The 52876-nt window shown below is 47.7% G+C and overlaps 1 protein-coding gene across 2 annotated transcripts; it reads left to right on the top strand.

Moving 5' to 3' along the window:
- Window positions 1-9119: 9119 nt before the first annotated feature.
- LOC149364871 (uncharacterized) lies at window positions 9120-48099 on the top strand. Of its 2 annotated transcripts, XM_089574817.1 has the most exons (4): window positions 9120-9365; window positions 24098-24175; window positions 47180-47298; window positions 47855-48099. In XM_089574817.1, exons 1-4 carry the CDS (start codon window positions 9246-9248, stop codon window positions 47988-47990), a joined length of 453 nt encoding a protein of 150 aa, XP_089430943.1. In that variant the 5' UTR covers window positions 9120-9245; the 3' UTR covers window positions 47991-48099. The 2 variants fall into 2 exon arrangements, with proteins under 2 accessions (XP_089430943.1, XP_089430944.1); XM_089574818.1 differs by lacking the exon at window positions 24098-24175 and having other exon boundaries at window positions 9121-9365.
- Window positions 48100-52876: the final 4777 nt, after the last annotated feature.

A 52876-nucleotide genomic window follows, 5' to 3' on the forward strand; every position in this document is an offset into this window, starting at 1 on the left:
GAATGCAATGAGGAGACCAGACAGCGGTCAGACAGAGTTATTACCGGATTTAGTTAACGCTAAGGCTACAGCGCGCACACAGGCGGCCTCTAACGAAGCAATTCTCGGTTCTTTTTGCATTGCTGGTGCCGTCTTTTCCTCACAGCCGCGTGCTCCTTCCGCTTACAACAGTCTCATCAAGTATGATCCTATTTTTATCTTATCATATCTAAGCACACCTAGCCTAAATAAAAGCGTGGACACGATAGCGACCTTTCCTTTTTGAAGTCTGTAGTGTATAGCTATGAACATAGGCACAAACAGAAAGAGAACGCCCACACATCACTGATGTTCCTGCTATTAATTATTTATTAGAAAACGAGACGCATATATAGTCGCAATAAAATCACTTTGAATGCGCGATATCTTTACGTCAATGCTAAAAAAAAATAAGGTGTATTAAAAATGTGTGTAAAGGCAAAACAACATAACTATTCGGGCGACACTTCCAGACGTGAGAATTCAGGCTCAAAAGCACTAACCTGGCTGTTTCTAGCGTATGCGGTTAACTAAGTTAGCCACCTGGCACTCCCACAACTTTCCATGGTGCTTCCACTATGTGCCTCTGTGCTCCTTCCTCTACTCGGGCGCCCCCGCCCGAGCCAACAGCGTTTCCCGGGTCAGGTCCCCAACACTGCGCCCCTGGAGCAAAATACACGCCGAGGCATGAGAGGAAGGGAAGAAGGAGAAGCAAAGAGAAAAAGCGCGCGAAAACCGGGCGACCGCCGAAAGTAAAGACGACGCATGAAAAGCGGAGTCCCTCTTTCTTTCCACGGTTGCTGGTGTGCCCACGTGCACGCACGCACGTCCCCTTCGAGGCCCGAGCGGGGCCGCTGCAGGGGTGAAACGGGGGTCGCAAACTACCTCAACTAACCAGCCCTGAATACCTAGCTCCGTCGGGGTCGGAACGGTCACGTCAGCACCCTTACCGGCACGCGCAAAGCGAGCGCGAAGAGCTCCTCGTGTGAACAGAGTGCCGCCGCGCATTTTCAGTCTGACAGCCGTAGCCCTATCAACCCATTTGAGATTCATTGACGAAGCCGAACGTAAAAGTTTAGAAACTACAGACCTTCCGTAACGATTCTTTCGGGGAAAAAAAAAAAGAGAAAGGTAATGTGTCCTTCGCACATTCAAAATTCCCTTGCGCCACGAACAAGAATTATATGTGTCCATCATCCCAGTCAGCTGGGAGTGTTCGTATGCTAGCGATGTTGCCAATTATAAAGATTCATTTCCACGTAGTGCCTTTATGCGACTTAAGTGAAATGAAAATGGCATCATAGAACATTTTTGTACTCTAATATGTCCTTTAATTATATATGAAGTGGAAAAAGATGAGAAGTATATTATGTCTTTAATGTAACAACCAGCCGAAACAAACTGATCACGAGAAAGCGCTGGAATGAGTCACTCGATATTTTTTCTTGCAATACTCGCGAAGACGTGAGGCGTTCTTGAGTAAAGGCTCAGTGAAATGCTCGGTTACTTGACTGCACTTTCAAGCGCGGGAGTAAGCTTCTTTTTCTTTTCGCTTCTGCAGTTGCTTTCTGTGAGAAACAGGGCACAAAACTTAGATAGTTGGTATACGTTAATTATGAAAAATCCAGGCGCTAACAGACAACGACACAGAGGGGACAGAATCCGTACGGGTGGCATCTTTATGTGTGCAGTCAATAGTGAAACCGCCATTCAAGATTTTTTTTTTTTTGTTCTAAAACGTCTTCGGGGTGCGCCTGAATGCCTTCAATGAGCAGCTTAACGCAGCCTTTAGGGGAGTGGTAGTTGCTTCAGCGATGACAACCTTCATATGTGTTGCGACTCTTGGGTTACTTTGCTGTTTCAACGGACAAGGCAAACTAAGCGTGCTCGAGAGGGCGGACGCATGAATTGCATTTGTTTACAGACACCCGTGGATTTGAGGTTTTCCTACTTATAACTGTCTCTGTCACGGTGACTTCTTCACAAGGAAAAATAGCAAAAGCTCTTGCAATTTTCTGCGTTCGCAGTTGCCGGAAGTGCTAGCAAACGATTATTTCTGGTTCTGTAATATGTCTTAATTCTTCCCAATTTCTTAGCCAGGCTCACTGCAACACTTATTGCCCACATGATGGCGACAAAGATAACATTTTAAAGATATAATGACCGCGCAGTTCGTATGTTTTATGTCCTAGCAGATGTCGACGTGATTTCTATTATGGCATCACGAAAACCAGCCAGGCGCTAACATGCGCATTCGTCAGTTTTTGCTCGTCTGGCGGGGAACCGGATTGCGCCGTTCATTGGCCGGATTGAAACTTTGAAAAACGCGCCCCACAGTAAAAAAGAAACACTGCCGTTCCAGTCAGTAAATAATAATAGTTACTGTTGATGCCAACTGCCAATTTTTTGATGCCAACTGCCAATTTGTGCCTATGTCTGTTGATACTGCCGTGCTAAATAGGAATCTTTCAGTCCCAAACAGCGAGCCGTTTTAATCGCGCAAATAAAAGCTGTTTGGGTAGTGTGCTGCGTTCGCTTATTTTGCCCCACATTCATTTGAAAACAGCGGCTCGTAATAAATATTTGGAAGAAAAAACTGGTAATGGCGCACGAAACAAGGACACGGAAGGCACACAAAAGACAGGACTGACGCCTGTCAGTCCTGTCTTTTGTGTGCCTTCCGTGTCCTCGTTTCTTGCGCCATCACCAGATTTTTCTTCCAACATGAACCAGCCGCCGCGGTGGCTCAGCGGTTATGGTGCTCGGCTGCTGACCCGAAAGAAGCGGGTTCGATCCCGGCCGCGGCGGCTGGAATTTCTTTGGAGGAGAAATTCTAGAGGCCCGTGTACTGTGCGATGTCAGTGCACGTTAAAGAACCCCAGGTGGTCGAAATTTCCGGAGCCCTCCACTACGGCGTCTCTCATAGCTAAAGTCGCTTTGGGACGTTAAACCCCATAAACCAAACCAAACCTTCCAACATGAACCAACTCGCCCAAACTAGAGTTTAAATATTTGAGGCCTACACACATTACAGGTCAGAAGGCTCCGTCGCCGAAGGTTACTTCACCACCTGCCTTGGACGCATTGCGTGAAAAAAAAAATGACATCAGTTTCGTTTTACGGGGTGTGTCGGAGGACGGTTATTGCGTCGCTAATTATCAAAAGATTCCTCTTTAGTCGAACACCTCTATATAGTTATGGCTAGGCAGTCACAACCTATCTGGCTAACGTTCCTATCTCTGAAAAGCACTGACGCCTGGTTGCCCGTGTAGAAGCTCTACAGGCACGTACTGTTATTATACAAAAAACTGTCCGAAGTACACACCTTTCAATTTATTGTTTGATTCTTTGCCTGCCTTTGTTGATGTGCTTGACTTTGTTCTTAATACTTTTTTCTTTGTTTCATTGGTCTTTTTTTTTGCATGGTTGCTCTTTTATAGCATGTGCTCAAAAGGACACCAGAATGGACGTCCCATTGGAGCTAACGCATCACCAGAATCTCATTTCTACGGAGACATTCTGACTCCAAACTGTCCTTTCCCCGTTGATGGGTATCGAACTTGTGCCTGCTGTTATCGCGAAATGAGTGAACCGTGCCACCATCATCGGGGCGCAAGACTTGACGAAAATTCCCCGAAGGCTGTCGTAATGTCAGAGACGTCGGTGCTGACGTCATGTTTTCATCACGGAGTCGCGTAGCCTATCTTGGCTCATTTTCGCGGTCTGCCGAACCAGCATGAAACACCGACCACTCACGCACTGCCGCTTCGCGGAACTTATTAGATTTGTGCGTCTGAGCGGGATGAGGCTCGCCGTCTGCGTGTGTGTGACGCGTGAGTGTGGCTTAACAGACTGCCAGCCTTTGTTTGGCCCGTTTCTGCTACGCCTGTCCTTTGGGGGAGCCATGTTTGAAGCACGTAAGCACCAGGCCCGTATCTAAGGGGCGGTCACTCAGAGGATCGCCGCCCCCGTACCCTCAGAGAGAAATATAAAATAAAAAATGTGGAACCCCACGTTTTTGATGAGGAAAAGTGAGTGAGTGAGTGAGTGAGTGAGTGAGTGAGTGAGTGAGTGAGTGAGTGAGTGAGTGAGTGAGTGAGTGAGTGAGTGAGTGAGTGAGTGAGTGAGTGAGTGAGTGAGTGAGTGAGTGAGTGAGTGAGTGAGTGAGTGAGTGAGTGAGTGAGTGAGTGAGTGAGTGAGTGAGTGAGTGAGTGAGTGAGTGAGTGAGTGAGTGAGTGAGTGAGTGAGTGAGTGAGTGAGTGAGTGAGTGAGTGAGTGAGTGAGTGAGTGAGTGAGTGAGTGAGTGAGTGAGTGAGTGAGTGAGTGAGTGAGTGAGTGAGTGAGTGAGTGAGTGAGTGAGTGAGTGAGTGAGTGAGTGAGTGAGTGAGTGAGTGAGTGAGTGAGTGAGTGAGTGAGTGAGTGAGTGAGTGAGTGAGTGAGTGAGTGAGTGAGTGAGTGAGTGAGTGAGTGAGTGAGTGAGTGAGTGAGTGAGTGAGTGAGTGAGTGAGTGAGTGAGTGAGTGAGTGAGTGAGTGAGTGAGTGAGTGAGTGAGTGAGTGAGTGAGTGAGTGAGTGAGTGAGTGAGTGAGTGAGTGAGTGAGTGAGTGAGTGAGTGAGTGAGTGAGTGAGTGAGTGAGTGAGTGAGTGAGTGAGTGAGTGAGTGAGTGAGTGAGTGAGTGAGTGAGTGAGTGAGTGAGTGTCGAAAAGTGCTTAATTGTACACAGCCAAGCCACTGGTTTGTCAGATACTTCCGAAATTAAGCAGAAGTAACAGGGCTGCCTTATAAGTTCATTACAGTCTCGGAAGAGGAAAGAAATGGCAAAGGGTCCTGAGTTGATTTACAAGCAGCGACCTAAAGGCGTTGTGTATGTGCAGATAGATCTTGTTTTATTTTCCAGCAAAACATAAGGCCGTTGTGCACACATCTTGGCTTTGCAAATGTGTTAGAAAGCCCTGGCAAAATGTAGACGGATGGCGGATTATGATAAAGTAGTTTTTTTTTTAATGACGTGCATTGCGTCTTTAAATTTTCTGGCTTGCTCCCACACCCCCACGAGATGCGAAAGAACGTGAGACGGGACAGATGCTGCGATATGTTGTTGGATACATCCGTCTATAGCTGTAGAGATTTGGGAAGGTGTTTGTCTGTATTAGTCTAAGTGCTACTGCATCTTCTGTGCTAAGTTTCCCATGTGGTGTTGGATAAGTCCTGCGGTTCAGCTGCTGCGCCCCGAGGCGTTCGCTACAGTTTGACGACAGAGGTACAATAATTGGAGGATCTGGTGGATAATTGGAGGATCCGTGTCAGTGTGACGCAGCCAAGGATGATCGGACCACCTGTGTCTCGGTTCGTCATGACAGCTGAAATGGCGGCCCGCGAGGTACTCTTTCACATATAGATGTCATTCGGAGTGAAGCCTAGACTGTAGGAGAGATGTGGCAGTACCTCCAAGCCCAGTTCCCGCAACATGCATATCGTGCGATGCACCGTATACGGGCGAGCACTGCCATGCAAAGACAGGACTCCCTTGGTGATGAAGACCGACCGCTTTTCCTTCAGCGCCTTTCGCACATCACTGAGGACATGACAGTAGCAGGCACGGTTGATTGTCACACCACCCGGCAGAAAATGTACCACATGAACCACGCCAGCACTGTCCCAGGAAATCGTGGCCACGATTTCATGGAACTTTCCGGGAGTTGGCGAGCTCACAGGCTTCCACTCAGGGGTGAAATGATGCATCCACGTTTCATCGCATGTGGTAATCTGATCAAGGAATGGATGACCTTCAGTGCATAGAAACGGTGTTTTAGCTCTTGGGAGATTCGGAGTCTTCTGTGTCGGTCGACCGCAAAGAGTCGCATGCCCCTGCGGTGGCTCAGTGGGTATGGCGCTCGGCTGCTGACCCGAAGTACGTGGGTTCGATCCCGGCCACGGCGGTCGAATTTCGATGGAGGCGAAATTCTAGAGGCCCGTGTACTGTGCGATGTCAGTGCACGTTAAAGAACCCCAGGTGGTCAAAATTTCCGGAGCCCTTCACTACGACGTCCATCATAGCTAGATTCGCTTTGGGACAGTAAACCCCCATAAACCAAGCTAAAAAGACAGCTGCCCTGGCAACCTGCATGCACAAACTTTCCGAAACTGAAGAAGCTCGTCAGTGACTGTATTCAAAGCTCCCAGAGTAAGATTCCTCTTTTGAGCAACTTTTCTGCTTGTTATTCCTTAGTTTTCAGTGTCCAGGCGCTCCACGCGTTCAGTTTTCTCAGAAGCAGCGGATATGGGCTCTGAGCCGCCGCACCGGAATCATCCTGTAGTGAGGTACGGCCCTCTCTAAATCGTCTGCACCAATAAAATGTATTGCTACGGCTAAGCGCATCTATCCCGTACTCATCCTGAAGTTGTTGTTAGTGGCGATTTATTAATAAAAATATAAATGGAAGGAAAAGATGCTGCTACCCGCCGCACCTGCCATCGAAACCTGAAGCACCTGCGGCGGCTTGCGGGAATAAAAGGACAGGAAGAGGGAAAGAAAGGGGAAGCGACAGTAAGAAAGGATAGGGCTAGGGTGGCGATATGCACTATGTACAAATACAGGATATGGAGCCTGAAGTGTACTGCGAATTTCAGATGATTTACGCCCTCGATCACACGAAATATCATCACAGCTGCCGCAGTCTGCACCCGCGAGTAACTTCATTACCGACTCTGATCATTGGGAGGTTCTAATGCTCGGCCCCGACCCGGGGACACAGATCAAGCTCCTCCAGCTGGCTGAATTCAGACGCTGCCGCTGCCCAAGGGATAGCGGCCGTCGTTTAAGTGGGGGTGGCTTCGAGTCGCTCCTCTGTATCCGCTGGAAATAAAGTTCCACCACCACCACCACAGCTCGCTGTTCGAAGCGACGGCTGACCATGTGGTCTACCATCTTGTTCAGCACGTGACTGAAGTTTTGCACGGACATTATACCACCATGCTGTGAGAGCAGAGACTTGTCCCACGTGTCAATGACGAACAAGAAGCGGCAGGATCTCTTTTTAACGCTGACGAGAAAAAGAAGTCTCGTGGTTTGAAGCTAACGACCCTCGTGGATTCAGATAACCCTGCTTCGATGATATCTGAGCAGTTTTCAAGATCAATGCAGCGTCAACATTTTCCCATAGAAGCGTCCTATGCACATGAGTATGGGTTCGCCTTTACATAGACCATCAACGCCCAAACCGCTCTATTTTTGGTTTTCAGGGCTCAGAGCCAAAAAAAAAAGGACAGTTAGTTTTTTGGGGCGGGTAACTTTTATTGTTGAGCCAGCCCAATCGATAATTTCTGTTTTTTTGTTTTTTCTTCGGCCGCTAAAGACAAATACTTAATTTGCCACAAATGTAATTTGCCGCCGCGGTGGCTCAGTGGTTATGGTGCTCGGCTGCTGACCCAAAAGACGCGGGTTCGATCCCGGCCGCGGCGGCTGGAATTTCTTTGGAGGAGAAATTCTAGAGGCCCGTGTACTGTGCGATGTCAGTGCACGTTAAAGAACCCCAGGTGGTCGAAATTTCCGGAGCCCTCCACTACGGCGTCTCTCATAGCCTTAGTCGCTTTGGGACGTTAAACCCCATAAACCAAACCAAACCAAACCAAATGTAATTTAACTTCTTCAAATGTCTCCATTTTTATTACTACTAGTAAAAATCTTCAGCGGGGCAAGAAGGAAACAAGAATAGGGGATGAGAGGAGATAAGCGTGGGGTGAAAAGCTGGCTGTGTCGATACGAACATGTATTTCCGCGTGTTAAGCTATTATCTCCCAGAAAAAGAACCTGCTTACTCCACGTGTAAACATTCCACGGCAAACGTTAAAATGAATGTTTAATTCATCCTGTTTTTTCTGTCAGCGTCCGTGTGAAGTTATCTGGCCATACCACCGCTCACTGCCTCTTTTCTTGTCGAAGCTATTTAGCAGGTGACACCTAAGTTTAACTTACGCTGCTTTCCGAATGCTCTTGCTCAGGCGGATGGTAGTATAGGTTAACGGAGGCAGTATAAGTTCATCGAACTTCACCCAAATGGTATGCCAGACAACTCTAGAACCTTTACTTGTACCATGAAAAATAATTGAAACGTTCAAGCATTATAAAAGAGCTTCAGATAGATTACGAGAAAAGTCAACTCGCTGAGCAAGAAATTTTCAATTTCTATGAAAATCAACATCAGAGGGGCAAGGGACGCATACGCGACTGCGTGTTATTCAGACAGAAATTTCACTCACCATTTTAAGAGTAGTCGTTGTCAGAAGGAACGTTTAGTTCCGAATTACGAATCTCAACACGATGTGTATTATCAGGGTTATGCAAGCAGAGCGTGAGGCCTCACTTCTTGTCCTCAATCCTCGCTGTATTTGAAGGAATGGTGCGGTTAATGTGCACACAGGAAAGGGGCGACAACTGTCTCACTCTCGGCTAACACCTGAACGGCTCCGTGTGAGAAAAGGTGACGGGGGGTGTTGAAGAGGGCAGAAAGAGAAAGAGTCGCCATAGTGGAGATTTCGATGTCATGCACTACCACCGCAAGGTGCACAGACGTTTTCGCGTTTCACCTCCCTCGAAATGAGGATGACTGCATAGAGAGATGCCAACATGTCAGGCGACAGCACCACGCGGATGGCGCTGTGTGCGCACCACGGCTCCCAGGCGTCCCGATAGACTACTGTACGGTGCACCCGTGTACGGTTCTTCGCATTAGGTTTAGAGGTATGTATGTTCATCCGTCCGCCGCACGGCCGAATCCGGCGCTCGTCATTGGCCGGCCCATATCGGTGTCCGAGCCACGCCATTGGCCTCAGACCCGATCAGTCCGGAAGAGACGTTTCTTGCCTAAGCAATCGGCTCCCGTGTGCAACCAATGAGGCAAGACCTGACAGCTAACGACGCGCCGAGAGCGCCCAGAGCGACGCCTCTGCCCAACCTGCCCTCACCCTCCTTCCGTCGCCCTCATTCTCAGCTTGCCTCTCGCCTGTGAGAGGGAAAGACGCGCCTCACTCTCGCTCTCTGGCGAAAAAGAAAGAGAAAAAAAGGAAAAGAAACCTAGCGCGGGACTTGTATAAGATCTCCCGCAGCCGCCGGGCTGTTCAATGCGCTCTCGTAGTCTCTCAGTGGAAGGAGCAGTCCGCGCGGGCATTCGCTCCTCTTTTGACGGCGGAGAGAGCGTGAGGCGATAGATAACGGGCGACTCCCTGCCATGTCGACGACGGCAACGCAGCACCGAGTCAGAGCCACCATGCTCGCCCTGGCGGCCCTGATTGTGCTGGTCGCAGTCAGCCCGCCGGTCGTCCGGGGAAACGTCCTCCGGTTGAGTCGGGTGAGTCCATGCAAGCCTTCTACGAGGCGCGTACGCGCCCTCTACCGCTCATCTGTCACCGCCATCCTTCACGCGGAAAACTTCTCCGCTCACGAACTACCTGACGAAGTACCTCGCGCGGCGCAGTTGCACCTGTCAACGGGCCTCCGTGGCAGTCTTGCTGCGGAGTATTTCGTAGCGATTATTTTCGTACTTTTTCTTTCGCCTCTTTGCTATTGGTCAGTGCCGCCATTTAATGCTTGCTGTAGATGCAAGTCTAGACATCACAGGAGGCAGGAAAAAATGGAAGAGAGGGATCTAAAATAATCGAGAAAGGAATGCTGAACAAACAAAACCGCAGGGTGGTGAACCAAAAACTGAACCAAGTTGATGGTTTCTTACATAGATTAGATGCGCCTGTCGCTTATTAACAGCGCCCACCTACTTTATTTTTTATGCATACGCGCGCACGCAAGAAGATGCTAACTTTAGGACGAAGCAAATATTGAGAGCTATTCAGTTCTATGCTCCCACACTGTTCTCTTTTCCTTCGATCGACGGCACGGAAACCATAGCATAACTATTATATGGTTGAAGTGACGCCCGTTGCATGCGCTGCAGTTAATATCTTCTCGCAACAGCCCATCAACTTCAGTCATCGTCAAGGCAACGAGCGGATTGCCTTGTACCACGCACTTCCCGCGCTAAACGTCACAGCACATGGGTTTCCGCTCCAGCATTTCGTCCCCCCCTCCCCCCCCCCCCCCCAACTCTCCTCCCCTGGCTGCGTCCTTAGGGCCACTTAATTCCGTTTGCGGTTAACTCAGTTGCATGCAAGGCTAACCAGCCTGCCGCTTTAAAGTCTTCTTGAGTGCTTTTTTTTATTTTTAACCCAGCAGAATTTGTGTACTAAAACGCACCAACGTTGAACGTTTCCCTTTCCTTCATTCAGCCGCCGCGGTGGCTCAGTGGTTATGGCGCTCGGCTGCTGACCCGAAAGACGCGGGTTCGATCCCGGCCGCAGCGGTCGAATTTCGATGGAGGCGAAATTCTAGGGACCAGTGTACTGTACGATGTCAGTGCACGTTAAAGAACCCCAGGTTGTAGAAATTTCCGGAGCCCTGCACTACGGCGCCCCACATAGTCTGAGTCGCTTTGGGACGTTAAACCTCCATAAACCAAAATTTCCTTTACCGTTTGGAAATAGTGAGGGGAAAGATAATGTCATTGAGCGTGCGGGGATACATTATCACAAAGCTAATAGCATTAATAGTGATTTTTGGAGGAAAGGAAATGGTGCTGCTATTGTCTCACTTATCGGTGGACCACTCAACAGCGCCGCGAGGGAAGGGACGAAGGGGGGGAGTGAAAGAGAGAAGGAGATGCCGTAGTGAAGAGCTCCGGAAATTTCGGCCACCTGGTGATCTGCAACGCGCACTGCCACGTCGCACAGCACGCGGGCACTTTTCGCGTTTCGCCTCCATCGTAAAGCGACCCACGCGGTCGGGTTCGACCTCGGGCTCTGCAGCCGAGCGACCTAACCACAGAGCCACTGCGGCAGGTGCTACCTACCCGTGAGGGAAGGAATGAAGGGAGCGAAGTTGGAAGGAGAGAGAGGGAGGCCGCAGTGGAGGGCTTTTAATTAATTTCGACCACCTGGGGTTCTTTAAAGGGAAACTGCATAGGTTTTAGAAATCAACGAGCTTAAGAGGGTCGAATGTGTGAAACCTGCAGGTAAAGCATGCGAACTCTTTTTGGGCTAGCACTTGAAATAGTGAAGTAATCGCCGATTAAAATCCGGACGCCCTTCAAGCTTCTCCGCAGCGCACAACACCAAGTGTGTGTAAGTGTGTGTGTGTGGGGGGGGGGGGTGATAACGTCATCGAAGGTGTCAGTACATTTCCAAAGCACAAAGGCCTGCTTTGAAGGAAAAAAACCAACGCCACCGAAGGCAAACCATGCCGAGAGGAGTTTGGCAGCGTCTAACGAGTCAGGGCAGAGTGTGGCTGACGACAGCGCTAATTTGAAATCATACATTTCGTGACGTCACGCTGAGTTTCTCTGCACTCCTCCCGTGCATTGAGGAGAACCGCAAAATTCAATCGTCGATTACGTCACTGTTTTAAATGCTAGTGCAAAAATACTTGGCATGTTTTACCTACAGCCTATATAGATTTAAATCCTTGAATATCGCGAAATTATGAATTTCGTCTCCGGCCGGAATCTGGCCCCACGACTTCGGGCGAAGTTGTCGTACGCTGTAAACACACAGCCTCCCTGATGGGTTTCATAAATCAAAGCTAACCAACAGCGAGGTAACCAAATGCACTTTTAGTCTGTTTTTTTACTGCTTTTTGTAGAAACGTTAACAAACAAGAAAAGAGGAAAAGCCAGCGACATTAACACTCAAGAATGCAGAATATGCGCCTTTCACTCAAGGTATTATCTGCGCGTATTTAACGACCAGCAAGCAGTGTCCGAAACGAGCGCCATGTGCGGCGTGTGTAGGCAGGAGAATGCTAATGAGTTGGTTTATCGCGGCGGGTCTCACTACGTTGTTTTTATTTTTAATTATTTTTATTTTCGGAGGATAATTCTACGCTTTCTACGGGTATTTTAGTGTATTTCATCGAAACTTCCCTTGGCTACAGAGTGATGTGGACTGGTTAGTGACATTCTCTGTCCACAGGGCTCTTAAACACGCTACACGTTTACTGGTTAGAATACGCCGCTGCTTGCGTACAAACACTGGAAAAGCGCCTGAACGGACGCACGCACTGACAAAAGGTTCAAGCAGGCAGTGAGACCATGCATCCAGATTGCATGTTCTGTTTCGCTCCAATACGTCCTTTCGCACGAGCACCGGCACCGATAGAACAGCATGCGTTTTGCGGTGTTGAACTGCTTCCCAGCAGTAATTCCTTACCCCACGCAGAAAGATTCCCCGAAGTCACGACTGGAGTAGGTTTCTGTGTCCCATCCTACTTGTCAGCCACCAAGTGCCTACGAACAGGATTCAGGCAAGAGTTTTATTATGTTTGCTTTTCAAACACTGCGCTTCGTTTGTCGCCGCCAGGGCGCGCGCTCATCATTCTTCCTCAGCGCCGAGCAAGTTGTTAGGGCCGCCGCGGTGACTCAGTCGTTATGGCGCTCGGCTTTTGACCCGAAAGGCGCAGGTTCGATCCCGGCCGCGGCGGTAGAATTTCTATGGAGGCGAAATTCTAGACGCCCATGTACTGTGCGATGTCAGTGCACGTTAATAAACCCCACGTGGTTGAAATTTCCGGAGCCCTTCACTACGGCGTCTCTCATGGCCTGAGTCGCTTCGGGACGTTAAACCCCGTAAACCAAAGTAAACCAAGCCGATGACCTAAAGACGCTACTAAATTGTTCGCGAGAATTCGCGACCACGTTCTTGGGGGTTCATTTAAAAGAGCGGCAGCACTTAGGTTGCCACTTCGTCGTGTCCTTTGTTACCGAAATATTTGACTCTCATTCGAGAGACCTACGAGAACAGTACAAAAACGCACCGAAAGGTAAATGAAGGTGGCACTCCATCATAAACCCTGCGCTCCTGTCACTACTTCGGTTATACCACTGAGGAATGCTGCTAGCCTGTTAATAGGTTTTTGTCTGCATATATCTGAGGTGTCTAGTGCTATCAAATTACGACGGCTACCACTCCCCCCCCCCCCCCCCTTTTTTTTTGTTCTTGCATCCCTAGCATTCATATAGGTCCGGATGGTGCGAGTTGTCCTTGTAACATTACATCCACCCTTCTTCCGACACTTCGCTTCGTTGATTATCTAAAACTTTTTACAAACACTTTATCCCCCTGGTTTCAGCTCCCTCTGTGCGACCTGTGAAAGTACGGGCTAATCATTGGCCCCAATCACGTCTACAAACTTGTCCACACATTTGCTTTGCGGCAAAGCAAATTGCATTTGCTTTCCGGCTTCTGTCTACACTTCTCCAACGAATGATCGACCTCCTTTAGTATAATGCTGTTGTTCTTTTAAGATAACGCTTGATAGAAAGCAAAAGTGGTTCCTCAGAGCAGTGCTACATTTGGTTAAGAAGTTCATCCTGTCACGGTCCAGAATTGCTGCGGATGTCATTGCAGACAACCTACTTGTTTTGCACACACATTTTCGTTAAGCCGTATCTAATCCACGAGATGCAGCAATTTATTCCTGGGTATGCTTACTATAGCATAGCCAGAAATAAATTATAGCATAATAGCAAGAAGCTTATTACACCCTAACGCACCAGACCTGAGAGCTAAAAAGGGGCTTACAATGGCAAGAGTGTTCTAGACAGTGTTTCTTATCTTGCTTCCTGACCAACCTATTTCCGCCCTTTATTTCACCTCCTCCAACCATCTTTCCATCACACTGACTTACAGGTTAATAAATATGCCTGACTGTCATTCAGCACGCGATCTGAATTGCACCTATTTCTTTTACAGTGCTCAGTGAAAACAAAAACTGCAGTACTTCCACACTAGGTTGCCTCTGGCAGGCAAACCATCTCAGCTTGCTTTATGTGCAAGCCATTGTTCGTGTCTGCATCCATAAATATATTCGCATTGAACCAAGCACCTTCGCTTTCCCACCATCACATAGTGCTCCTGTTACTCTCGCCTGTTGCTGTTTCAGGATACGCAGCTATAACTCGAAGCGTGTAGTTCTTGAGCCACAGTTGCCAGGAGTGTCGCGTAGCAGCCTCCCCCCACACCCTCCCCTTTATATTCAGGTATATTATAAATGAGACGCTTTGGAGTAATAAAAATGCGATAGTGGCGCATTCACCAAAAAGACGCGCGTGGTACTGTTACCAGGAATTCGGTACGGCGGTTCAAGTACGCTTTACCACCACGTGGGGCGTGACAAAAACTAGAGAGTGTATTTTTTTTTTCTACAAAAGAAATGCACGGGCGCAGCGAAGGTTCCATCTGAGAAGCGCTCTTTATTTGTGCGGTGCATCTTTAGACTACTTGGCTACGGCGCGACTCATACGTGTAAGTGGGCGCATTTGCTTTTAGCCTTGCATCATGATAGGGTAAACAGGTCAAGAAAATGTCAGTTTTGGACAGTTCTCGTCTTTGTTCCGACAAATACACCATTTAATAATGGAAATCAAAGTCCCTGTTCTGTTTCAAACCGCAAAAGAAGAAAGGCGATTTTAAATGTATATTCTGCAAAAAAACGCGTTTTTTAAATTAAAAACGGGTCCACATTTTGTCGTTTCCATAGACACCCGTTATTTAAATATTTAACTGTTTGAAACAAACGTTACGAAAGTCATTGAGACGACGCTGCTTTTGTCGTGTGCGGAAGGCCGCCTAAAATCTAAATCCTGTGGAAGAAACCCAGTCGTTAACTATACGATTAGTTACCGCAAAAAAATATGTCTTCGCCCATTCAAGAGGCATAGGCCGCAAAGCTCAGCGGCGCTAGCGAGCAGCTGTACCGAATTGAAAACGTTGCCTAAAAATTGCCTATTGTCTAGAAACGCACATATATATGATATAAACATACGAATTTAAACGCCAGTACAGGAGGTAAGGTGTGCACAGCGTCCTAGATAAGAAGTTGCATCCACGTACATAATGGTGCTGAACCAGCTCCCTCATTTAAAGGTGTTACTGGTGTCGCTTAACAAACTCTTACCATTGTTCTCGCTGGTGCTCTCCTCCAAAATATCTTTTTTTTTTTTTGGTCGCTTATACACCAAGTGATACATTCTTATGACCGTCAATAGCATCAGAAACAATACGGGTCAGTACATTCAATTCAGTTCTTTATTTACCAGAATAGTGCACGGTCTCCAGTGCTAAAAGTTTCAGCCAGCAACTTTACTTGTAGCAATGTACAAGGCAGCAGCAGACGTTTGTTGCAGAGTAGGGTGACAAGATAATTACAACACCGCGTATAAAAAAAAAAAGTACAGGAAGTAGATAGCTGCTAGAATATTTACCGCGACAATCGATAATTCTCATTTTACAAGTCTGAAAAATGTATTGCTAACTGTTCCGGCGACTTAAAGGCAACCTGTTTGACTTCTTTCAGTATTACCGGCAGAATGTGTTTTAAAGATTGCAGTTTGTACTGAGGGCGAAAATATGAGACGAACCAGTATTCGGAAATTCGAGCTAAAGAAGGAGCCCCTTGAGGCTGCGGTAACACTGTGCAACAAAAAAAAGCTAACTTTCATGCTGAGAAAAACAGAAAACATGCAACAAGCGATGTTCATAGTGATGGTCAAAGCTAATAATATTATATTCTGCAAAAAGATGCCTTGTCGAATATTTGCTATGTAGCAGAACCATTATTATATCAATATTTACTGCTGTGGTACTTGCACACGCAGTGAGTTATCTGCCCGAACCCTCATTTAATGCGACGAACCAGCTTTGAGAAAAAATAAAAATAAAACAGTGTTATCTCAAACAACGGCTCTCGGGACGCACTTTTCGTGTTGCCATCCCGGTGCTGTACGATTGCGTCTCATTGTGAACTGACAGACCAATATCAAAAATTAACGCACATAACCGAACCTTTCTAATGCCTGCGTTAAAGGGAAGCTGAAATGTTTTTGTTTTTTTAATTCGAGGTTATTCAAGAAATCGAATCTATAAAGCTTCTAGGTAAAGCATGCGAAGAATTTTTGCACTAGCGTTTAAAATGGTGGAATAATCATAGTTTAAACCGCGACGATGTTCAGGCTTCTCCTCACTGCGTTGGAGAATACGGTTAAACTCGTAGTGACGTCATTATCGCCGAAATTTCAGATGGCCGCTGCCTTCGCCTGCATGCTGCTATTTGTCATCCCACGCCGTTGAACAATGCTTCGTGAGCTTCACCTTCGATGGTATTGGTTTTCTTCCGCAAAACATTTGTTTCTTCACTGGAAACGCAACGCCGTTATACGTGACGTCATTATCGGGGCCTCTGCCCGTCGCTGTGCACTGCAGAGAAGCCTGAGCGCTTACGCCACTTTATTCGGTGATTACGCTACCATTTTAAATGGTAGTGCAAAACGATTTCGCTGGCTTTACCTGCATCTTTCACACGTTTTGCCCTTTTAAATTCATCTAATTCTAAAACCACTTCAGTTGCCATTTAATGAGTATTTTTTTTTTCTTTTAATCCTTTACGTCGCACTTATCTGCCTTTTTTATACGTTAGGTAGTACCCAATGGGAAAGGAAGGAATAAACATTTATTCCGGAAGTCTCTTACTCACAGCTCCGAGGCCATTTGCCGAGCTAGGTAATCGGACAACTACAGATAGTTGATTTTATTTTATTTTTTTATACAGAAAGGGAAACTTTATGGAGAAGGAGGGTCAACAGTCAGAGATGCATCGAGCTAGACGTATTGCATTCGCAAATACACGAATGGGCTTCAAAAGATGCAGCAAAAAAAAAAGACGAACTTAATAAAGACGGTATCTTACCCAATCACGCATGCGCAGCCCGGTCTTACATCCGGTGCGATTGCTAACGCAGCATCACGTGAGCCACAAGCCAGCAACCTGGTCACATGACGCAACGCCGGGCGCGCAGCAACCAACTTGAAACCCGAACAGGGTACCCAGTCGGCGCAGACTTCCGCTGCTTCCCAGGCAATCCGCACCCGCGAAGCTTCGAATTCCTCTGCTCCGCACCTGGGCAGGATGACACAGAGCTTCTCATGTGCCCCGTACGTTAGGTCCGTATGCATGCAGACCGGATATCGACGCTGTTCCCACAGAGAACCTTGGGAAGCTGGCCGGAAAGCGGACAGGTCTGGCGGAAAGCGCGAAAGACGATATAGGGTGGTACGAGAACGCGCCGGGAGCCACATGGCTTTCTCTTCTTTGTGTTTGCTCCCATACCTTACCACGCGAGACAAGCTTCCGTCGCTTCGCTCGAGACATCCGCGGGAAGAAAAATGCGCGGCCATTGCTGGCGTCGGAAATACAATGCAACGGAGAGGACTGGAACTGCTGAGCGCTGACTCGCTTTACATCGTATAGCGAGACCTCCCGTATACGTGTATGCGCAATGCGATCATTGTTCTGAGTCTTTATTAATTTTCTCAACCCTCTTTTCACTCCGAAGACTTGGAACAAGCATTTGTTGGTCAAATGTTTAGGGGAAATGTTTATGGGGGGGGGGGGGGGGGGGGGGGGGGGAGTAAGTAGATTTGTAATAAGGGAGTAATAAGGGAGTTATTACTCATTGGCATCCACCCGAGCGCAGCCATACGGCTACAAAGGAAAGCTATACAGCTGTCTCAGAAACTTCGCAGTTTTAAAGAAAAATTCGATTCGCTCTCGCCCTACCATTAGCTTGCCGTCCCGGTTAGCTTAATTGGTAGAGCGACTGCTCCGGTGAAGCGGTGGTCCCGGGTTCGAACCCCTGACCAGGACGAATTTTTCTTTAAAACTACGAAGTTTCTGAGAATACTGTATAGCTTTCCTTCGTAGCCGTATGGCTGCGCTCGGGTGGATGCCAATGAGTAATTACTCCCTTATAACAAGCATTTGTGTATTGAGACCTTTATATATAGGATATTCCGGGGCCCGCAGATTAGCCGCAGTGGCGAACGCGCCTCTGCAGATGTTTGCAAAGCGAAAAAAAAAACAAATGATAGCATTTCGTGAAGATGCCATAATCTTTCCACTCTCAGGAGATACATGATCCGCATACAGGAGTGAAAGAAGAAAAGAGAGAATGAGGCAGCCCAGTAGACGAATGCACGAACACACCTCTGCACACGTTTGCAAAAAAAAAAAAAAATGCGAGTATTCTGCGAGGCCAAGAAAGATGCACTAATCTTTGCACTCTCAGGAGATACCTCAACTGTACAGTGCTCTAGAAGGGGTAGAAGGGGTGAAGGGTGTACTAGAACACTGTACTCAACTGCATGCAGCGATGGGGAAGGGGTAAAAAGGGAGTGAAAGAAGAAAATAGAGAATAAGGCACCACAGTAGATGAATGTACGAACACACCTCTGCACACTTTTACAAAACAAAAAAAAAATGTGAGCATTCTGCGAGGCTAAGAAAGATGCAGTAATCTTTCCCCTCTCAGGAGATACCAGAACCGTATGCAGCGGTGGGCAAGGGGTAAAAAGATAGTGAAAGAAGAAAAAGAGAGAATGAGGCACCCCAGTAGATGGATGTACGAATAGCGATTAGCAAATAGAGAGAACCAGACCAGACAGAAGCCAAAATGGGTTGCGATGTCCAGGTAAAAAAAGGAGGAATGCATAATGTTCAGAAGGAAGGGAAGAGAAAGGTTTTAACTGGCTCAGAGGAAAGAATTGCAGTACCAATGATACAAGAGACAGATTTCCATCATTCACTAGCAAGCGATCACACACGAGTCTGCAGTCAATATGGGTCGATTGCAATCTCTCTTCCCGCCCTTTTTTCACTTGATCCTTCCCAGTACATAAACAAACTGTCTTGGTCACATGGGCGTCAAATGAACCGAACTCGAGGGCTTTTCTGATTAAGGAGAGAGTCTAGGAGTGTCCTGCGTTAAAAGCGCGTATTCTCATCATCCTCTCGTCAATGACACAACTTTTCGAATTTTTTTTGAAATCTCTCTTCTACGTGAATAACCTAATGAGCTAACTGTACAGAACGTCGAAGGCAACTCGCGCACCAAGACCAAGGATATATGCATTGATCCCCAAGCATCCCTGCACACTGCATAAGAGTCCCTTGATAGCATTACTGGTCATGAAACTCTCTTTGAGGTTTCACTGGGACAGAACCGGCTCCTACAGGAATAGGCAGCGTTGATTAAAGGGCAGCGTGATGCCGCTCTTAAATCAAAGAATATTTATCCATGAAGAGAGATCAGAATAAGAATTTTTATTAGTCGGTCATTTGTTCAGCATACATTGATATGCAGAAGGAGGCCCCATAGCCGATGACTGAAAGGGTACCTGATATCGCGGTGTTATCAGTGTCGCAAAGAGAACGTTAGTTTAACAAAGTTGAGAGCGGCAACACAGTACGAGTAGGCAACACAGTTTGCAAGAAGAGAAACAACTCGAGCTAAACGCTTTTCTTGCTCTTACGAGCATGTTCCGCAGGACAAGTAGTTGGCAACTGCTAAGGCTGTCGGCGAGAAGTGTCATCATCAGCCAGAGGCGTCTTCATTATAGGACTAACTGATCATAGACAAGGATCGGGTAGTTGACGGCCCCATTCAGGCACGTAGAGAAGGTGACCTTTTTTTTATTATTTGCAGAGGGATCAAGAGAAATTTTTTACAAAGGGAGCGGGGGGGGGGGGGGGGGGGACGTTAGGAGTTTGGGGGAGAGAGGGAGGGAGACGATAGAGTTTAGAGGAGAGTTGGGGGGGGGGGGGGGGGACCCTTTCTTGGCTACGTGCCTCGTCCCATTTCGCCCATTCTTTTCTTTTCCTTCTTTGAAAGCCTCAAAAAATATCCCCTATTGTCGTTTCCCTTCAGCACGTATCGAGTGTTGGCTACATTCAGCAGCAAGAGTCTCTTTCGAGCCGGAGGTCAAACGAGGCCCCGGCGCGAAGTCTGCGCCGGTGCAAACCCGTTGCACACTCCAGAAAGAGGCAGTGTCTCCCTTCCACACTCCCACGCGGCCAGATCCGACGCACGCTAGCCGGCGAAAGCAGGTTAAAAAAAAAAAAAGAAAGCGGGTCACTGCCACGCGCACTCGCCTGAACTCCGTCGTTGCGTCGCAGAAAAGGGGTGCCGCCCCACTGCCTCTCTTCTGCTCCGTAGACGTACCCGGGAGCCGTCGTCCTTGGAGCTGTGTACTGTGTAGCTGCTCCGTCGCGGCGAGTTTAGGGGATCACGCGGTCTGACCCGCACACGACGACGCGGCGTTGAATTGAGTGGCCGGCCTCAATGAACGGGGGTGGTCCCTTGTGCTGCTGGTGGTGGCGGTGAGACCAGCGCTGCCCAAGGCAAACTGAGTGGCGCGCCAACTGTTTCGCCTATATATAGCAGCATGTACTGCGCAGTAAAGTTCTCCATGCATCGGACACGTTCGCAATCTCTCTGCTCGCTAGAACCACGCAGATGAGTGAAAGACGAAACTGGTGCAAGCCACCCCTGTCCGAATCAGGAACTGCGTAAGAACAGTGTGCAAGCATGAATGCTTCGCGGCTGCCTGGTTATGGTGACCAATGGTACACGGTAAGGTTTGCCAGGGGCGACGCTAGCTCTTATAGCTCAGTGAGTCGTTTTGATTTGAGCAGACGGACCACGTGACATCTATCGCAGCCAGTTCCGCGACGTTCTCTGGCTAGAGTTCACACTTTCGGTTCGAAGACGCAGAATATAGGGAGAATACAGCGGTATCCAGCGCCACCGCTGCGATGTGGAAAAGGAAAACACGCCTTGTTTTTCTTTTTGCTACGACGACAGCTGCTAGGGACAGCCTAAGGAGCAAAGCCGTCTGCGTCATAATACGCCGTAATAGACCGATTTCACAAGCAGTTGCGCTACGCCACCGCCGCCGCGATGCACTCTGGGAGTTGTGGTACTCCGGCCGGCGGCCGCGTCAGCGCGGTGCGTGGCGCACGCGCGACAAGCAGCCCTGTTTGCGTCGCCACACGGTGTTTCTCTGCGTGAATGCTGTACTTGCGGGACAAGTGCGTTCACCTGAGGAGTGTCGTGAGCTCCGACAACTGTGCGAAGCAGAGCGTCCCGGATTTTCCGTTTTCTAGAAGAGAAAAAGTAGCCAAGACATTGCGTAGAAGCTGTTCACGAGAGGCAGCTGAAGAAGTGCTGTTCAGTACATTTAGCCGTACTGTCCCTGTTGATCAGTGGACAATGACAAATGGCAAATTTTCAACTTCTGAACTGTATTAAATGCCTTTTACGCGGCTCTCAGCTTTGAGGCAGTCCCTTAAATTGTTAAAAAGGAGGCAATCGGATTTGCCTTCGTGCTGCGTCGTCAAGCCTTCTTTGCAGCAATTTCTGCCCGGTGCAAGGTTGTAAGGGAACAAGTGTGCTAAGGTTTATTGTTACATTCAGGAATCCACAATGTTAGCTTGATGCACGTATTCACTCCTGATGTCTCGAGCTCCCATACTAGCGATAATGCTTTCTCTATTTCACGGAATGAGAAAGCGAGGCTATAAAACTGTCGAAATGTGGAATAATTTACAACGTTTTGTTGCTCACTGGTCATTGAGTATACATGGTATTCCAGTAACAGCCACATGTCATTTATGCCGGGATATCACCCACATTTTGTCCGTTGTTTGGATAAAAAAGGCCATCTAGTGTTTACCAATCAGTCAACCTGTTCAGACTCGTCCTACGAAAATAGCGAAAGTGAGCCGTACGGGAGACGCCCAGGCAGAAAATTATATTAACCGAAATAAAAAAGTAATTAGTGTATCAATGATCAAAATAAAACTATTCGTCACGAAATTAAAATCCCCTAAACCCTAATTAGGCGTACTCAAAAGCTCCCCGATTGGCTTCTCCTTTTCTCATTTTGTACTGAACACAAGGATTTGTCACATCTCCATTTAGAAAAACGGCATAGCTCGCTCGAATCGCTCACCTTTCCTGCTGGTGACCCGCCGAGCACGTCGTGAATACATGTATGTGTATACGTGAATAAGAAAGAAACAATCGCATGGCCGGTTTTGATCAAGGGCTATGAAGAAAAAATAAAGGCAACAAACGCTGTGTGACGCGTCTATAGCGAATGCCTAGATGAATACAGCGAATACTGAAACAGCAAAATGAGGTGGCAAGAAATGTAAATACTGTCTGAAGACGTTAATTAAATCGCGTGCATCGCTATGCGTTGAAATGTTCTGCTAACAAAATTAACGAAAGCGGCGGTCAAGCGCGTTTTTATCGCCACCTGCAGCATTTTCCAAAGCACTGTTCGAGGAACAAACGCAGCGTCGCCACCGCGGCCCCTCCACTTCATGCGGCAACTGACCACCCTCTCTGCGCTGCTCCTACCGCGATTAGCATTGCACCCATCGAAACTCCGCCGTGGAGCCTCTGTTTCCTTTATAGAGCTCAACACAATAAACGAAACGGCGGAAAGCTACTGCGGCCGGGTATAATGCCAGTCAAGGCGCAAAGTAATGTAGGCTGTCGTGCAGACGACGCCACGAAGGACTACAGCCAAGATGGCGGCTGGCTACTTCCGGTAAACGCGCGCATGCGCAGTAGGCTTTGTGAAATCGGTCTATTAGAAAAGAACGAGTTTCGTTGTTGTTTTTTTCCCCAAAGGCAATGTTGCCTAAATGAGCTTAACGCAATCACGAAGACATAATGACAGATGTTGCTGTCGCTGCCACTTTCTCCGAGTTCGTGAAAATTCCGGGTCGCGTGTTATTCAAGTGAGGAAGAAACAGGACAGGCGTAAAGTAAAATTTCAATGCAGGTCATATATAAAAGGACCGCACGTATTAACCACACTTGCGGTGTGCTTCGAGAACTAGCCCTGCTTAAGACTGAGACATGCCTTTTCTCTCTCTCTTTTTTTTCTGATCTATAATATGAAGCAGACGCAGTGATAGCAATTCACGGTTCATATTACGGGACTCGCTATTATTGGTTGGATGCATGCCGTGCAAGAACGAAGTTCTGGTTATGCTAGAGGCAGTGACTCCACGGTTCCGCGTAAGTCGCACTGGGAAGAGTATCGAAATACATAAGCTTGTAAACCACACGCAGAGGCTACAGACTAGCTTATAGACAACGGCCGAGTGTGGGCAACGCGTGAGCCATGGAGCTGACTGCGACAGCGACACCGGTTTAGAGAGACATCACGAAAGTATATAACGAAAGAAATGCCCGACGCACGAAAAATATATACCTGAGATAAAATTAAAAATATGCCAATAAAAGCGTTCGCATTTATGGAAGAAAATAAAGCGGCAGGCAACATATATAGAGCGCACCGCATGACCTCTCTGTTCCTATTGCCCGTGTTTCCTTTTTTTTTTTTTGCTTGCTTGCTTGCTTGCTTGCTTGCTTGCTTGCTTGCTTGCTTGCTTGCTTGGTTTCAGTGCATTCTTCGTTTCTGGTATCCATGACAAAAGCCTTAAAGAGAATCCGGGTTTAATCTGATGCCGGATCCGCTGAGCTTCAGTGGCGCTTACACGTGCAATAAAAGCGTCCACCACTAACACTCCGCTAGTTTCTAGTGTAATAGGCTGTGTCTGTAGATGAAAGCATTCTTTCCGACACGTTATTTGGCTCGCAGTGACAAGCCATGGCACATAGTTGCGACAATGAAACGCAGTCATCTTGTGGGAAAGGTGTTCATTGATTTTAGTTGCCCATTTTTCAGTCGCCATATATTTGCTAACTGTGGAGGTGTTAAAGACACACGAAGAGTTAAAGTTGCAAAGTTGTTGAGCGGGAGAGGTACAAACTCCGAATGACGCATTTCCGGGAAGTCAAGTTTTATTCTCAGTGTTTTCTTCTTTATTTACTTTTCACTCTCTAACGACACACACTTTACTCAGAGATGGACAAGGACCGCTGACGTCATTTCATTTCGTTTTCTGACAAGTCACTGCACTCCGTGAGTACGTTCAAGCGCTCAGTATACGTCGTTTCTAACATGCCGCGGTTTTTTAGCACTGAGTACATACACATTCCAGGGGATGAATTTCATTTCTTTTCTTAGTGAATATCGGTGCAAACAGATTTCACTGCGATGGGGCTTCTTTTGATTTTTTCTCTTTTGTTTTACTTTCTGCTTAAACGTGCTTTCCTTGCAGGCCGACAACAAGCTTCACCCTCCCAGCTCGCAAAGCGAGGAGTTCGCGGATTCCATCACCACAGAATTTAGTCCGCAGGTACAAAGCTATCAGCGCCAACTGGCTTCTCTTGTCAATGGGCATAGACATCTCTCTGCATAAGCGCCTGCCCGCCCTCGTTTTGTTGCGTTTTTCAAAAAAAAAAAAAAAACGAGTTATGCGCAAGTTTCGTCTCACAAAATTGAATCGTAGCCGCCATGCTTTGCCATCTTCTTGAGCCCGACAGCTACGCAGAAATGTTTCATTGCGATAGCATTAAAAACTCCATAGTGCCAAAATGCGTTGTCGCTCATAAAATGCGACCCACTGGCTGGAGAGAAGTGACGTCACCAGTCCGGAGCATTCCGACTGGAAGGAGGAAAGCGGCGTCACCGACAGTACGTGACGCCACAAATCGGAAATAACGTCATGTCCAGTGAAGTTATCGACCGCTGCTAATGCTGCTGCATTGCCAACATACAATGAAATTAGATGTCCTTGTGAATTTTGACATGACATTGCCTTGTTAAGACACTCAGGACATGAACTGCAAAGCATGATAAATGAGTTAGACAGGCAGAGCAGAACGGTGGGGATAAAAATTAGCATGTAGAAAGCTACTGTAACGTTCAACAGTCTAGCAAGGGAACAGTAGTTCGCAATTGGTAGCGAGGTGCTGGAAGTAGTAAGAGATTATGTCTACTTAGGGCAGGTAGTGACCGCTGATCCGGATCATGAGAGGGAAATAACCAGAAGAATAAGAATGGGGTGGAGCGCATATGGCAGGTTCTCTAAGATAATGAATGGCGGTTTACCAATATCCCTTAAGGGAAAAGTCCACAACAGCTGTATCTTACCGGTACTCACCTAAGGGTCAGAAACGTACAGGCTAACGAAGAGGGTTCAGCTTAAGCTAAGGACAACGCAGCGAGCTTTGGAAAGAAAAATATGACAGGTTTAACGTTATTAGATCGGAAGCGGGCAGAGTCGGTGAGGGAGCAAATGCGGGTTAATGACATCTTAGCCGAAATCAAGAGGAAGAAATGGGCTTGGGCAGGGCATATAATGCGAAGGCAAGATAACCGCTGGTCCTTAAGGGTAACGGAGTGGATTCCAAGAGAAGGCAAACGTAGCAGGGGGCGGCAGAAAGTTAGGTGGGCGAATGAGATTATGAAGTTAGCGGGGATACGGTGGCCGCAACTGGCAAAGGACAGGGTTAATTGGAGAGACGTGGGAGAGACCAAATGTTTAGGGGAATCCCCCAAGGTGGAGTAGATTTCTAATAAGGGAGTAATTACTCATTGACGTCCACCCGAGCGTAGCCATACGGCTACAAAGGAAAGCTATACAGCTTCCTCAGAAACTTCGTAGTTAAAGAAAAATTCGTCCTGGTCCGGGGTTCGAACCCGGGACCACCACTACACCGGAGCAGTCGCTCTACCAATTGAGCTAACCGGGACGGCAAGCTTATGGTAGGGCGAGAGCGAATTGATCAATAACTCGAAGTGGGAACAGTGTTGACCAAATGTTTAGGGGAATCCCCCAAGGTGGAGTAGATTTCTAATAAGGGAGTAATTACTCATTGACGTCCACCCGAGCGCAGCCATACGGCTACAAAGGAAAGCTATACAGCTTCCTCAGAAACTTCGTAGTTAATGAAACTACGAAGTTTCTGAGAAAGTTTATTTAACTACGAAGTTTCTGAGAAAGCTGTATAGCTTTCCTTTGTAGCCGTATGGCTGCGCTCGGGTGGACGTCAATGAGTAATTACTCCCTTATTAGAAATCTACTCCACCTTGGGGGATTCCCCTAAACATTTGGTCAACACTGTTCCCACTTCGAGTTATTGATCAATTCGCTCTCGCCCTACCATAAGCTTGCCGTCCCGGTTAGCTCAATTGGTAGAGCGACTGCTCCGGTGTAGCGGTGGTCCCGGGTTCGAACCCCGGACCAGGACGAATTTTTCTTTAACTACGAAGTTTCTGAGGAAGCTGTATAGCTTTCCTTTGTAGCCGTATGGCTGCGCTCGGGTGGACGTCAATGAGTAATTACTCCCTTATTACGTGGGAGAGACATTTGCCCTGTAGTGGGCGTAGTCAGATTGATGATGATGATGATTATGTGAATTTTTACTTTCTTTGTCTTGCACGATGAGCATATGCCTCCTGGTGTGCGTACACTGTGTATGTAAGCCTTTCTATAGCTGACGCTGTCCACAAATGAAATTGAATGCAGTTTTCAGTGACGATATCGCTTCTCAGATGTCAGGAAACAAATCCTATACACTCCGCACAGCTCCGCATAGGGTTAGCGATAATTCGATACGAAATAATTCAGCATGACATGATGCGTATAATATTCTTATCATAAACTGTACTAGAACAAAACAAAAGAAAGTTTCGGTAAAAGATGCAAATGCCACGCTCGCACTTTATTCGCAGTCGTATGGATAATCAGACGTTTAGGTGTTTATAATTTCATGCTGAATTGTTCAATGATCACTATGCAACCATATTTGTATTTCTTTTCTTGCTGAAAGTTAAGAAAGGCGACCGCGAAGCCGGGATGGATAAGCGAGGCGTCGGTCTGTGCAGTAAAAAGTCGCACATAGATGTCGTAGCACAGAGACGCATGTGTGTGTACCTATAAAAGAAAAGTAAAGCAAATACTGTGGGTAATTATGAATGATCCCCTTCTAACTTTGTTTCTTTCGCTATACATCTCCTTTAAATGTATAGGGCCTGACTGCATCATGCAATTAATCTGCACGAGAACGAATCATGTATTACGGTAGAGAATGCATCTATTTTATGTAAAAACGCAAAAATGTACGAGCGAAACGCGATGATTTATATGTGCCTCGATGAAATTAACTTTCACGCGTGAGCCCACGAAGACTAGAGGCAATCTGAAGGCTGCAGCACAATTATTCGAGCTGCGACAACGATCACTGAGGCGTTGCGCATTTCGGCGATTTTCACGACATTCTCGTATCATGCAACATGATGACCTAAAAATATTGCGCGGAAACCATTTATCATGGCCGTGTACGTTGATATGCTGCTGGCCAGCTTGTTAATGAAGTTAGAAGTCGCATATTTTTAATCATTATAGGCTATTTGGTTTGGTTTATTGGGGTTTAACGTCCCAAAGCGACTCATGCTGTGAGGGACGCCGTAGTGAAGGGCTCCGGAAATTTCGACCCCCTGGGGTTCTTGAACGTGCACTGACATCGCACAGTACACGGGCCTCTAGAATTTCGCCTCCATCGAAATTCGGTATAGGCAATTTGGAAAAGTAAGACCGTCAGCCGGAAGACTAAACTGAGATTTTACAGCCTATATGGGCTGCTGGACATCGTCATTTGAATTCTGTGTCCATACGATTACTTGTAGCTCTAGAATACCACAACTGTACTCTTTAATAGCTCATGCTTGCTCTCTCCTACCATCACTTGCTGTCAGAACTCAACTGCTTTATCCACAGAGCCATCCACAGTACAGCTGTACAGCCTTCGTCAAAAATATACAGCCCAAAGGGTTTGCTTCCAAGCCTTGTAAGCGGGGCTCTTAAGCACATTTGACTGTCCTGAGCTGGGAGGCTTGAGGACTTAAGTTCCTCCCGACTTTGTGAGATTATGGTTCCTGAGTGTACAACGGGAGCTGAGCTACAGGGCTCAGAAGCAGACCCCTTGGGCTGTATACTTTTGACAAAGACTGTACCTGTTTCAGCTTGGAGTCGCCAGCTGAACGACACACCTCCTAGCCAGGTAGTTAAGGAGCTTGCCTACTAGTTACTGCGTCCACACCTTCGTCGGCGTATCTATAGCACACTGTGGCAGTCGCATTCCACACAGAGAGCTAGCGCACCTCCGTTTAAAAGATTGTGTCTCCTCACCGTGCAGACCACTCGAGGCTGATGCAAGCGGTTGCAACTTTCGGTTCAGGTGTGTTCCCACAGATTTAGCCGCCTCCTCGCTCTAACTGTGCGAGGTTTCCGGGAAACACCAGTTTCGCGTCTTTGTATCAATCTTATCGCATCCTTGGCCAATGCTCGGGAAAGGAGCGCGCTGTTGCACCTAGCTTCCTGCACAGTGATGTCATGTCACTGTCGCGCGTATGTGGCCTCAGCGTGTGAGTCACCCTGAAGAGTCGCAGTCATAGCCGAGGTGCCCGCCAGTCGTTATCTCCGGGTTGAATGGCGTACTTCCTTTTGTTGGGCGAGAAAGGCGCCTTATCGGTGAGAGCTACGCGGACAGGTCGAGCCTTCCACACTCGACGCCAAGCGCCCACTCTACATGCATGATGACCAGGGTCCACAGTCCGTAGACCTGTGTGAATCGGTCAGGGAGTCCTGGATGTAATCTTTGGGGCCGCAGCTTTCGTTGCAGAGACCTTTCCATGGGGCGGGTAAGACGCCGGAATGCTTCCTCTCTGGGCTGTTGCAAACCGGTTCCGCTGCCGCTTCCAAGACAGCCCAGCGAACAATATGGCGATGCAATGCAGCATTCTCGGACAAAAATTTTGGCTATTCGAATATTGTAAGGTAGCTTTAAGTAAAAATTGAAGTTAATGGTCCATTCTCCCAATGCGTAGCAAAATCTTTCTTTTGAAGTTGTTCCATCGCTGTCATAAAGCAGTTATGACTGCCATAGAAAACCGAAGGGGAAAGTTTTTGACAATAGCAAAAACGTTAATAGCAGAAAAATGCAAGCATGCCGATGGGAGATCTTCGTACATAATGATTGTTGTAGTGAATTCTTGCATCATATGAAAAAATTGCGTTGATAAGTCTTTGCCGTTGAAAAATGATTTTGTCCAGAATTGTTGGGTATAACTTTGTTAGAAAGGCTCGCAGCCTACCTCGGCCTGTCTTCGTTTATTTTTATTTTTTTTAATATAATGCAATGACTTTCCTTTTTGTCCATTGGCTTTCTACGTCGGCTGTTCACAATTCTCGGGATGTGTTATGTCGCCAGTTGTAGAGTCAGCAACTGATGAGAAAGAGCGTATATGTTGTTGTTGTTTTTTTCGTTGCTTTTTTTGAAGAGCGCCGCTAACTCGCAGCACACTCGCCGGCTCACTTTTTGTCGTTGTGATGACGCTTGCCATGACTCGAGCCTTATCAAGTACAGAGGAAACAGGAGCAAAAATACCGAATCAGCCGTTTCCTGCGATCGTTCGCGCGTTCTGTATACGATGAAGGGATAAATACTTCGCTATGATCCCAAATTTCCAATGACTCTCAGCGGTGCGCGGCTCTGTTATGATGCACCAGTCGCGGTAGGACCACACGCCTATGAGAGCCTGTAGAGATGTATGTTCCCCTTCGGTACCATGCAAAACTCCGTCGAGTAGCACGGCACGACTAATGCTTGTGAGAGTAGGCTTTCCGGCAAGAATTTGCCTGTGCGGGGACAAAGGATTCAAGGGCCAGAATAATAAGGAATTATACTAGGAAAAAAAAAAGACATATTCGGGTGAATGACGAATAACAAGAGCCGAAGCCTGCTCAGGATCGTGCATGACCAATAGCCCCCAAGGCTGGCTATCGTATATAGGTAGTATCCATCGCGGTGACTAAGTGGCTTTGGCGTTCGGCTGCTGATCCGAAGGTTGCGGGATCGAATCCCGGCAGCGGCGCCGCGTTTCGATAAAGACGATGTGCAAATATTCCCGTGTGTTGTGCGATATGTCCAGAGCCCTCCATTACAGCGTATCCCAAAACAGTTCATTTTTCATTCCGGGACGTTAAACACGACATACTAGTATTTAGGTAGTCCCAACATGTCATATGACAAGTCTTCGGGGGTTACAGTATATACATAAGTCAAGTGGTGATGGCGGCATGCCAGTCAATGAAACACAAGAAAGCTGAACTGTCTATCTTTCGAACGTCCGACCGCTAAGCAAGCAAAGTATTGTCGCCTAACGTCGCAGTATTCTTGATCAACTGGCGGTTATCGCGGCAGTCCAAGAATGTTCTGCACAGGTCTTGCTAGACACAATCTGATGTCCCGAGCGTGTCGTGCGCTGAGGCAGAGGTATCTGATACCCAATGGGTATTGCGTGCTTATTGGAAATGTCGCCCTCCCTTACAGAAATGAATTTGATGATGTTGATGGCAGTGGTGGCGGCGGATTTTGGTGGTACATGGACAGTTCTGAAAAAATGAATATATAATCTGTATTAAGAAGTTCATTGGGTAGTAATAAATTCGAGATAATGCCGACAAAATTGTGCTTCCAATGAATAGAGAGCTTGTAGTCACATCCGATAAATTTTTATGCGAACTTATACGGAAGTTCATTCGATTCAGACTTTTTTAAACACATTGCAGAGGTTTTCATTGAGCCATCACCGTTCAATAACCATCACTTCAGCGTAATAATGTTAAAATTTTATTGAGTGTTCTGGGAAAGAAAAAAGCACTGCACCTTCGAAAACGATGCGAAGTTTATAAGTTCAGGCTTAACCTACAGTACAAAGTTCAGCTTCGGGACGCTAAACCCGACATAACATGAAGCGCTCGAAGACAGTTCCCGTTTGCACCAAGGAGGAACGGAATGCGTATGATCGTAGCTGGCCCGTTGGTTCTTTTATCTTTAACCAGTACTCTTTTCGGTGAACAAATCTTTGTCACACCAGGATAAATTTAGTAATCCTATTTGGCCGACACGAAACCGATAACTTTCATCCGTGCACTGAACTTCTCCTCTGCCAATCTGCAGGGCATTGAATTTCCCTAATTTTGAAGCGATTTCGCATTCCCCTTCGATGTGCATGCCACCCCACCTCAATGATCGCATGTTGTATTATTTTCTATTATTATATATAATTTTTTTCCACACACTTTTCTTACCACCTGCTTCGCTCGAAACCCCTCCTCAACACAGAGTAGCATTTCAACGCTTTTTCAAATGTCGGCTAAAATATCTGTTCTTAATGAAATATGCCGTCTGGCTCGCTCTTTCTCTCACCTATGTATTGTTGCTGACATTACGTGTTGGCAGGCAAGAGAATAACTAAGACATAACGAAAATTAGAGACGAGCGAGGAACAGAATTCAATGAATTCACAGGCATGCAAACTACAGCCGATCTTCCAGCTAACGTGTAAGGCGCGTGTCAACGCCGAACCAGCGCTGGATAGTGCATGCGGTGAAAGTGAATCGTCCTTGCACGGATGTCAGTGGTGACTCCTGCGATGCGTTTCTGCCTATCTGCGCTAAGTCTGCGGAGAAGCGGCACTGCGGGGTTCGATAGCCACGGTTGAGCGCGCTGTCAGCAGTGGCCTGCGCGCACGTATCGCACTCAGCTGATTCGACAGGAAAAGAGACACCGGCCAGGCTTCTGCCACGTGACGGTGCGGCGCAGCAACCTTGCCCTGTTGCTGAGGCACTGCTGCTGGTCGAGGAGCGGGGGGAGGCGAGCCATAGCGAAGTTTCTACAGAAAATAAACAGACAGTCTACAGACAGTATATAGATAAAAAAAAGAAAACACTTGAGCATGCAGAGCGTCTAAAGAGCGCATGTAACAAAAGGAAATAAGCTTCAATATCATTCTCTCTGTGTATATTCGATATACCTAGACAACAGCAAATACTTCGAAGTAGATTTTTATCTTTAAGGATTTTGTAGAGCTCAAGTAGACAGTAAGAAATAGAACTTAAAACACGTTGCCTGGCTAGTTGGTTCACGTTAGTCAACGGTTAATTAGCAGTGCAAAAGAAAGATCAACCGCGATGATAGAAGGCAAGCAGTACAGATGCTGTTCCTGTCTGTTGTCTCTCTTCGTGGCTCGCTTTTCTTTGGTCCTGCTAATTTAGCAGTGAAGACACATTTTACGCCTACGTATACAGTGTATGCAGCGTCGTCAAAGGAGCATTTGTCTGCAGAACTGCGAAAAGTCAACAAGAACCTCATAGAAAGCCTACAAAATATTTCTAAGCGTGGTCGACCCGCCTGTCCTTTTTCCTGGCTCCCACACTACAGACTGACAGAGGGGTCGGGTGTACTATGTATGTCGAGTCTGCGTGACGCCATCGGTCTGTGGTGCGAACCGCCACTTCAAAGCTGAGGGGATTCCCCGGCCGTGGATGCCTGCGGCGAGGACATTCACCTCCGCCTGCTGGCGGGTCGCGCGACCGACCGCCGAGCGACAAGAACGCTGACGGCGCGCCCAGAAACCAAATGCCCCGCACGATGTGCACTCTCTTCGCACCCCCTCCAACACAGGAGTCGTACTCGATGGGCCGCGGAGTCGGCCGACGTATCTTATCCGGCAGCTGTCAAACCTCACTGCCCGCCCTGCGCACACAACACAGAGTCGGCAGACGACGCAATCAATCACCGCCAACTATCGTCATCTTCTGCACTCGCGACGGCACTCCTGCAAGCGCAGAAGAAAAAAAGAGTGGCGGGACACCCTAATACCAGAAGCTGCTTGAGGCAGGTCTCGGGTGCGTTTCCATAGCGGGTGCGTCAGAGACAAGATAGCTGTGTCTCCTGCAGATCTGACGATGAGGAAGAGAAGAGGTAGACAGTGACGTGACATAACGTCATATCGGTCGCGTTCCTCGAGGAGCTTTCATTTTGTCGGATTGCAGCTGCGCACGGTAACTGAGTGAGCGAGACAAGAGCCCAGATTCCAGCTTATACTGAGAACTCCCCTTCCCCCATCGTGCCCCGAGGCTGTCTCAGATTGCAGTTTCGGGCGAAAGAGGCCGACTCCAAGAAGAACTGGGCGTTATCAAGGTCAACCCCGGAGCAGGACACTGTCCGAGATTCGGAGAAAAAAGACCTCCAATCGCGAAGCATCGCGCGCGCTTCTGTAAAGACGAGCCGTAGGCGGCTGCACGCTTCCCGCTTCGGTCCTGGTAACAAAGCTCGAGCACGAGGCCTAAGACTGCATGCAGCCTGCGGTCAAGGCCGCGGGCACTTGAGCCCGAGCCGGAAATTCCGAAAAACAGTATAGAGGCACGTGGGAACATCGTCCAATGTCGATTTGCAATCCACATGCCAAAAAAGCCTACAGTGCTTAACTCCTAGAAAATAGCTTTTTTTCATGTACAGCAGACATAAATCTTAAACGCTGTGATTCACAGACTTGATCAAACGTTATCAGGCCGCAAGGTTTTCTACTGAGCCTTAAAAGTCGAGTACTTACGGCACCCTATAGAGGCTCAAAACGTCTGAAGTGGTGAGAACCGGACACTTCCTTTCCCTCCTTCCTTATTATCACGAGGAGGGAGCCGCTGCGGTGTCTCAGCGGTTACGGCGCTCGGCTGCTGACCCAAAAGAAGCGGGTTCAATCCCGGCCGCGGCGCTTGCTTTTTGATGGAGACAAAATTTCAGAGGCCCGTGCGCTGTGCGATGCCAGGGCGCGTTAAAGAAACCCAGGTGGTCAAATTATCCGGAGCCCTCCACTACGGGTCCCTCATAGCCTGAGTCGCTTTGGCACGTTAAACCTCCTAACCCCCTCCTCCCCCCCCCCCCCCCCCCCCCAAAAAAAAAAAATGGAGGACACACGCGCTCCACCTTAAGGCTAGGACGCGATAGCATAATGGGTTAATTGCCATATATGTCGAAGGTCATTGTCTACTTTAAATTCCTAGATCTTTGGGAGTCCTCATACCCCTCCTGGTGCAGTGGTGCAACGGTGCGCCACCGCCCTGCGATGGCAAGTGCTCCCAGCGATGTGCCTCGTACGAACCAGGTTGCTCTGCCCGAGAGACCGAGCATTAATTTAAATGCGAGATGCCATGGTGGCCAGTTTGCTCACTGTCCGGTGGGCAGGCTGTGATGAAGCCGCAAGGTCACGTGACCTAGGTGGTTTGATCACCTGCCTCCTAGGTTGCTCTGCACCCCCTGCCGAGTTATGCTCGTGATTTTTCGCTCACAAAGCCGACGCCGGATTTTGTGGGTAACAGGACCTTTAACGAGTTAAAAAACAATGACAAGGATTGAAATCACACCCGGTGCATGAACATTTCGGCATGTGGGAAACGAGCAGGCCCATCTCAAAGATTTTTCATATTTTCATGCCTGGACAAAAACCATGCTATTGTCCGAGCTCCAGACAAGTAGATAATTCTGCTTGTAATCTGTTCTGGTGCGGCAAGCTATCGACGTTGTGGACGCTTAACATGTGATAGAAAAAAACTGACAGTCGATCACTTCATCGTGTGATGTAGGCCTGGAATGCGCTGCGCGGAAACTGCAGCGCATTCCAGGGAGTCTAATAGATTGTGGCAGCTGCACTCGAGCCTTAAGGAGCCTCAGCCATCGGCCCCTTTTTTAGGTGAAAGCGAGCTCAGCTTTCGTCGAGGGTTTTGGCGCGTAGTGATGCGCTTGATCATAACCGTCCAAGTGCTGGAGGAGAGGAACAGGCACCAGCACGCGCTACAAAGAACGCTGGGACCTTCGTCTCGGCCGAGCAACACGTCCTGGCCGCCATCCCCTCTTCTTCGACACGTGGCTGGTGTTGGTCACGTGTGTCGCTGCAGGCGTTTTAAATGCCGTCGCATTCAGCGGCTTTTCTTTTTCGCATTGCACAGAGCCTCGAATGTCTCTCTGCATCCGTTTTCTCGTTTTCTTTCTTTTTTTGAAGCGCCATAGTACGGGCGCTATGCGACCATATGGGGTACTTTAACGAGCATTAAAATCGCACAGCATACACGCGAGCAGCCGAATACCCCAACCATCCAGCCGCCGCATGATGCGAGTAAAGGACAAAACGATCGTTATGCGAATGGCGACTTTGTTAAATAAGGGGCCTTCTCGAACCTTATCGTTGTTGATAAGGGCAACTTCATGTCTGTACTACTACTCGTCCTCTGCCGACAAGCTTCAGTTTCCGACCGTTGAGGATCACTTAAAAGGGCAGCGATGCGACGCTCAAACGCGCGAAAGTGTCCGGAACACCCCGCGCGCGTGCTTCAAACGCGCTCGCTAGGGTTATCTCCGAGGTCGCGAGACAAACTAGTCATCGCTAACATTAACGTTAAAGGCCATCGTGTGGGTGAGCCGACGGCGGATAAAGGGGGGAGGTCTCAACAGACGAGCGCTTAGTAACAACCCTAGAGTCGGTTCTTCCCGAGCAGAACTTCGCACGCGCGAAAAGCACATGGAAGACACGTGTCTGAGGAGGGCATGACGCATTACTAAATAACGCAGCGTCCGCGGCGGGCGGAATCGGTCATGGCTTATCAAATGGCTGCGCCAGCCAGCTGGATGAGGCTAACCACACACTCGCTTCTCTTGTTTCGTCACGACACGCCCTTCGCGAGCTTTGTGACGTCAGGTTTCCCGCGGCGCCCCATTGAAAACACGAGCGACGTCAAGTGAGCTGCGCCTGCTATCACTCACGGCTTTCGCCTGTTGACAGAAGCCGAGGAGGAAGGGTTCGGTTTTTGAGCGCTCGGATGTCTAACACGATGGACTGACAGCACACAAGTTACGCACGCTAGAGTAAAAATCTCTGAGAGGTACTGAACTTGGATTTTCAGCCGTTGTCGCCTGAACTTTGACACCGATCGATATAAATGTCTCTCAGCAGCTATAACACGTTGCAAAGTTCCGCATTTGCCTCCTGGCTTTCGTGGTCAGGCGTTATAGGTGGAAGCTGTTTAATAACGTAGTGGTAAGCGGCTGCCTAATCAGTTAGAATCTATCGCTTTTGATAGGTCCTCTATAACTCGTTTTTAATATTTCTACTTTCTCAATACAGCTTTCTTGGCGTTTTGAAAACTCAAAGCTCCCCTCCCGGCTTTCTGCTATTCGCGAAAGACAGCAGCGCTCGTCCTGTTCCCTTCCTCGTCCGTGTCCCCGTTTTGCGCTCTCATGTCTTTCGCGAATATGCACCAACAAGCCCAGTTTCAAGTATTTCTGCTATTCCTACGTTAGTTCGATGTAATAGTTGTATTTAAAGAGGTCTTACATTTTAGATATCTACGTTAGAATGCGCTCCACAGTTTCTCTGCTTTGCCTCATGGCCTCGCATAACGCCAAACATTGTCTGCGTCACCAAGCTTTCTTATTTACAGTGATGTGATTGGCTGAAGCCATTTTGGAGCAGCTTTTTGGAGCAGCCAAAAGGGAATTTTGGAGCAGGGAAACAAGCTTTTGGAGCAGCTGAAGGCTCATTGCCAGGTGAAAAAATTGACTTTGCGAGAAGTAAAATAGTAAAATAAGGAGGAAACCTTTGGGAACAAAAAGGTGCTGTTCAATAGGATGTTAGGGGCATTTCGATGCGAGCAAAATGCAAAAACACCCGTGTACTCAGATTTAGGTGCATATTAAAGAACCCCAGGTGGTCCAATTCTGGAGTCCCCCACTACGGCGTGCCTCATAATCAGATCGTGGTTTTGGCAATAATTTAATTAAATTAGAGGCAATTGTGAAACATCATATGTTGGCCCAAATAACTAATTTTAGAACTTCAGTGTCATGTAATCTTTTATGCGACCAAGTATAGATCAGCCCTGTGTTATAGCCGCCAAGCCCTATAGGACAGCAGTTTTTTGGACAACAAGGAATTCACTGGAACTTTTATTTAAAAATGACTAGAACGCAGATCACAAGCTTACAGAAAAACAATGAAAAAACACTAGCAACGTTTCGAACTGAATAATAATTATGTACACGACAGCACAAATTTTCGGCTTCTTGGCCTATCAAAAAGCAGTGGACCTATTCTGTGCCTTTTTTCTGTGAGCAACATCACTCAGTCTAACTACAAAATACTGCCTAGTTGGCTGCCTTAGGCGACATTTTGTCAACAGCAGCTGAAAGCCTTGTTTTCCCTTCAGCAAGCAAGGCCTGCCCACTTTCAATATCACCAAAATTCTTCGTCTTTATGCCATTGTTGATGAGCAGCTCTGCATTCACCAGCATTTTCTTGGTGAATGCAGAATTGCGGCGCAGCTTGGCGGCGCAGCTTTGGCGCAGAATAACAAAAATGTAGCAGGATGTAGCAGGTTTCGCCTTTTGGCGCACACCGGCGCAATTGGCGCAGCTATCACATCACTGTATTTACCACTTCATCCGAAAACTCTCGGCAGCCTCGGAAAATAAAGAGCTACTCTTGTAAGCACAAAAAAAAAAAGCTATTTTGTCATTTATTTCCGATGCCAGCGGCGCTAGCACAGCAGTGCATTGACTATCTCGTGCCTCAACTATAGCTACGTTGTGTCGGCAGCTGAGCGACTACGCATATGCGGCACGACATTCCTAAACCTTCAATGTTTTATCAAATCAGCACTATATCTATAAATTAATGAGACTTCATTAGAAGCCTCCTTGGGTCAAAATGCTTCTTCGGTCATAAAATTCGCTCACTGGCTGGAGAAAGTGACGTCACCATACCGGATGATTTCCACTGGCCGGAAGGAAGTAACGTTACCAGACAGGAAGTGACGTCACTTCTGGTAAAGGCATCAACGCATTGTCAATACATACTGTAATTAGGTGGCCCTGATAATTTTTTTCCTCGTTTTATTGCCTTTTGCGCCGGAACCACGTCTTAAAACTACGAAGATAGAGGCGTTCTGGAAAGGGGGGCAGTGCTAATCCTGCTGCAACCCTCCGATTTGCTTCTGGGAGTGGTTGTCTCCGTTCACCAGTCGTCCCTTTGGCCGAAGCAATAGCTTCTCTCCCTCCGACAAGGCGGTCACTCGAGGTTCCGCTACTGCACACCTTCTGCAGCCTCGCGGCTATGCTACAGATCCCTGCGCTTATCGGCGGCGACCCCCTACAGCTCTCTCTCGAGTGCGCGGAGAAAGTGTTGCGACAGCTCCGGGCGAGCAACGACGGCAGCGACGACGTGCGCGAAGGTCGGTAAACACGACTCCGAAACCCGCCCCAGCTGCCAACGACACACGCACGCTGCTGTGCAATCTAGACGAGCTTGACTCGGGGCTCGGCTGCCGCCTAGTTATGTACGGCGCGGAAGTGCCGCGCTTTAAAAGACAACAAAATGCGCCGGGTCTCGGCCGTCCGGAAACGGTTACAGTCAACAGTTCTGTCCTTCCTAACAATCTAAACTACAACCAAACGCGCGACCCGCTGGCCTTAAAGATGTCAGTCGTAGTTCCTGGAGTGTCGCTCCAGGCGCCTGCATGGCGCGGGATTGTCGGGAGGCGACGTGGCACATGACATCTTTGTTTCTTTTCTGTCTTTCCGCCCGTATTGTAACTCTTTACGAAATGCTAAATTGATTATTTGGAAAGAAAACGCGCAGTAAACCGTCTCACTCTCTGCTGACACCTCAATCGCACAGCGAGAGAGGGGTGAAGAAACAAGTAATAAAGAAAAGGGCGCTATAGGCGGATGCTACAGATTAATTTCTACCCCCTGTTGATCTTTAACGTGCACTGGCAACTCACAGCACACGGGCGTCTTCTGAGTTTCGCCTCCGTCTAAACGCAGCCTCCACGGCTGCCATTATTTTAACAGTGCACGGGTGCTAATTAAAGTGTTATACTCACCATCTAGGAATTCAGAATGCTGAAGATGCGATGAAAGCCGCACGCTAGGGTTCGGTAAGAAAACCCGTATGCGTGAAAACCGTTTTAAAGTGTCGATGCATAACCACAGGTGCTGATCGAGACAGCGCGGTTGGCACACTGCGCACAACAAAAGCGGAGAAAGCCGAGGAGATAGCGGTAACTCTAGCCGTGGCGGGTCCAAATAATCAAATTGGGATCACTCGTAAGCCGCCTGCAGAAACTTCATCGAATTAGGACCTTAGAGCTGCCACGAAGGCGGCAGCAATCCTGAAGCAAAACTTCAAAAAGATAAGAATGATCACTGCTCACGAGACTATCCGGGTAACAATGGCGGCCAGGTCGCAGTCCGAGCCCTCGCTTACCGGGCGCCATAGGAGCGAAAGGCTAACCACTTACCGACAGTTATTACAGCATTACAAAGTAAAAGGAATATGTAGCCACAAGATCACAAAGAGCTCACTAAAGCACGCAGTAACGTTAAGCAAACTCCAAAATAATGCACACCTTGGCTGCTAGGTAAGAAACAGCAGACATTATACTCCGATAAATTTCTTTTTTGCGAGATATATCCGAAACTCTTATCATATGGTGTGGGCACGCCAAAAGAACCAGGAACTACAGATTATGAAAAGCAGCCGGAGGGGATGCTGGCTAGCTCACGCCTGGAGGATGAAAAAGCATTGGTTCAACGTTTGGTTTGGTTTATTGGGGTTTAACGTCCCAAAGCAACTCAGGCTATATGAGGGACGCCGTAGTGAAGGGCTCCGGAAATTTCGACCACCTGGGGTTCTTTAACGTGCACTGACATCGCACAGCACACGGGCCTCTAGAACTTCGCCTTCATCGAAATTCAGCCGCCGCGGCCGGGATCGAACCCGCGTCTTTCGGGTCAGCAGCCGAGCGCCGTAACCACTGAGCCACCGCGGCGGTGCTTTGCGGGCGAGACAGGCAGTCGTCTCCAAGGGGTCCTGGACTAACAATTCCACCCGCAATTTCTTGCTCCACAAAAAGTTTGGTTCATTCATTCATTCATTCCGCGCTCTGAAAACACCTGCGGGCACCTGCACGAGTGTCCATAAAGAAAATATTTCATGCCTTCGTGCTCTGCAAAAGCCGAGGAAAGACACCATTACGTCTGTTTCTTCTCGATGCATCGCTCTGCAGGTAAAAAGGTGAAATCAATTCATTAACGTGTTCAGTGTTACGGGGCAAGTTAGAATCCGTGCTGTCAGCAACGTTGGCAGTGCCACCGTATTCATGACATAGCGGAAACGTTCAAGCAAGGCTGATGCGACAAGTAGAAGAAGAGAGCGCATAAAAAAAATGCAAAAAGGATCCCTCGCTCCATGCGGGACAGCAGGATCTGCGTGTGCGCCAAGTGACGCAGCACCGCTCTAGAGGCTGGTGTTCCTTTCACAGTCTCGGTGGTACCCCCCATCATCCTCTCTCTAAACCGGACGAAAATAATCCGCGCTGTTCCCGACCATGGTGCGCGCGGTTCGGTTCTGGTAAGTGGATCTGACCGTAACGGGCAAACAGCAACAGGCGCGTACGCGAACAAGACACAGCGCCGAGCCGAAGTCCCTTTCTTTAGAAGACGCACTCACGAAGCGCGCGTCCGTTTGACAGCGGAGGTTTAAGCGGTAGCGCCGTCAAAGAGGAGTCAGCGCAACAGAATAGAAAAGCAAACAAGAATAGAAGAGCAAGCGGGTGAGGTGTCAGTGGCAGAAGGGTGCGGGGAGAAACGCCGAGGATGCGAGCCGTGCGTCGCCCTCTGTGACAGACAGTCAAGACACATTTTATCTAGAGAGAACGCCGCGTCAAGGCGCTGAGTAGGGAGTGGAATGTGGCAAGACGAAGCGTGAGAGGGAGTGGGCACGCGCAAAAAGCGCGAAGACCGCGGGGCCTTCGTTTAAGTGTACAACGTCGCCGCATCCTCCTTCTCGCTTCCAGAGTGCGAAGCCGAAGACTTCCGTTTGCGCAACGCGGCGAGAATCTCGCAATACGGGGTGAGCCCGCCAAGAAAACGACGCGCGTCTTTCTGCTCGGACCGCGGCTGGAGTATACGTGCAAGCGACGGCACGCGCAGGGGTCTGCCCAACAAAGGGTCCGCAGTCTCCAGTGAGTCACGGGACTGAAAGATGAGGCGTGGGCAGAGACGGAAAACACGACTATTTTGACGGCCGAAAAGTCATGAGACAATAACCGGGCCTGCCTGCTGCCCGCCACGTGTCGAGGTTCTCTCCTCAGGGCGAGAGCGACGCGCTTTCAAAGAGACGCTAAAGTCACTTTCGCAAGCAATATGTTTTCCTCCAGAAAGCGGAGCTCGGGGCCCCAGACCCTGCGTTCACTGAGTCGCGTGCACTATCGCAAGGTTTTATTGTATTTTTCTTTGACGGGGAAAGCGCCCTCGGTGATGTCTGGTATCTTCATGCGCTCTCAGCGTGATTGCTGACGTCTTTAGTGACGTCACCGTAGAAACCCTGATGAGCAGAGATTTCCGCGGTATTTATTGCGACGAAGGTTGCACGTTGTAATGACGGTTTAGATAACGGTACAGAGGTTGTTAGAGAAGCCAGCACGTGCTCAAGGCAACGTGACAAAATGACATGAGATGTCACAACCCCCCTCGGGTTATCATCCTGCCCGTGCGCACTGGCGTCCAGCTATTCCCTTATCTCCCTGATCAATAGAGTCCCCCGAATCTAAAGCTCCCCGTTGACAACGCACGCAGCGTGGGACACACCAACACCACGTTGCTGTGTGGTCAAACTGACCTGCCTTACGCTATGATGGCATCCATTATGACAACGAGGTGGAATGGTACGCAGCTTAACCATGAGGCAGCTGCTGATTCCTCCCCGTTTTCTCGCCAGTACGTTTCACATCCACTGTTAAGTTCAATGAAGCGGCTCCGCCACCTCTTTGAACCTGCGTGCGTGAGGCTCTAGCTATGAAATCAAATAAAAACTGTACAAATTTTCATCATCAATTTGAGGGGACTGGAGCAGTCTTCCCCGACCCTTCTCGTATTTTGAAAGCCAGCCACGTTCTGTTACTCGTATATTGTTGCCACAGGATAACCTGTGTCGGACTACTGAAAACTGAAGCGCTGATAAATTTATTTAACAGTACCGTCAGCCCTCTTGCGAAGGTCCTTAAGGAAAGAAGGTTACGAAGAAAAGCAGGGTTAGTCGAAAGAAAACATCTATATCCACAAACACAGAACGCATCAGTATAAAGCGGTGCATTCGCAGAAATGAACATCGCTCGAATCCAGACACGTCACTTTGTTCCACAACTCACATTAGTAGCGTATTCCCCATTTCAACTACCTGTGGGAAGAAGGGATACCGGAAAGCATCACTGCGAGCTTTGCGAGTCTGGATAAGATGATTATGATTTCTATGGTACATCTCAGGGTGGACGTAGTGGTTGTGGGAGTATAATAGCGAGTGTATCTTGAGCAAACAAGACACAGGACACCGCACACTGATACACGACTGCACGATGACTGCGAGCTTGCTCGCGCTGCGCCTGGCAGCGAAAGCGGCTCGACACGTTCAGCGACAGCACATAAAATCCAAACATATGTCACTCTCGCTTGCGGCAGTGGACGGAGCAGCAAAAATACCGCTTTGTGAGCTCATGTGACTTGTAAGCTGCTGTTCTACGTTTCAGCACAAAGCAAAATTTCAGGGGAAAACACTACCGTTCCTAACACCCTCCGCACCGTTAAGAGCAAAAAAGAAAATATGCAGAAACTGCAACCTTGCTTTTCATATCCTCCTTCAAGCACAGACTGCCTCGACGGCCTTGCTTCCGCAATCTCCTCCCGCAACACCCATTACCGAGTTAACAGCGCAGTTGAGTGAGTATGCAAAACCGTGTCTACTAGCGCACCACAAGCTGGCCTTCGATAACGGAGGCACCGAGATGTGTTCAGAGCAGCCGCTCGCACTCCCATTTTTTGTTTATTTTTGTTTCCAGGGGGTTCCCGCTATCGCGGCGATACCGCTAGCCTTCGCGTGAAAGCGATGAGGGAAGGCTCCCGACAAGAGCGACGCGCTCGGCCGATCGCTGACCCGGCGCCGCGTGACCCCGAAATGGCAGGCGCAGCGGAGACGAGACCCTCCGTCGCCGCGCACGTGTTCGCGCACGTGCTCGTCCGGAGTCGGAAGAAAGCGCGTGTGCCGCCTCGGCGATTGCCCTCTCGGTGTAGAGTACTGCTTTGTCTGACCACAATCAGCTAACGCGCCTATCTTTGCCGCAGCATTACCCCGTTCTGCACCTTATTTTTTTTTTAAGCGGTCTTTTGTTACAGCCAAGTGCTGCTGCTTCGCTGAACGTACATTGAGAGAACTAAATACAGTACTAAATACACCCTATATAAAGCAACGCAGACCAGCAAAGATCTGTACTATATCATGGTCCTTAGTGTATCAGTTGTTGGTGATGGCATGGCTCTGAGGATGCTCTCTGGCAATTAATTGGCTACTTACTGAACACAAAGTATTGCTAAAAGAAACAATCAGAAATATCTTCAATCGTTTTCTAATCGTCCCTTTATGTCATAATTATTTATTTTCAGTCATTACATTTTATGTGATCACGTCTTGTGGAAGAACCGCATTAGCGCGAATACAACGCGGCTATGAATATAGACCGAGTTTGATTTCATGTGGAAACCAAAGTTTTGCGTGAACACGGCGTCGTCTTCCGCAGCCTCACTGCCATCAAAAAGGCAACAGTTAAGAAACACGAGCAACACCGTCAAGCATGGCAAAACCGCTCACGCATTGCCGCCGCGCCTCCACTTCTTGCCGCCGCTTCCCTGCGCTCCGGGCTGTCATGCTGCCAACGTTCGCCCTTTTATGCGAAGCATACTAAAATAGCCTAACCCAGCTCCTCGAGCGCGGCGGTGTCGTTACCATTGACCTTTCGTGACCTCCATGTCATACCACGTGATGCGTGACGTCACAGCAGATGAAAAACGGGGGCCCAACTCGCGCCGTCGCGCGAGGCGTCGTGACCAAGGATGACCACGTGGTGCGTGACGTCACAGCAGATGAGAAACGGGGGCCCAGCTCGCGCCGTCGCGCGAGGCGTCGCTACCAAGGAGGACCACGTGATGCGTGACGTAACGACATAGGAGAAACGGGACCCCAGCTCGCGCCGTCGCGCGAGGCGTCGCGACCAATGTGTTTCCTGCTTCTGCCGCTAGGTGCGCTGTAGTGAACACGTGATGCTGGAGCGGCAAGGGGGTGCGCCTGCCTCTGCTAGGCATACACGGGATAGAGATGCCTCCTGGAGACAAGGCTGCTCGTTGGAATGAGAAGCAAAAGTTGCGGCGTGCTACAGAGACTGATGAAGAGCGTGAAGAACGTCTAGCCAAGCGGCGTGCTCGATATGCAACTCGGCGACAATATGCTTCGCATCTGACTAGGCTTAACCTAAGCTAAGCCTCAGCCATTTTTCTCCCCTTCCCTCCTCCTCACTGCACTTTTACTGTCTTCCCTTTATGGGCGACCCGCGCCGCCGTGTTTTTACATTAATAGCCAGCTTTACTTCTTTTTGTTTGTTTGTTTGCTTGCTTGTTTGTTTGTTTTTAGTGCGCAGCGCGCTTCAACTCACGGCCCCATGGCCTGCAAAAAATTTCCAGGAACTTTAGCGACTAAAGTGGTGAAAGGCGAAAGCCTTAGTGCTGCATTCTGCTACGCGATAGTTGCGCATGTATCGGTGAATGCTTCCACGAGCAAAGTGAGCGACTACACTTTCACATTCTGTTGGTGCATTAATTAACTGCCAATTAATGACGCTTAATCTTCGCATTTAGGAGTGGAACGCGTCAGCGTGTTGTAGCGCTGCCAGGGAGTGAACGGAACGTCGCCACCCGTTCGGCGCGATGCCTTGCCCTTTGAGGAAAGTAAATAGCGCTGTAATTCTCTGTCGTCTCGGTGTACACCCAGACGAAGGGAGGAAGTTGGAGTGAAAGAAGAAAGAGAAAGAGGGACCGTAATGAAGAAAATGAAAATTGTATTTGAGGAAAGGAAATTACGCAATAACTGTCTCACATATCTCGGTGGACACCCGTCAAAAGCGGAGGACATTTTGTTCACAACGGCCCATTAAAGGCTTTCGCCTTAAAAGTTGGCTTCCTCTCGCAACTTTTCAGTTCAGTGGTGAAGCCATCTTTAAAAAAAAAGCGCCGTTGTATTGTTTTTGGTATTCATTTGACTCCGAAAGTTGACCTCGCGATCCTGGACTTCGCGCGTGTTGCGGTGTCTGCAGGAAGTACGTAGCCGCAGCCATGCGCTCTTTACTATATCGTTTTCTTTAAAAAAAATCATTGTAACCGAAAAAAAAAACTATACAGTCGTCTATGGAACGCGAAACGGAACGGCAGTTTCACTTCACTATATCCGGATTTACTGTGGGTTCTATTGTAGAGGCAAAAAGAAAAAAAAACCTGCACTTCTGCCCGGTCCGCTCCCAGGCCCTTGGTGATCATGTGACCACAGAGTTGTCACGTAGTCACTGGTCCCGTAACTGCATTCTCGAAAGCGCACCCTCTTATTGGTTCCTGGCCCGCGCTACAAAATTTTACGCCAAGCGATGATCAAACCGCAAGAGTGGTGGGAGCAGAAAGCGAGGGTTAAATTATTGTGCGAATGAGCTTTTCCGCCTGAGCTACGAGTGATGCAGATAAGCCGTGCATCAAGCAGCTACAGCGGGAGCCTCTTGAGTGCGCTTTCCCACGCTAACAGAAATCATGCTGTCGAGCACCCTTCTCCGGAGTAATCATCTACGCCCCTCATGAGGTGTTAGCCGGGAAATAACTTTCAAAAATCCGCATTCATTTTTTTTTTCTTTTTAGTGTTAACGCAGTTTTAAAAAAGGCATCCTGATGTTGCTGAAGCATAGCCAAGAAAAGACAGCAATGGACCGATTTCACAAATATTAAGCCGGCTTCACCGCAATGTGGGATGCCCGTCTAATGACGATACAGCATACGTTTAAAACAAAATTTGTAGACGAATTTGGCGTGTTTTATCAGGCGAAACGGCTAAATTGGTTCCCATGACAACATGACAACAATGCGTGCACCTGTCCCAATCTTACTGAATTCCAAAAAGGCAATAAGTATCTCGTGGGGAAGCCAACTTAACAGGTTATAAAAGAGGTATCTTTGAATTGAGTTGAAAAATTTCTCTAGAGAAAATTCACTGTTTCACGTAGTGTCAAAGCGAGTACGAAGGGATTTTTTCTGTCATGATACGCTACTTTCCCTGTTACGAAACGAACCATCAGTTTTATTTCACCAATAAGCGCATTAATTACATCGCTTCTATAATTCCTTCTCAGTGCAGTAGCAGCCAATTTCAGTTCCTAGATGGTGATCCAGTTCCCTTAATTCTGGTACACTACTACGTGGTGTAAAATGCTTTTTTTTTTCCTTCTCACAAAAATTCAAGCCTTATGGTAGAGACAGCTAACTAAACTAAATGTACGAGAGAAGCCAACAGCCAGCGCTGGTGAACACTCCCAAGGTTAGGTTATTTGTAAACATAAATACTCTCGAAATCAGAAGCTTTGACAACCGTCGCCGTAGCTCAGCGGTAGAGCACCGGACGCGTAATTCGGAGGTCGTGGGTTCGGATATCCCACCGGCGGCATGTGGTTGTTTTTTCTTCTGCTTTTCTAATCAATTAGGTTTAAGCGATAATATATTCAGCTATAATCTAAATCGAACAACAGCACGAAATAAATAAATAAAATTTAAAAAATCCCCTGTGCCCCTTGGTTTCTGTGGCTGTTGGCTTCTCTCATATTTATAACGAGCCCCTCATTCCCCTTCCCTTGTTTGCTTAAACTAAATGTACGTCTGTGTTCGCAACCTGATATGTACAGAAGTATAAATTATGCAGCTTTCAGGGTCGCAGTGCCCTCGAAACAACGTCTCTACCCTCTTCCCCTTTCACCAAACTACCCCTTCTAGCCACCATAACCAAACCATCCACGCAGATAAGCACACAACGAACAGTTCTCTCCCGGTTATATTCCTCGAGCAATGACAACCGTTTTAGTAATATTTTACTCGTTGCACTTGGAGGTCTAATACATTTACTGATAATTTCGAATCCTCAATACAGTCTCTGATTTCCCCATTCCATTTTCAAAAGTCGTTTATTCGCTGCGACACGGTTGCTTGATGCAAAATCCTGCTTTATCTTTGACAACGTTATTGGTGCTTGGCAGTTGATGGAGTACGTACAACCTTTGTCAAAAGTTTCAAGACCATTGATGGGTCAGCCGCTGGGCCGTGCTGCGCGAGTCCAGTAGCTCCTCTAAAGCTGCAAAGCATTTAAGAGGTGGGAACGCTCGGCTCATCTCTTAGGATATGAAGCGCATGCTACAGCTACTTGCAGGGTGCATCGTATAAATTCCTGACCAAAGCTTTGAATGCCCTTACTGAGGACAGATGAGTGTTATCAGCTTCGCCATGCTGTATTAATAGGTATTAACACCTTCTTTCTCTGTGTTGTGTGTGCGCAGAGGAGCTATATGACCTACAATACCTACACCAGCAACGAGACTGAGTGCAGATTACCGTCGCCGTGCGGATGGTTCATGTACCACACCACCGACAGGAACTTGATCCACTTCGTACAAGTGTGAGTATTCGAGTCAAAGCCGCTCTATGTTCCCTGCTTCGCATGTGTATTCGTTGCATTCTGAGTGATTTGATCAACGCAGTAGATATAACATTTTGAACACGGCCTTTTTTACGACTTGCTTGGGGCTGCTTGCATAGTATGAGATAATGGCATTGAGGAAAAGAAAAAGGAATGCGAGCAAACAAATCTAATCATGAGGCGCCCTCTGGACATATACTTTCCATACTGCGGAAGGACGTCCAAAGGACGTCCCAAGCATGCGTGCTGCGCTCTAAACGTTGACTAATGTCCATGAGACGCCGGTGGTAAAGATCGGAGGAGCTATGCCAAAACACATGTGTATACGGTTCATTTGAATATTTGAGTTTGAGCTTTGCACCACTCTGATCGTCCATTGGTGCAATCAGGTGGTGCAGATGCAGGCTCGTCGTCGAGCAGAGTCCGCTCTAGACATAAACGAGGAGAGCGGCCAGCAGAGTGCCGCTAGGTCACAGCCTGTCACCTCTTAACCGGTGCATCTCTGATCGACATCTCTGTTTTCCTGCGTGCACAGCTGTGTGTGTCCCACCGGAATGCGCTGCCTTGCTGACCGCGACGACGTGTCCATCTCCAGCTGGGTGTATACGTGCAAGATGGCATCTCCCGACTCGTCCGCCGACCCGCCGGGGCCCATGAACCCCCCGCTGTGACCCGATTACCGTTCTCTCCGACAGTGGTGGTGACGGGACTTGAGCGTCATCATCACGCGTGAAGAAAAAAAAAAATGTCCTCTTCGAGCGTGTTTTCGTCATCAAGACGAAAGGGACGATACGAACTGCAAAGAGAATCGCAAGTAAGCGCCAACATCGCCGGCATATCCAGCAATGCGAGTGATTGCAGGGGTGGGCTGAGGAGGTACGGGCACGCGGATGCCCGCAGCGTTGGATGGCTCACTGCACAACACTCTCCTGCGGTGGACCTTCCTGCTGCGCTCGTTGTTGTGACTCGAGGCCGGGCACCAGCGCGCCCGAATACCTTCCTCCCGGATCCGCCGTGAAGTGGAATGATGCAGGGAATCGGGCGGGATGGACAGAGCAGTTGGCACGCGGCTTGGCGGCAGAGCTGCGGCTACAATGTATGCTGGATTCTGTGTGCACCTGGTTTTGTGCTCTGTGCTGTGTATCTTTTAGCAGTCCATCCTGCAGGTGTTTTTGTTGTACTCCTGAATCATTTTTGCGTTGACAATAACAGCAGGCCTGGAGTAATTCCCCTCCTCCCAAAACAAACCCTCCATCGTCCCTTGCAGCAGAGCCAGCACTGTATCACTGAAAACTTGTTTGACCAGATCCAGAGTTCACCAGTGACCAGCCATATGTTGGTGCCTGTGACACATTAGCCCTCTCTCTTCCAGCACCCATATTTCTCGGGTGCATCATCTATTTATAAGTGGCGCACCGAGGCATCAACAAAAGATTGTTGAGTACCAAGTGTGTGGCCGCAGGTAAAAGTCTGCCCAGCCAGGACAGCGTGCATGCACTTCTCATCTTGCTGTCAGAACTGGGAGCTCGTGCTGACTTTAAAGGGACATAGAGGATGACTGCATCCAATCATCACTCTCAGCAAAAATTATCTGCCTCTTTCTGGATATGTTAACTTGTCTGGTAGCAAAAATTGAAAGAAAAAAAATCTATGGCTGACAAAACAACTTAAAAATTTTTCTGCCACTTGTTTCACAATGAGGAGGCAGGTTTCCATCGTTCTGAAGTGAATGGCGGTGTAGCACACAGCCTCTGGGATCCACGCAAAACTTCGGCGTCGACGCATGCAGTTTACTTCTGAAACAGACCGGTGACGGCGACACCTGTATTTTGTTTCTTGGTCTTTTTTAGCTTATGAAAGCTCCATTTTTGGTCAGGGTAGTCTCTTTGCAATTAGAATGCATAGTATTGATAGACACCAACTTCAATTTGACATTGAGCAGCTAGTCAGCTAGCACTGCTGCATTTTCCTGGTTCGTTTCCACAGCTGGTTAAAAATCCTAGAGTACACACGTACCAGCACTATTCAAGGATTAAAGTGAACTGAATTTCTGTCTTAGAGTTCACTTTCCTCCCTCTAAGCAGATCTTAACATGCAAAAGGAGCACAATTCATATCATAGCATTTGACAGCCTACAATGTTGCACATTATGTACAGGATAGACGGTCATATAGCAAGCATAATCATATACTTTTATGTTCTACTTTATTTATTCATCACTTTAAGCACCACAGATCCTGCACTGTGCATGAAGTGCCTGCCTCAATGTGGGATGAAAAGGCCTTCTCTTTCAATTTTGTTTTTGAGCTCTCAGTGAGCCCCAATGCAACAAACTCCTTTTTGTATGCTTCTGTTTTGTTTACATTTGTTAGTGCTTGCACTGCCTTCCGGCATAATAAAGTTGGTCATAAGTGTACAGCTGAAGAATGCACAAAGCACCGTGTAGTGGTGCTGGAAAGCAAACAGTAAGGTCATCATGAAGAATACCTTCACACCTGCAAAAAAGAAATTTAAAAATCCAAACGGAACCATTGCGATAAAGGCAAGCATTTCCTGGCAAAAAGAAAGGTGGCTAACGTTTGCTTTTCCCCGAATAAAGTTCAGAGAAGCATCAGGAACAAGCATCAATGTCTAGGCATTGTTAATCTGTTGCTATTGCTTAACTGAAGCAAAACATAGTCAGCACAAAGCAGCTTAATTGGCACAAAGACAACAATGCTTTCAGGACTCCTACACTTTGGCTTTTTATGTTTTTGTTGCATGGCCAATTATGTTTTCATGTACAGTGCACGTGTGTGCACTACCAAGAAAGTGCAAGATGCAGCTTTTTGTATTATACTGGTGTTTTGTGTTTTACAATGATTTTATTCATTTTTATTGTTTTACACTTTTGACTGATTTTGTCACTGCTCTTTGCCAATGGATGTGCAGCAAGAGAATTGGAGAAATAAAGCATAAAGTCTTCACACTGATGCATAGTTTCCTTTTTGCGTGGCTTGCACAAGCAACACAGTGAAAGCTCATAAGGATGACATTAAGTAAATAGCAGCTGGGATAAAGTAGACACCTTCCTGTAGCCATCATTTCACCACAGGAGCCTCGAAAAAAAAATTCCAGCTTACTTTGGCCCATCACCCAATGCCAGCATTGGAGAATCCATCCCTGCTGCTGGTCATCTAACGAGTATGAAAGATTACTAGGCTGGACATGGCTAACAATTAATGGTGAATGGTGAGCATTTAATAAGAATAAAAGGATTATCACAGCATGTTCAGCGAATAACACTGCTGCTAAGCCCCAGTCTCCTTTAAACATTTCCTCAACGCGAGAACTGGAGGAGAGTTGGTGAAACGGGCAGCATGCGGGTAACACTTTACACACAGGGGTCTAAATATAGCACAGAATCCAGCATAAAAAAAAAGTCAACAGACAAGAAAGTGCTAGGCACAACAAACCCACTCACACATATATTGATGTCGATGTCAATTGATGTCATATGTGATGTCGAGAACGTAACATATAGTCACCGTGATTATCATCAGCATCATCATCAGCCTAACTACGCCCACCACAGGGAAAAGGCCTCTCCCATGTCTCTCCAATTAATCCTGTCTATTGCCAGCTGTCTATTGTCTATTGCCGTCCTGCCTATTGCCGTACCCCCACAAACCTCTTAACCTCATCTGCCCACCTAACTTTCTGCCGCCCCTGCTACGCTTGGCTTCACTTGGAATCCACTCCATTACCCTTTAGGACCAGCAGTTATCTTGCTTTCGCATTACATGTCATGCCCAAGCCCATTTCTTCCTCTTGATTTCAAACAGGATGTCATTAACTCACGTTTGTTCCCTCCCCACTCTGCACGCTTCCGGTCTCTTAATGGTACACCTATCATTTTTCTTTCCATAGCTTGCTGCGTTGTCCTTAACCCTATTTGTTAGCCTCCACGTTTCTGCCCCATAGGTGAGCACCAGTAAGATACAGCTGTTGTATATTTTTATCTTGAGAGATATTGGTAAACTGCTATTCATGACCTGAGAACCTGCCATATGTGCTCCCCCCATTCTTATTCTTCTAGTTATTTCCCTTTCATGATCCAGATCAGCAATCAATACCTGCCCTAAGTAGACATACTCTCTTACTACTTCCAGCACCTCACTACCAATTGTGAACTGCTGTTCCCTTACAAGACTGTTGAACATTAGAGTTGTTTCTGCATGTTCATTTTTAAACCCACCGTTCTGCTCTGCCTGCCTAATTGATCGTGCTTTGCAGTTCGTCTTCGGAGTGACTTAGCAAGGCAATGTCATCAGCAAATTGCAGATTACTTAGGTATTCTCCATTAACTCTTATCCTCCACTGCTCCCAATCCAGGCCTCGTAACACCTTCTGTAGACAGGTGGTAAAATAGCATTGGCAAGGTTGTGTCTCCCTGCCAGAGACCCTTCTTTATTGGAATTTTACTGCCGAGTTCATAGAGGACTATGGTAGCTGTGCAGTCGTTATAGACATCTTCCAATATCTTCATACAAGGATCTTCTACACCCCGATTCCACACTGTCTGCATGAATAATGTTTCCACAGAGTTGTATGCTTTCATGTAATCTATGAAGGCTATATATAGCGGTTGGTTATATTCTGCGAATTTCTCTATCCCGTGATTGATAGTGTGAATATGGTGTATTGTCGGATATCCTTGACGAAAGCTTAATCACGACTTTAAAAGTTGGACAAACCAGACAATATATTTCAAATCTACCTAGCAAGTGAAATGAGAAATCTGGATGAAATAAGCATCAGAAATTGCCCTGCGATATCTCATGTGCGGCAAGCAACACTTGTAACAGCTTGACACACGTATCAACAATGATGGACAAGTTGCACTTGGAATTGGCAACCTGGCACCCCTTATGCTGAAGTCAATCTCCACCAATAATTAGCCAATACAAAATTGCAGTTGAAGCAAAAAAAGACGAATACACCTTGTTGAGTATTTTCTGGGGCAGTTAACATTGTTTTTGACGAATGGAGTACACAGAACAGTTTAACAGTTCTCGCCACTGGATGAGGTAAATGGCAGTTCAATTTCTGGAGAGTGCCTGCATCCATTGAATGTAGGACTGCTTGCAAAGGAAGCAGTGGAAAGGGAGCCACGAAATGGCGGGATGAAGGCTTGATCCCGGGATTATGTCGCAGCATTTTGAGAACAATGCGTTGACAGTTGTAGTGAAGTGGTATTTTATTCTTTAAGTGAACATGACAGTCACAATTCTGATGAATAAAGCTATTCTAATGACAATGATTACAAAAGCTATCAGATCATGTGTCAAGTAGACGTGAGTGCTACTGCACTGATGCAAACAATGTCAAACACCAATGCTCTGCCATGGTTGGCATTCAAGAGGTCATCAGCCTATGATGTTGCCATAGAATGGCCAGATCAACAGACTTTCCAACAGGGTAGTGCGATGTTCATAGTGTGAACAATAAAGCTTGTTTTACTGTAGTAAAGCAAGCAATAAAACATGTTTTCTAAACTTTTGAGAGGAACAGTTCC

This window comes from Amblyomma mixtum, chromosome 2, assembly GCF_055824585.1.
Source record: "Amblyomma mixtum isolate Tamu chromosome 2, ASM5582458v1, whole genome shotgun sequence".
NCBI classification, from domain to species: domain Eukaryota; kingdom Metazoa; phylum Arthropoda; class Arachnida; order Ixodida; family Ixodidae; genus Amblyomma; species Amblyomma mixtum.

What these genes read in the sequence shown, in the direction of transcription:
- LOC149364871 (XM_089574817.1), top strand. Translation starts at nt 9,246, where the DNA reads ATGTCGACGACGGCAACGCAGCACCGAGTCAGAGCCACCATGCTCGCC. An exon ending in ACGTCCTCCGGTTGAGTCGG is followed by an intron (nt 9,366 to 24,097) that starts GTGAGTCCATGC and finishes CTTTCCTTGCAG; the next exon opens with GCCGACAACAAGCTTCACCC. An exon ending in TTGATCCACTTCGTACAAGT is followed by an intron (nt 47,299 to 47,854) that starts GTGAGTATTCGA and finishes CTGCGTGCACAG; the next exon opens with CTGTGTGTGTCCCACCGGAA.